At 44.8% G+C, this 72,089-nt stretch overlaps 1 protein-coding gene across 2 annotated transcripts; it reads left to right on the plus strand.

Annotated features, from left to right (window-relative positions):
* Window positions 1–1,665: 1,665 nt before the first annotated feature.
* Window positions 1,666–58,562, plus strand: LOC147115646 (NACHT, LRR and PYD domains-containing protein 3-like). 2 transcript variants are annotated; one of them, XR_015078657.1, is made up of 15 exons: window positions 1,666–1,844; window positions 4,889–5,041; window positions 18,757–18,805; window positions 19,096–19,227; window positions 19,326–19,349; window positions 20,352–22,116; window positions 23,409–23,495; window positions 23,737–23,907; window positions 24,396–24,566; window positions 30,851–30,967; window positions 31,272–31,442; window positions 33,535–33,705; window positions 44,855–45,022; window positions 50,543–50,689; window positions 56,988–57,072. XR_015078657.1 is itself a non-coding variant. In XM_085990078.1 (14 exons), the coding sequence occupies exons 3-14, from the start codon at window positions 18,796–18,798 to the stop codon at window positions 57,094–57,096; spliced, it is 3,096 nt and encodes a 1,031-aa protein (XP_085846204.1). In that variant the 5' UTR covers window positions 1,666–1,844; window positions 4,889–5,041; window positions 18,757–18,795; the 3' UTR covers window positions 57,097–58,562. The 2 variants fall into 2 exon arrangements, 1 of the variants encoding a protein (XP_085846204.1); XM_085990078.1 differs by lacking the exon at window positions 50,543–50,689 and having other exon boundaries at window positions 56,988–58,562.
* Window positions 58,563–72,089: the final 13,527 nt, after the last annotated feature.

A 72,089-nucleotide genomic window follows, 5' to 3' on the forward strand; every position in this document is an offset into this window, starting at 1 on the left:
GCGGTCTCACCAATACCTTGTACAACTGCAGCAATACCTCCGTGTTTTTATATTCCATCCCCCTAGCAATAAAAGCCAACATTCCATTGGCCTTCTTGATCACTTGCTGCACCTGCATACTAACTTTTTGAGTTTTGTGCACCAGGACCCCCAGATCCCTTTGTACTACAGTACTTTCCAGTTTCTTGCCATTAAGATAATAACTTGCTCTATGATTTTTCCTGCCAAAGTGCATAACCTCACACTTTCCAGTATTGTATTCCATCTGCCAAATCTCTGCCCACTTACTTAGCCTGTCTATGTCCCTTTGCAGGTTTTTTATGTCCTCCTCACTCACTACTTTCCGTCCCATCTTTGTATCATCTGCAAACTTTGATATGTTACACTCGGTCCCCTCCTCCAAATCGTTAATATAGATTGTAAAGAGTTGGGGACCCAGCACTGACCCTTGCGGAACACCACTAGTTACTGGTTGCCAATCTGAGAACGAACCATTTATCCCAACTCTCTGCTTTCTGTTAGAGAGCCAATCCTCCACCCACGCCAGAATATTACCCCCAATCCCATGATCTCCTTAATTAGCTTAAACCTTTCCAAGTGCCCATTAATTTTTCCTTGATTATTATTTCTAAAACTTTATCCACCACTGATGTTAAACTGACCGGCCTATAGTTACTAGAATTGTCCTTACAACCTTTCTTGAACAATGGTGTCACATTTTTCACTTTCCAATCCTCAGGCACCTCCCCCGCATCTAAGGAAGATTGGAAAATGATGGCAAGCCCTTCCGTTATCTCCTCCCCCATTCCCTTCGCAACCTGGGATACAAGCCATCTGGACCAGGCAACTTATCCACTCTAAGCATACCCTGCCTTTCTAGTACATCTTGTCCATCAATTTTCACCCCTTCCATTGCTTCTACCTTTTGCACTTAGTAGGGGTGGATTACCGAGCAGTTGTAAACCCTAGAATCATTTAAGAAACAATTAGATGCAGCAATGGAGAAAGTGAAGGGTTCTTCTGGATGGATGTATTAAGATGGGCCAAATGGCCTTCACCATCCACAAGTATCTTGTGATCTTATCAAATGTGCCTTGTTTTCATTTGTGTGCCCTTTTGAAACATTTTGTTAGAATCCCAGCCCATTATTTTAACTCTGAAACCATGTAATGCTTGTTATTGTGTGCAAATAGTTGTAAACAGCAAACACTTCAGAGCTAATTAAATGTGTTTTTTAAGGTGCAGCTATTTTGATTCTATACTACAGCTGTCAATCATAAACAACCTTCGGGGAAGAGAGAACAGTTACGGGTCTTCTTGTAATTCAGTATTGACCAGGATTTCAAGTCAATATGAATAAAGTGTTAACATAGTTTAAATCTCTGTGTGTTAGGATTGGCCAGAATCCTCATATCAATGATAATAAATTTGTTTTCCAAAAACTCAACAAATGGAGAATAAAGATAAACCATCATTTTATTTTATTTATGCTGAAATAGAAATGTTTGGACTTTAGCACCGTTCTTTATGAGAGGGGCAAATTATCGTAAGTACACAAAATAATAAAACAATAAAATATGAGATATAAATGCACTAACATAGTGCAATAAAATTAAACTGTCAATGGCAACTCAATTGGAGTTAATATATCATTTTTACAGCATCCATAAGTGAAAAACAGAATCAACCCTTGCAAATATAACCAGAGCTGAAATCTCCGTGCCTTTCAAGACATCAATAACAAACTTAACTCATCTGAACAATTTGATGAATTCATTGTTTATCTATTTGAAGTTAACGTTGCAAAAGATTGAAGTTCCACATTTGGAGCTGCATTATATGAGGTAAGTCAAATCTTTAAGTTATTATGTTTCATTGAGTGCTTATTTAAAAAAGAATACTTCTGTTCATTAATGAAAGCTATTTTATGTAGGATTGTATGTTTTAATGTAATAGAATTGTAGGAATACAGTCCATTATTGGAATGTAAGTAGTGAGGAGGATGCAAGGGGATATAGACAGGCTGTGAGTGGGCAAGCACATGGCAAATGGAATATAACCTGGAGAAATGTGAAGTTATCCGCTTTGGTTGGAAAAATAGAAAGGTAGAGTATTTTTTAAATGGTGAGAGATTGGGAAATGTTGGTGTTTAGAGGGACCTGGGTGTCCTTGTACATGAATCACTGAAAGTTAACATGCAGGTACAGCAAGCAATTAGGAAAACAAATAGTATGTTGGCCTTTATTACAAGAGGATTTGAGTATAAGAGTAAAGACATCTTACTGCAATTATATAGGGCCCTAGTGAGACCACACCTGGAGTATTGTGTACAGTTTTGGTCTCCTTACCTAAGGAAGGATATACTTGCCATAGAAGGAGTGCAACAAAGGTTCACCAGACTGGTTCCTGGGATGGGGGGATTGTCCTATGAGGAGAGATTGAGTAGACTAGGCCTATATTCTCTGGAGTTTAGAAGAATGAGAGGTGATCTCATTGAAACATACACAATTCTTACAGGGCTTGACAGGGTAGATGCAGGGAGGATGTTTCCCCTGGCTGGGGAGTCTAGAACCGGGGTCACAGTCTCAGAATAAGGGGTCGGCTATTTAGGACTGAGATGAGGAGAAATGTCTTCACTCAGAGGGCGGTGAATCTTTGGAATTCTCTACCCCAGAGGGCTGTGGAGGCTCAGCCGTTGAGTATATTCAAGACAGAGATTGATAGATTTTTGAATATTAATGGAATCAAGGGATATGGGGATAGTTCAGGAAAGTGGAGATGAGGTAGAAGATCAGCCATGATCTTATTGAATGGCAGAGCAGGCTCAAGGGGCCAAATGGCCTATTCCTGCTCCTATTTCTTATGTTCTTATTAAACTATTATCTTTGTTTCTTTGGGGGAAACCTGCCCACCCCATAGGAACAGGGTGAGCACACAATTAAAATAGCTGTGCAAAGACTTAGCCACCTGACTCAGGTGGGAGCCACATTAATAGATGCTACTCGTGGTTCAATGATGGCCATAGCCCCCAGATGGGATTTTATTGGCTTACCTACTGCGGGTGTCTATAAAACCTGGCGGGGAAGAAGAGGAGGCCCTCTACGATAAGTCAAAAGCTTTCCTTAGTGGGAGCAGGAGGAGCACAAATGCACCTCCAAGCCCCACAAGGGAAGTATGGAAGTATGGACCACTGCCGCTCTGGGCTCCCCCACCCCCAGCAAAACAGGCCTGGTGCCCTCCCCGTGACTTACCTTTGTGCTGGCAGGTGGCCTCCAGGTCCCACATTCTTGACTTGCCACAAAGCCAGCCAGCTGGCTCTTTCCACCTTTCGAGCAGGCAGCTAGCTGGCAGGATGTAAACAAGGCCAGGCAATTAAAATCGGCCTAGGTTTCCCATGGACACCCCAAGGCAGGAAGGCCATCAGCTACCCCCGAATTCTGGCCTTGGAGTTAAAATGCACCCCATTATGTTGGCCTTTCTTCTGACAGGAACATTATCATAACAAATCACAATCCCTACTTCTAGTGATTACTTTTAGCTTGAGAATGATATAGGGACAGATCGGTGTTACGAAACATAAGAGAGTAAAATAAATCTGCATCATTTAAATTGTTTGCAGACTCACTCAGAGACTGCGTTGTTAGAAATATTGCATTGAGCCGGTGGCCAGAATTCTCCACCACAATCCCGGCCAGTAGAGAACAATGGATAATTTGAGCAGTGAGGCCTACCGCTACCTCATCAATCCAACCGGGATTCCCTTCCCTGGCCCATTGGGGCCACTGCTGGCCGTTCCTTCCCTACCCGCCTCATGAAAATAGCTGCGTGGGTCTGGGCTTGGGTCCCCAGGAGGATTTCCCTCCTATCCAACATTTCCCGGGCCCGGCTGCCATGGGGAAGGTAGTGGTAGGCCTCAGGAAGCGGCGGTAACAGCCCTGAGTTTTCCCAATGGAGTGAGAGAGCCTTCTCGCCCTCCATTCCAACCCCTTCTTACCTTCTTATGTAGGTCTCAGTATCTGCCAATCTTTTAATCTTTGGGGTGCCTCTGCCCATTTAACTGCCCATTCACCTCTCCTGGTGCTACAGTGGCACTGGGATTTCACGGCTGGGCAATGGTAAACTCCTGCTTGATGATGAGAATCCTGCCAAGAACCCACCAATCATTGGTGCAACCTGGGTTGGGGTTCCAATGGTGTTGCTAAGGTGGATGAAAACCCCTCCTCACAGAAACACTGCCACTGGGAGGATAAACCCGGCTGGTGAGTCACATTTGCTTTTGAATTTGCCTGCTTTGTTTAGCGAAGGGTGGGCAGTGAACTACATCCATTATTTGCTGAAGGTCCACCCTTAGCACAGAACCTCACTGGCAGCAGGTAAGGGTCAGGAAATTGGGCACCCAATCATGCAGAACCAATTCGCAGTGTACCTGATCTTTCAATGGGTGATCTGGAGTTAAAAAATGAGGCCTTGCTACCGGGAAGTTTGGGCCTCATTTAAATAGAATTACTTAAATTGGGTCATTCACTGAATCTTCCAACTTCAGGCAAGGCTCTGCCCATAGAAAATGGATACATTGGAATCCTTAGGCCTAGTCTTCTCAAATAAGTTTCCTAAATGTAGGTTAATGTTGCACAGTTGTTGAAACAATGATAACATCAGTAATTTTAAGAGGGATTTGGCAAAATCAATCGAGGGATATATGTAGCTTTTGAACTTTAGGACCGGCCAGATTGACTGAAATGGTTTTTTTTCCAATCCTGTATGTTCCTATATTCCTATGCTTGTTTTCTTTTTAATTTTCTGTAAAGTTTGCTGCATTTTGTTCAGTGCATCTCTTGGTTTTGCTGGATAGCGCACTTTTTGCATTTTGTGTTCTTTTTCCTATCAGTGCTTTCCTTCATAATTTTTGGGCTGCCACTTAAATAGCACCATACAAAGTGATGAGGATGGAAATTCCTTTGAGGGTTTCGCTAGCACTACATTATTGACGTAAGGAAGACAAGTTCATGAGGACCCAGCGAAGCCAAGTGCAGCACTTGAGGTATGTTGTCCGAACCTGTCACTGCCCCAGCAACTACACTTATAGAAGCTGCCACCTGGTACCTCTGTAGGCATCATGACTCCTCATATCAACCCGATGGCGTTGGTGAAGAGAAACGTTAGCACTCAAGTTCTGTGCAGGTGGTATCATCATGCACATCAGTGGCTCTTATCCAGGCAGCAGTCATGATGACTTGTTACACAGCATTCGCCCACATTTTATAAAAGAGAAGAACAATGGGTGGATGGCTCTTAGGAGGACAGGACTATCCACTGCGACCAAGGTTGCTGACTTCACCGAGAAATCCCCTAACCTCAAAAGGTCAGCTTGTCTAGGATACGTCAGCATCTGTTTGCTGTTCCTCAAATGCCACCTTCTCTGTCAAGAACAGTGTGCCATCTAGCTCTGGCACAACAAAAGACTGTTTTGAAAAGAGCAAATGTTGTTCATAATGCTTCAAATGGTTCCTGTAAGAATATAGATATGTTTTTACATTGTTTTAATGAAGACAGAACTGTAGGCAGATTTGGTTTAAAATGTATACTTGCGGATCTTATCTTTTGATCCCAATGACACTGAAATAACATTGGAGAAGGATGAAACTTTAGACGATGGTCCTGGATATTGACCAGGATGAGGCTCCCTGTGGTTGTGTGTTCAGCAATCTGTCCGAATTAGACAAGCTATGATTGTTTTTCTAAATAATATAAAAAAGGAATACAAAGGAAAACGCAGTTAGGAACTTCAGCTACCCTCAAAGAGAGGTATCATGAATGGCCTGGACAGGCAATCGCTCCCGATTCCCATGAAGTTCTTTACATGCACATTTCTAGACGTAGGACTGCTGTGTACTGCTCAGTATGTAGTCTTGGGATCACAGAATCATAGAATGATACAGCACAGAAGGAGGCCATTTGGCCCATCATGCCTGTGCCAGCTCTTTGGTAAAGCTATCCAACTAGTCCCACTCCCCTGCTCTTTCCCCATAGCCCTGCAAATATTTTCCCTTCAAGTAGTTATCCAATTCCCTTTTGAATGTTGATATAAAATCTGCTTCCACCACCCTTTCAGGCTGTGCATTCCAGATCACAACAACTCGCTGTGTAAAAAAATATTTCCTCATGTGGCCTCTAGTTCTTCTGTCAATCACCTTAAATCTGTGTCCTCTGTTTGCCAACCCTTCTGCCATTGAAAACAATTTCTCCTTATTTATTCTATCTAAACCCATCATGATTTTGAGCACTTTTATCCGATCTAGTCTTAAACTTCTCTGCTCTTAAGGAAAATAACCTTTGCTTCTCCAGTCTCTCCACATAACTGAAGTCCCTCATCCCTGGTACCATTCTAGTAAATTTCTTCTGCACCCTCTCTAAGGCCTTGACATCCTTCCTAAAGTGTGGTGCCCAGAACTGAACACAATGGGCTGGATTTTGCCAATGGGGAGTGTTTGGAGGCGGGACTCCCACTTGTTGGGTTGTAGTCCCACCTCCATCAACTTCTGGCCAACCCACGCTATTTTCCCTTGATTGACCTTGTTAAGCCCACCCAGTGGGTTTAGCAGGCCAATTAAGGGGAAGCCAGTTACAGAGAACGTCAGCATATGACGTTTCATCTGTCAAAAATTTTTGACAGATGAATTGTCATCGTTTGACAGCTCTGTGAAGCTGTCAAACACTTGACATTCTCTGTAGTTTGATGAGTCCTTGTATTCAAAGCTCATCAAACCTCTTTTGTGAGCAGAAATTAGATGGCTGTTGCATCGGAGAATGTAGCAGCCATCTCTGCCGGTGAGATGTGAGAGTCTCCGCATCCCCAACTGTTGAAGCCTGCAGGAAGAAACATTTTCTATCACTTTCCACTCACCTCATATACTTACCTCTCCACACTTGCACCCATCACTTACCTCCACAGCGCACTTTTGCACCCCTCTGATCCCCACGGGCCCACTGCTCACCTTGGTGACCTTGGTGGGGTTTCCTGATGTCGGGAAACCCGCGCCTCTGGTGGAAAAATGGGGATAATCCTCTTAACTGCCTGTTAACTACCTGTTAACAGGCAGTTAAGTGGCTGTAAGCCCCTTCCCGCCTCCAGGAGACGGGACCCAGTGTGGGTCGGCTACCCGCCTCCTGAGAAGATGGCACGGAGGCGGGATGGGCACCCGCCCCCAGATTCTGCCATTTTCCCGGCAGTCCCGCCTCCAAACCCGTCTCCCCAGGGCTGGCAAAATCCAGCCCAATGCTCCAACTGAGGCCTAACCAGTGTGTACTGGCCTCGCTAGACGTGCTCCTATCTAGTTATCCAGCAAGTTAAACACTTATTCAAATCATTCCTCGTGAAGCCGTTTCGCTGTTTGAAGCTTTACTTGAACAAATTTGTGAAACTGTAAACAAAGACAAAGTATGTTTTGTACATAAAACTGAGTAATATACATTAGATATTACATAAGATATAAACATATTTACAACAGTAAAATAGACTAATTGTATAACTAACTAACATTTGGACTGTACTTCTGTAAACATCAACTATTACTTCTTATAAACATAGTATTGTCAAAATACTACCCTGACAAAGTTGCTATTATGCTAACAAACAAAGATACTCACAGATATTGCGCCTGGCCTAACATATGAGATCAGATTACATTGGATTGAGGATCCCTCATGGAAGATCCTCCATTACTAAGTTAGGTTCTTCCTGGAGTTCTACTTCCTGGGTCAAACAGGAAGAAAGGTAGAAAGGTCAAATGACCTCTGCTGCATACAAACACTGCTAACACAATAACCACCACCAGAAGGTGCTATCTGCATGTAAAATGTCCATAATGTCCATAAGTCCAGAACGCTCCCCGTCTGGGGTCGTTAACGACTCCCCATAGTCCGAACTCTACTTGTCACTGGAGTCCTCTGGCGACAAAAGAAGAACCACCTTGGAGACAGTCCGTCGATGTCGACGATAGGATGCAGCTTCCGTCGACTGCTGTGAGGGGGTAGGTTGCATTCTGCTGTGCACAGTTCCAATCTGGGTATGGTGAGGTCTGGCTGGGGCACAAACTTGCCACAATCAAAGACGAAGCCGATTTTGCTTTGTCCATCTTGAGTGGTGACCTTCAGATAGGCCAAACTTGCAATGGCCTTAGCGGATGCATCTGCAAAGACACAAAGCTCTTTGAATTGTGCATTTAAGGGAGAGAAAGATGTATAGCAGCGAGGTATTCGGATCTCCTGTAAGTCTTGGAGTGAGTCTCTCCATCTGTCCCACTCTGCTTCCATCTCCTCAGGGAGAGGTGAATCCCACTCTTCAGCGCATGTGGAGAGTTCCCTGAGGAGCAGTCTGCCTTGTATGGTGACAGGGGCTAAGAAGCCGAGAGGGTCGTATAGGCTGTTGACTGTAGAGAGCACTCCTCTACGTGTGAAGGGTTTCTTGGCATCTAAGACTTGGAACGTGAACATGTCTGTTGCTATGTTCCAAGACACTCCTAGGCTACGCTGTAGGGGGAGGTCATCAGTGAAGGGGTCTAGATCCTTGACGTCCCTGAGCTCGTCCGAGGGTACTGATGGCCTCTGCTTTGGTCGGGAATGACTTCAGTGCGTCGTCGACATAGAACTCTCGTTCGATGAATCCACTCGCATCATTTTCTTCTTCCTTGGCAGCCCTCCTCAGTCCGTATATGGATGATCAGCCATGATCTCATTGAATGGCGGAGCAGGCTCGAAGGGCCGAATGGCCTACTCCTGCTCCAATCTTCTATGTTTCTATGTATATGGTGACAGCAGGGGACGGGCTATTCTCGAAGACATGGACATGCATTCTGTGGTCCACAATGTCTCTATTGGGGTCATTATCCCGATACCACAGGAAGCGGAGGTAGTCTCTGTGGTCTTCTCTCACCACAAAGCAATGAAACATGTGCTGGATATCGGCAGTGATGGTGACGGGCTCTTTTCTGAATCTCATGAGCACTCACAAGAGGCTGTTGTTAAGATCAGGCCCTGTGAGGAGTATGTCGTTGAGAGAGACTCCCTGATATGGTGCACTGGAGTCAAACACCACGCGGATCTGTTCCGGCTTTTTGGGGTGATAGACTCCGAAGGAAGGGAGGTACCAACACTCTTGGCCTTCCTGGAGTGGAGAAGCTATCTCTGCATGATCGTTGACAAGCATTTTCTTGACAAATTCTAGGAAGTGTGCTTTCATCTTTGTCTTCTTCTCTAGTGTGTGACGGAGTGCATTAAGATGATTATAGGCATACTCCCTGTTGTTTGGCAGCCGTCGTCTGGGGTTCTGGAAGGGTAAGGGTGCAACCCAGCTGTTAGAGCTGTCACGAGAAACCTCATTGTCCATAATCTGGAGGAACCTCATGTCGTCGATCGATGGAGCAAGTTTGTGGTCGTTGGCGGTGCGACAGAAGACTGACTGACCCGGGTTCTCTCCAGTGAGCATCATCTGTGTGCTGTCTGTGGAGATCAGCGCTGGGGTTTTCTGAGACTGAGCCGTATGACTGAACTTCTCTGTCACTCGGATCTGACTACTGCATGGGGTAAGGTAGCTTGTACGACCATTTTCCAAGATGGAAGTCTTGAGTGTGCTCACCTGAGATGGCTTCTGAGCACCCTTGAGGCACACATCTCCAACAACGACCCAGCCGAGGTCTAGCCTTTGGCGAAAGGGGCGTCATGTGGACTGTTGACCTGTTTCCTTATCTTATGTACCCTCAGGATGTCCCTTCCCAACAGCAGAAGTATGCCTGCATCTGGATCAAGAGGTGGGATCTCGTCTGCAATGCGTCTCAGATGACGGTGATGATGAGCTGCATTCGGAGTGGGAATCTCAGAACGGTTGTCAGGGACTTGATTACATTCGATGAGTGTAGGAAGGGGGAGGCTAATCTTCCCGTCGGCTGACTCAACAACATAACCGCAAGGCCTCCTGCCGACTGTCTCTGAAAGTCCAGCACACGTCTTCAGCGTGTAAGGCGACGGACTTCCTTTGACCTTGAAGATGTTGAAGAACTCGGATCTTGCTAGAGAACGATTGCTTTGTTCATCTAGTATGGCATACATCTTTTCAGATTCCTGGCGACGTCCTACAGGGTGCACATTAACGAGGCATATCTTGGAGCATGCTCTTGCGCTCACTCCTTCTCCACACACCTCGGTGCACCTGGATGTAATCTCCGGACCGGCAGCTCCCTCTCTCTCCCCGCCGTGCTCTGAAGCGGGAGGAGGTGACTCTGACTTCCAAGGAGCTGGGCCTGGGTGGAGTGCTGAAATGTGCCAATCACTTTCACATTCTGTGCATTTTGCATCTACCTTGCAGTTCTTGGCGAGATGGTTCGTGGAAGAGCAGCAGTTGAAACATATAGAGTTCTCTTTAAGATATTGTTTCCGATCTTCCAGGGATATCTCCCTAAAGCCTCTGCACTTCTTTAATGGATGGGGCTTGTTGTGGATAGGGCATTGTTTGCTCATATCCTCAGGTTTCTTCTGAATCTTTGTGTTCTCAGTTGAGGACATTGCATTTTGTGGACAGATATTGGTGTCTTTCCATATCTGTCAAACTTGTCTCTTCTGGCAAGTGCTGGGTGGGAGGAGAAGAGGTTGAAGCTGGGGTCATTCCTGGCTTTGGCTTCTTTACGGATAAATTTGGCAAACGCAGAGAATGGTGGGAAGGCCACGTTGTACTTTAGCTTGAACTTTGATCCAAACGTTATCCACTTCTCCTGCAGGTTAGATGGAAGCTTCTCAACAATGGGACTTACCCCTCTGGAAGTGTCTAAGTACAATAGACCAGGTAGGTAGCCGTCCTGCTTTGCGGCTTCGAGTTCCGACAGCAGATCTCCAAGGTCGCAGAGCTTCTGGGGTTCCTTACTCGTCAACCTCGGAAAGTTCTCCAACCTGTCAAAGAGAGCCCTTTCAATGGCTTCAGGCAAGCCGTAGCTTTCTTCCAGCCTCGCCCAAGCCATCTTCAACCCCGCTGGCAGATGTCCCACATTGGCCGCTTTTATCCTGCATGCCTGTCCGGCGGACTCTGGGCCGAGCCATTTGATAAGAAGGCCGAGCTCTTCTCCTGCCGACAGGTCTAAGCCCGATATGGCATCGTGGAAGCAGGACTTCCAAGCCTGATAATTCTCCGGCCTGTCATCAAACTTGGTTAACCTTGTAGTCACCAGCTGGGTGCGTGCAAGGTATTTGGCAAGGTCGTAGTGGCTGGGACCTGTGCCAGGGTTGCCTTGAGTAGGGGCTCTGATGGGGGTCTCAAGTAAACGAAAGGGGGTTTGCTGCTGACTTTCTCTATTCAGCGTTCTATTCCTCTGCACCGTGTCTTCCGTCCTGCTGGGGGAGACTCTGCGGCTTGAGGCACTCTGTCTACTTTGACCTTGGTTGGCAACTTGGGGCATGTTATATGAAGTGCTTGCGTCTGTAGAGATGTGCGGGCCTTCATCCCTTTCTCTTGTAAACTGTATGTCGGCATGGTCGCTCACATAATCTATGGTGTGCTGTCGTGGACTCTGCCACGAAACGGGAATTAAAGGTTTGTAAGCTGTCTCGGGATCAGCTCCCTCCAAAATTGCCTCGAATACTTGTGTCTCAGCTAATGCAGCATCTATCTCTTTTTGTTGCTGTAGAGCGTCTAATGTGGCTTGGAGACGGGCCTGTTCAGCTTGTCGTTCAACCTGGTGATGGGCCTGTTCGGCTTGGAATTCAGCTTGGAGTCGGGCCTGTTCGGCTTGGAGTCCAGCTTGAAGTCGGGCCTGTTCGGCTTGGAGTCGGGCCTGTCTTACTTTTATTTCTATTTCACTGTTCGCATGCGCAGCTCTGGCTTGAGCTGCTACTAGCTTAGCCCGTGCTCTGGTGATGGGCACGCTTACTCTAGAACCACCTGATGACCGTGAACCAGCTTGCGATCTGTAGTAGCCGGAGCTTATAGACCGATTGTCACGTTCTACTGTTTCGTTTGCCTCTTTAGGGTCTTCTACTCGTAGCAAAGCATTTTCGTTGTTATCTTCTGACATATTGATGTGAGGTAGGTGTGGTGTACAAGGTTAAGGCTTAGTCTGAGTTCCTGCTGCTCCACTCTTCACAGCTAGCCGTATTGCTATCGTTTCACTGTACTGGCCTCGCTAGACGTGCTCCTATCTAGTTATCCAGCAAGTTAAACACTTATTCAAATCATTCCTCGTGAAGCCGTTTCGCTGTTTGAAGCTTTACTTGAACAAATTTGTGAAACTGTAAACAAAGACAAAGTATGTTTTGTACATAAAACTGAGTAATATACATTAGATATTACATAAGATATAAACATATTTACAACAGTAGAATAGACTAATTGTATAACTAACTAACATTTGGACTATACTTCTGTAAACATCAACTATTACTTCTTATAAACATAGTATTGTCAAAATACTACCCTGACAAAGTTGCTATTATGCTAACAAACAAAGATACTCACAGATATTGCGCCTGGCCTAACATATGAGATCAGATGACATTGGATTGAGGATCCCTCATGGAAGATCCTCCATTACTAAGTTAGGTTCTTCCTGGAGTTCTACTTCCTGGGTCAAACAGGAAGAAAGGTAGAAAGGTCAAATGACCTCTGCTGCATACAAACACTGCTAACACAATAACCACCACCAGAGGGTGCTATCTGCATATAAAATGTCCATAATATCCATAAGTCCAGAACACAGTGTTTTATAAAGGTTTAGCATAACTTCCTTGCTTTTGTATTCTATGCTTCTATTAATATAGCCAAGGATCCGATATGTTTTGTAACAGCCTTCTCAACTTTGTTTACTACATTTCTGAGTTTTATGTCATCTGCAAACTTTGAAAAGTCCAGGTCATTAATATATATTGAAAAGAGCAGTGGTCCTAATACTGACCCCTGGGGAACACCACTGTATACTTCCCGTTGTGTCTCCTTGTGTTCTTATTACTATGTAATACAGACACTTCTGACTCATTTAGTTTACTGTTTTCACTCAGCTGCATTCTTGCTTTTATGATGTTGCAGCCACATGGTGCGGAGTGATACAAGATGTCCGACCTTGCACTGTGCACTGCCTTTCACAGTGTGCCACATAGCAATATAAATACACTAAGCAAAGTGGTTCCAATTAACGATGTAACAAGTAGTTCCATTTAACGATGTAATAATATAACGATGTAACACTTCCCCCCAGTCTGAAAAACAACCGTACCGCAATAATCTCTGGCCCGAAGTTTGTGGCCCCTATGAGTGAGTATGAGGTGTGTACAGGCCCGTAGGGGGCCGCGCAAGTTCCGGGTTTTCGAACGCGCTGCGCATGCGCAAAAACCCAGAACTTGCAATCTGTCAAGAATTTTCTTGACAGATCATCCACATCCCTGGGTAAAGGGCATCTGCGGGCATAGAGTTGGGCTATTTGTTGAACTTCTGCCCAGTGATTGCCCGTGAAATTCGTATGCCTGGTAAAAGAGTAAGGCCGGCTTTTACCAGCGTAAGAGTTTAAATGAATATAAAAATACATTTTTTTCAATCATTTAAAAATTAAAACACCTGTAAAGTAAGGTAAGATTATTTTTAACCCCTTTAAAACATTTAAATTTATTTTTCAAAAAATTACATTTTTGTTTTAAATGTTTAATTAAATGGCATTTTAATTAATTTTAAATATGTAATTTTTAAAAATTTATTTAACGTGTACATGTGTTTTTAAGGGGAATTCCCATTCATGCTTATGGGGTTTCCGCACACACGGAATCCCCATAAGCATGAATGGCGATTCCCTTCTTTCATTCGTTGCGCCGGTCCATGTGATCCCAGGGACGCTTGTGAACCACCTGCGCCCCTGGGATAGTGGGCCTCTATCCGCGCATACCCGAAGAGACCCAGGAGCATGAGTCACCGTGGATCCCGAGGCCCCAGGTAGACACAGATCTTCTTTGCAGATCGGAGGCATTTCTCCGTGGGACGCCTCCGATCGTAAATTCAGGGCCAACGTTTTCTGTCCCTTAGCCAATTTTGTATCCATATTGCCATTGACCCTTTAATCTCATGGACTTCAATTTTGCTAACAAGTCTATTACGTGGTACTTTGTCAAACGCCTTTTAAAAGTCCACATACACACTTCAACCGCACTACCCTCATCAACCCTCTCCGTTAATTCATCAAGAGCTGAATCAAATTAGTCGAATACCATTTGCCTTTAACAAATCCGTACTGACTTTCAGTTATTAGCCCATACTTCTCCAAATACCAATTAATTTTGTCTCAGATTATTGTCTCTAAAAGTTTCCCCAACACCAGCGTTAAGCTGACTGGCCTGTAGTTACTAGGTTTATCCCTCTCCCCTTTTTTAAACAGGGGTGTAACATTTGCAATCCTCCAGTCCTCTGGCACCACTCCCATATCTAAGGAGGATTGAAAGATTGCGGTCAGAGCCTCCACAATTTCAGCCCTTATTTCCCTCAGTAACCTAGGATCCATCCCATCCAGACTGGATGACTTTGCTACTTTGAGGTCTGCCAACTTTTTAAATACCTCCTCTTTATCTATTTTTATCCTATCCAATATCATTACTGCCGCTTCCTTTACTGGGACATTGGCAGCATCCTCTTCTCTAGTGAAGACAGATGCAAAGTACTCATATAGTACCTCACCCATGCCCTCTCCCTCCACAAGAATATCTCCTTTTTGGTCCCTAATTGGCACCACCCTTCCTTTGACTACCCTTTTACTATTTGTATGTTTATAAAAGACTTTTGGGTTTCCAAAGTATAATACCACTTCTGCCCGACCCTTTCATTGTCTCTGTTTGATTTTCAACTTGGCAAGTTAAACTAGCCATTTTAAACACCATCGGCTGTAATTTCCTCCAAATTACCACACATTTTGGGGCATTAAACTCAGTTAAATGGGTTCTTAGAGGCTACCGCCTCAAATGTGCCACTAACAAATTGCACCTGAATTATCCTCCAAATAAAATCCACCAGTCCACTTCAAAGCCCAGTGTAGGGTTACCAACTTTGGTTGGAAGCATTCCTGGAGGTTTGATCACGTGATATAGGGGGTATGATTAAGAAGTTTGCAGATGATACTAAAATCGGCTGTGTGGTTGATACTGAAGAAGGAAGCTGTAGGCTGCAGGAAGATAGCAATACATTCGTCAGGTGGGCAGAACAGTGGCAAATGGAATTCAATCCGGAGAAGTGTGAGGTAATGCATTTGGGGAGGGCTAACAGGGAAAGGGAATACACATTAAATGGTAGGACACTGAGTAGTGTAGAGAAACAAACAGACCTTGGAGTGCATGTCCACAGATCCCTGAAGGAAGCAGGCCAAGTAGATAAGGTGTGTACTGGCCGCGCTAGACGTGCTCCTATCTAGTTATCCAGCAAGTTAAACACTTATTCAAAAATAATTCTTCGTGAAGCCGTTTGCTGTTTTGAAGCTTTACTTGAACAAATTTGTGCAACTGTAAACAAAGACAAAGTATGTTTTGTACATAACTGAGTACTATACATTCGATATTACATAAGATATAAACATATTTACAACAGTAGAATAGACTAATTGTATAACTAACTAACATTTGGACTAACTTCTATAACTATCAAATATTAACCTTTTATAAACATAGTGTTATCAAAATACTACTCTGACAATGTTGCTATTATGCTAAGAAACAAAGATACTCACAGATATTGCGCTTGGCCTAACATATGAAATCAGATTACATTGGATTGTGAAACCCTTATGGAATCCTCCATTACTGCCAGGTTCTTCCTGGAATTCTACTTCCTGTGTTACACAGGAAGAAAGGTACGAAGGTCAAATGACCTCTCACAGGAAGAAAGGAACAAAGGTCAAATGACCTCACACAGGAAGAAAGGAACACAGGTCAAATGACCTCACACAGGAAGAAAGGTAGAAAGATCAGATGACCTTTCCAGCATACAAACTGCCAGCACAATAACCACCACCAGAGGGTGCTATCTGCATATAAAATGTTCACTGCATGTAAAAAGTCCATTGGTCCAGAATAAGGTGGTTAAGAAGGTATACAGAATGCTTGCCTTTATTAGCCATGGCATAGAATACAAGAGCAGGGGGTTTATGCTGCAACTGTATATAAAACACTAGTTAGGCCTCAGCTAGAGTGCTGCATGCAGTTCTGGTCACCACATTACAGGAAAGATGTGATTGCACTAGAGAGGGTACAGAGGAGATTTACAAGAATGTTGCCAGGAGTATAGAATCTTAGCTATGAGAAAAGACTGGATAGGCTGGGTTTGTTTTCCTTGGAACAGAGGAGACTGAGGGGAGACCTTATTGAGGTGTATAAAATTATGAGGGACCTAGATAAAGTGGATAGAAAGGACCTATTTCCCTTAGCAGAGGGGTCAAAAACCAGGGGGCACAGATTTAAAGTAATTGGTGGAAGGTTTAGACGGGATTTGAGGAGAAATTTCTTCACCCAGAGGGTTGTGGGGGTCTGGAACTCACTGCCTGAAAGGGTGGTAGAGGCAGGAACCTTAACCACATTTATAAAGTACTTGGATGTGCACTTGGGATGCTGTAACCTGCAGGGCTATGGAGCAAGAGCTGGGAAGTGGGATTAGGCTGGATAACTCTTTGTTGGCCGGCCCGGACATGATGGGCCGTAATGGCCTCCTTCCGTGCTGTAACTTTCTATGATTCTATGACATTCTAACCACTTGATGTCTGACCACATGATATCTTGTTATGTGATGTTTCATCACATGACAGCTGCAAATGTTACTGCATCACTCTCCCTATCTCCTTGGATTCTGGTTTCGACTCAGGTTCTGTGTAAAGGTGACAACTCTAAACTGGGAGCCTCAGTCAGAGCTGATCTGTGCTTGGACTTCACATGTCAAAACCAAATGGCACAGACTGACCTGAACCAAAGCGAGCGATCACACAAAGGGCAGCTAGCTCGGTGTTTGGCCAGTTCTCATAGGGTACATTGTTCTAAACTCAGCTCAGCACCAACATTTCTAAATCACACCGCAGGCTCTGACTCAATAAAGGAATGTTTTCATAGAATGATAAAAATTACAGCACAGGAGGAGGCTATTTGGTTCCCAGTGCTGGCGGTCTCTCCTATAACCCCACTTCACCACCCCCCGATCCTTTAATATTCCTCCTTTTCAAAGATTTATCCCATTCCCTCTTAAATTATCTTTCACCCAGAGGAAAGTCCCCAGGTTTAACACCACTTTACTAGCAGTTTCTCTCACACACAGCTCACTGTTATTAGGGATGCTACCAATGGGAGCCTGATCTGCCACAAGTAAATGGATCATTAGATCTCATGATCAATAGATCATGGCTAACCCCTCCAACCCATTTCCCCCAACTTCTGGCCTAAACCAACCCCAAATAATTACTGCAACTATATACTGTAAGTGGCAGGCAGAGCTGCAGAAAGGCATAGGCGGATACCACATTGAGGAGGCCATTTTGTGTGCTGCGACTGAAGGTTGGTGTTTCTTTGCCTGAAAATCAAACGGGTTAGTACTTTGGAGATTGTCAGGATTTTTGCCGCTAGTTTCACCAAGCTCCACTTAAAGTACTGCTTTGCACTAGGGGCATTGATAATTGCCTATATGAAGAGGGAAATGATGAGAACATGGAAAAGGCTAAATTGGAGGCTCTTAAAGCGACCCTCTCATTCACACCTTCTCACCTGGGTCTACAGACCAAGACGATCTTACTTTTCTGACTGTCAGTGCTTCTGAAGGGCCCTTATAATCTGGGTCCTTATACAAGGGCAGTTGTTTCTCCACCCTCAGCTCGTAAGGAGGAGCCAAGAATAAGGGCAGCTGTCTATATAACAGGTCTTTATAGAGATACACATTAGTGCAACATCCCCACCGACACCTGGGAATCCCTGGCCCAAGACCGCACAAAGTGGAGGAGAAGCATCCGGGAAGGCACCGAACACCTCGAGTCTCTTTGCCGGGAGCAAGCGGAAGCCCAGCACAAGGAGCGCACGTCAACCCAAGCACCCCACCCACCCGCCCCTTCAACCATCGTCTGCCCCACCTGTGACAGAGACTGTAGGTCCCGCATTGGACTAATCAGCCACCTGTGAGCTCATTTTTAATGTGGAAGCAAGTCATCCTCAGTTCCGAGGGACTGCCTAAGAAGAAGAAGACACATTAGCATTCAGATTTGTAACGTTTGGTTATTTTCCCCTTTCAGGAGATAGAGAATAGCAACTCTACTGTGTATATGTGTATGTTATATTGTTACATATTCACTTGTTGATTGTTAATTTGATAGATTTGCTTAATATTTAAAACTAGATTGATCTCAGATGTGATGTTCTATCACTTATCAAGGACAGGAGATGGATCTTGCAGAAACATAAGAGTGGTTCCAGTAACTTAACAAGAGCTTTCTGTTTATTGTTCCAAGTGCATCATCTAGATAGTAAGCCAAGTGAAGACACTCTCAAAGGCCTAGGAAATTGGAACTCACCAGGAGAGTGATCTAACATCCAGGAGCCAAAAAAATCTAAGGGTAGAAATAAACAGAAATGCAACAGATACCACACATATAAAGTAACTGTTGTTTCATGATTAGAGATTGTTATTTTTTTCCTACTGTGATTGCGCAATAAATAAAAAATAAAATACAATCTTAGCAATATTCAAAAATAAAACTTAACTTTTGTGGGTATTTTTCCTTTCAGAGTTTCCCATTCCAAGTTTTTTATCCACAAATCGGCACCATGGCAACAGGTAAGTCAAAAAGGAGTAAAAAAAATGGTTTATAACAAAATAGTTATGCAAATAAACTAACAATAAATTTATTTAGGAGCAACTTAATTTAAATATACATATAGGGGTAAATTCCCAGAAGGTTATTGGAAAATGTGCTTTTAGAGGCAGGTTATCTTAAATTAGCAAAACTACTGAAAACTAATACAAATGTATTTTTTAATATATTCTTAAAGTTCAACAAATTTGTTTGAGAATAAAGCAGGTTTTTATACATTTATTTATTATTTTAAATTGTTAATATAATTAAGGCCACAGGATTGAAAATCGTCAGACAGTCAAAAGTGGTGGAAAAATGTTTGCACCCAATATCCAAAGTGATAATATCTCTGGCCCTGTGTCAATCTCCATGGACAACAAGACAATTATTCACCAATATGGAGGTAATCTCATTTATTATTATCACTTGTGTTTGCCAAAAAAATTGAATACTTCTAAATTTTCCTGGATATATTGTTTATGATATTTTTTTAATTTTCAGGAGCATGTGAAAAAGCACTTTCAAGTAAGTATTAAAAGAGCATATCAAACTTATTATTTATTAGTAAAGATACAAGTAAATTATGTTACACATCAGAATCTTGTTGATTTCAGTTACTTTCCAAAAAAAAGTCCTCCATATTGTATATTCTACATGTCACATGATCGGCTCATAGTCCTGGAAATGCTTCAGTTTTGCCTTTTCCCAAGGCTTGCAAGTGGCTAGATACACAGCTCAGCTTATATTTATGGTAATTTTTTCCAGCTCATCAAACCAATGCTGTTCAGCTCCAATTGGAAACTTTATACATTAGCCCCAAGCTCCTTTTTGTATCCAGTCTGGTTGCACAGACTTGACCCAACAGTGTACAACCTTGGTGTCCAGTTTGATTCTGAGCTTCACACTTCACATCAAGACTATCTCCAAGCCCGTCTACATCTCCTTCCATCATATTGGCTGCCGCTACTCCTACTTCACAACCTCTGCTACCAAAATCCTCATTTATGCCTTCATCGCCCCAGAGCTCAACTCCTGTAATGCCCCCTCTTGTGTCCTCCCAAGCTTCACCTTGCATCTCATCCAGAACTCCACTTCCTGCATCCAATTTCATACTAACTCCTGTGTAACTATCACTCTTCCACTGGCTCCCCATTCCCTAGCATATTGATTTCAAAACCTTTGTCCTTTTTTATAAATCCCTTCAGGATCTTGCCTCACTCTATCCTCGCAACCTCCTTCAGCCCTGTATCCAGTTCATATCCTCTGCTCTGCACTAACTTCCTCCCATAACTCTGCTTGGTGTACAATCGCCTGTGTAAAATGCCTTGGGTTGAGTTTTCTTTTACATGAAAGGACCTGTATTAGTGCAAATTGTTGTGATCAAGTGGAATCTGGCTTCATGAAAACTGTTCTTTTGGATTGTAAAAAAACAGATCTGGCAGTTTAACCAACTTACAGCTGAGAGACTCGTCCACGTTAATCTGGAGAGCCGTTTCTTTTTACTTCTGCCTTTTTCTTCCATCTTAGAGACTGATTTGAAAAATCTCAAAGTGACCCACAAAATGAAATCACGAGAAATGTTTGAACACATGATAGAACACGGGGGAAAACAAGGAAAACGAGTTTTGCTGTGTGAGCGATTTGTTAATGTGAGCATTATTGAGGTTGAAAATAGTGACGATACGACTGAAGCGAATGAGTCTGCTGAGACTTCATTTATCGAATTTGGTCACATTTTCAAGCCTCTGTCTAAACAGAACAAAGCACCTATGACTGTGGTTACAAAGGGGATAGCTGGGATTGGAAAATCAGTTCTTGTACAGAAACTGATTTATGACTGGACTACTGGCACTGCACTGTCCGAATACGATTTCATATTCAGGTTTCCTTTCCGTGAGCTCAGCCTCTTGTCCAAAGAGAAAAAGGAAATCACTCTGCCTGAACTTGTCAAACGGTACTATCCACATATCCAAAATTGTGGAAACATTTTGGCAAATGACTCGATCCGATCGCTGTTTATCTTTGACGGGCTGTCGGATGGTGAACTCGAAGTCAATTTTAACAAACACATCGTGTGTCGAGATGTGACTGCACCGGTCGCGCTTGACACTCTGCTCATCAATCTCATCAAACGGCAACTAATTCCTTCGGCTTCCATTTGGATAACTACCCGGCCCGGGACAAAAAACAACATTCCTCCCAACTGCATAGACAGGATGACTGAAATCAAAGGATTCCAAGACCAGGAAAAGGAAGATTATTTCCGTAGGCAATGCCAAGAGCAGCAATTGGCAGAAAAAATTATCCAGGTTGTGAAGAAACAGAGGAGCCTGTTTTTCATGTGCTCTGTCCCGGCCTTCTGCTGTATTTTGTTCACTGTTTTGGAAGATGTGTTGAAATCTGCGGAAATGAAGGATGAAATACCTCAGACGTTAACAGAAGTGTATTCCCACTTCCTCGTTCATTTGATTGTATATCAACAGGAAAGTCGCGAATTTGTAGCAAAAAGTGCACAGATTCAATTGCTGCAGTCAAAGCTTGAGTCAATCTTCGCACTGGGGAAACTGGCTTTCGAAAAAAGCGCCAAAGAACTTTCCCAGACCGTCTTATTCAATGAGAGAGAATTGGCTGAATACAAAATTGAACTCTCGTTAGTTTGTGGCGGGCTTTGCAACGAGATTGTCACAACCAACGACTTGACTAATTACGCTTTTGTCCATTTGGCAGTACAGGAATATTTTGCGGCTCTCTATGTTTTTCTTTCCTTTCACAACCAGAAAAAGAATGCTATTGGGAAAAGTTTTAAACTATTTGAAAAGCACAGCTATTCCCAGGTATGTAAAGAAGCCTGCGAGACTGCGACGAAAGATGGAAAGGGTCGTCAGGAGTTTTTTCTCCGATTCCTTTGCGGATTGGGAACACAAAAGAGTCAGGAGTTTTTGAAAGGGCTTCTGGCCGATGACACGAAAAACAAGGCGAAAGACGACTCGAAGAAAATCGCCAAATTCTTGAAAAAAACCTTGCAGACGAATATTCCTCCGGAACAAACCATTAACATTCTGCACTGCCTAAATGAATTAAGTGACATATCTGCCCTCAATGAAATCACAGCTGCCTTCAAGTCGGGGACCTTTTCTTCTGGGAGTCTCTCGCCTGCTCAGTGCTCAGCGCTGGCATTTGTTTTGCAAATGTCCGAAGTAAGCTACCGAGAATTGGACCTGTCACTGTACAGGCTGCCGTCTATTGGCATACAAAGACTGCTGCTAATTGCAAACTATTTTACCGGGATAAAGTGAGTATTTGCTTTGATGCAATTTGTAATATTATTTCCTAGATTCAGAACAGACGCTGTAGCCATTTTGTTGCGCTGTGGGTTCTTAATTTATGCAACATCAGGTCGCCTCCCTGTAGCTCCACGCGGTTCTGATCTGTTGTGTTGGTCTGAAGGCCAGTCGCTTAATTGGAACTGCACCACCACTATTGTTCCATCCACATCTGCCCAGCACCTTAGCATCACTCACAAAGGGTTAAATGACTATTTTGAAATGCATTATTGCTTGAACATATTCCTGCAGGTTTCATCAAATGATCTCTTGCCTCCAACCGCCCCTCCCCGTCAAACAGCTTTTATTCCCATCTTCAATTTCTTTATAACTAATACGCAAAAATGTTCAAAGAAAATGAAAAAAAACCGCACACAATTGTTTTCATGCCCCAGTGATTTTTTCCCCCAGCGTGGCTCGCAGCAGTGCCCAGGAGATGAATCTTTAATTCCTGGAGAATCCAGGGCAATCCTGGGGGGTTGGCAAACCCTAACATTGACATCATTATAAGCCTTTGGCTTAGTGGTAGCATTCCTGCCTCTGTGTTAAAAGGTTCAGGGTTTGAATCCTGTTCCAGACAGTCTGGGTGAGTGGAGACTGGAGCCCAGCTCAGAAATCAGGGTTGACATCCAGCAGGGTGCAAGTCCGGGGGGTGTGGGTGCCCCTCAACGTATGGGTTGTGACAGCCCATAAAGGACTAACCACCCTATCGGCTGGTATAAAGATAGTTATAACCATGGAAGGAGCGTTCACTACAAGCTTCAGAACAGCACCTGCCTGGAGCAGAATTATGTGTCAAAGAGGTCTCCGAGGCACCCACCAGAATTTCTTCTGCCGGTCACCCATTTGTCAGGCGAGAATAGCCAACAGGATCTTTTTAATGTGCTCTCAAAACATAAAAAAATTACCGACTGGGGGCAATGCTCTGTGGATGTGTATATGCACATATTTGTAAAGCTCTCTGCCGATGGCCGGAGAACAGTTCACAGTAAAGAAATTGAACAAGGTATATTCCAGTGGTGAGTCACATTCTACACCCACAGGTTTCAGACTAGTAACACAATATAACTGCAGCCTAAATGTACTTGTTTGGCTGTAAAGCATTTGGGACATCCTGAGGTCATGAAAGGTGCTATATAAATGCAGTTCTTTCTTTAAATATCCTTTATCAGTGTAGGTAGTGTAATATAATACAGGCACAATGAATGATGGGGTTTTTTTCTCACACTGCTGGTTTTATTTGAAATCTGTTCATATTTAGATTATCTGGGGCCAATATCAAAGACTCTGGACTGAAAATACTCTCTGAAATGATGCAAAGGCGGGATTGCAAATTACAAAATGTGAAGTAAGTAAGATTTTTCTCTCACCCACAAACACATAGCACACAGGACTGTAAATCAACAATGTGTGGACAGTCTGCAGAATTAAATACTTTTACGAATGTGCAAACCAAGATATTTTGGTAGGCATAGATGTAGAATGTGTCTTCCCGTTTAAAGATAGTGCCTATATTCAAAATAAAATGCATGCTGTATTCTGAGTGCCATTTTCCCATGCATTATTATCTTATTTTTTGCCTTGTTTAGGTTAGATGGAAACAATCTTACTCATAAAAGTTGTGAACAACTTGTTGCTACTTTGAATGTTAACCACAGCATAATACTCCTGGACTTGAGTGATAATAATGTACAAGACCAAGGAGTTCGTTTACTTTGCAACGCCCTAAAAGATGAGCAGTGCACACTACAAACGCTGAGGTAAACAAATGCATTAAGCCTTTATTCACACTGCAAATCTAGCGATAAGTATAAAAATCCATGATGGCCTTTTCATTTGCACTCAGTAGGTTTATCACCATTATACCATGTTATGTTTTTAAGTAGAGGTGACTGTAAGAGAAAGTAGTTTCAAATCAAAATTCTTTTGTATCTGTCATTATTTTGTAACCACCTGCTTCTTTTGCAGAGAAATCCTCAGTTGCAGAACTACATTGAAAGCAGAAAATTGATAGTACAATCAGGGGATTCTTGCTGATTTTCCAACTTTGACTTTGATGGAGCTGGTCACTTTACAAAGTGATCAGAAGCAAACCATTATTTTAACTAAGTGCCAAGATGGCTGTATGCATAGGAAATTCCTAGGAGAGCTGCATTAAAGTGAATTTTGTGTAGTCAGGTACGGTACTTTGGTGTCATTCAGTGCTTCCAGTATTTTGTTTTGTAATTTGTCTTTTCTATCTCCATAGTGTGGGTGGTAATAAATTAACACCCAGTTGTTGTGAGGACTTGGCCCCTGTGCTTGAGACAAACAAGACTCTGGTAGAGCTGGATCTGAGTAACAATAGAATAGGTGAGAAGGGACTACGCAAACTATCTGAGGCACTGACGAATGAGAATTGTAAATTACAGAAGCTGGGGTAGGTAATCACTGTTAATGTTTACCATCAGTAGTGTTCGCACCTTTGTCTCTTTTTTGTGAAATGTTTTGCCTTGTATTTTATTTGTCTTAATTTATTACTACAGTAAATGTAAAGTTGTATATAAACCAGCGCAAGTTATTTATCAGTAAATTTGCAGCGATACCCTGACATAAACATTCCTTCCAATTTACCTTGCACCTCTTGAACTGACTGAAAAGCAGTACTCAGGAGGCGTTGGCAGAATCAGCAGACGTGATGGCCACAAGTTTTTTTTTCTTTTTTAAATATTTTCAATTATACATTTTCTTAAAAATGCCCAGATTTTAAAAGTATGCAAAGTCAATTTCGGATGCTTTAATCAAAGAAAATGTTCTGGGACTGGATCCGATCTAATTCCCTAAGCTGTTACCAAATATATTGCCTGTAAAATTGACAAAATTTGATAAAAGACAGGTTAAAAAATTTTTGCTGTTGATCCTCCAGATCATAATTATATGTTGGCTGATATTAAAGAGTATGCCTGAAGAAACCATAAAATGTCAGATACATGCCTTGATACAAAATGAGATACTTGAAGGAAATAACCATAACTATTACCCCTCACCTCAGCTACTTGTTCAGAAAATATTATCCAGTCATGAGTTACAGGTATCCAGATTTAAAGGCTACAAATGAATAAATGTTGGAATCTAGCACCTTGCGGAGTACACTGGACTCCCAATAAGTTTTCTTGGCTAGGGTTGGGACATGACACAGGGAGCCCCAAGGAAGGGCATAGCAAGAAAATACCATGAAAGGGACAGAAAAAAAAATTCTCAAAAAAGAAAAGGAGTAAATGCTGAGTTAAGTTCTAAAGATATCTTGAGTTTGTAATGTGAGTGAAGAGGGTGGAAGAGTTTCTAATAACAACAACAACAACTTCTATTTATATAGTGCCTTTAACATAGTAAAGCCTCCCAAGGCGCTTCACAGGAAAATTAAAAGACAAAAAATTTGACACCGAGCCACATAAGGAGAAATTAGGGCAGCTGACCAAAAGCTTGGTCAAAGAGGTAGGTTTTAAGGAGCGTCTTAAAGGAGGAAAGAGAGGTAGTGAGGCGGAGAGGTTCAGACAGGGAATTCCAGAGCTCAGGGCCTAGGCAACAGAAGACCTGGCCACCAATGGTTGAGCGATTATAATCTGGGATGTTCAAGAGGGCAGACTTAGAGGAACGCAGATATCTCGGGGGGTTTGTGGGGCTGAGGGAGATTACAGAGATAGGGAGGGGCGAGGCCATGAAGGGATTTGAAAACAAGGATGAGAATTTTGAAATTGAGACGTTGCATAACCGGGAGCCAATGTAGGTCAGCAAGTACAGGGCTGATGGGTGAACGGGACTTGGTGCGAGTTAGGACATGGGGAGCCAAGTTTTGGATCACCTCAAGTTTACTTTGGGTAGAATGTGGGAGGCCAGCCAGGAGTGCGTTCGATTAGTCAAGTTGAGAGGTAACAAAGGCACGGGTGTGGGTTTCAGCAGTGGATGAGCTGAGGTGGGGCGGAGACGGATGATGTTACGGAGGTGGAAATAGGCGGACTTAGTTGTGCTGCGAATATGTGATGGGAAGCGTATTACAGAGTCAAATATGATGCCCAAGGTTGCGAACAGTGTGGTTCAGCCTCAGACAAATGTTATGGAGAGGGATGGAGTCAGTGGCTAGGGAATGGAGTTTCTGGTGGGGACCAAAGGCAATGGCTTCGGTCTTCCCAATATTTAATTGGAGGAAATTTCTGCTTATCCAGAACTGGATGTCGGACAAGCAATCTGACAATTTAGAGACCGTGGAGGGGTCGAGAGAAGTGATAGTCAGGGAAAATTAGAAATGAGTCAAAGCTAAAGTCACTGTGTCTGAATGCATGAAGCATTTGCAACAAAATAGATGAATTAATATCGCAGCTAGAAATTAATAGATTTGATCTAATAGCCATTACAGAGACGTGGTTGCAATGTGGCCAAGGTTGGGAACTAAATATTCCAGGATACTTAACTTTTAGAAGAGATAGGCAGAACGGAAAAGAATGGGAAAACGACAGTAGAGAGAAAGGGGTCGATTTTCTGGCAGCCGTCGGGCGGCTTTTCATGCGGCCGGGGGCCGAAAATTGCCGAAAAAGTGGGTCGCGAACCCCCCCCCCCGCCTGATTCCCTGCCCCGTCCGACTTTCGGACCGCCGTTTCTCTCCAACCCGCTTCAGCCCCAGCCGCCGCTGGCGGGACTGGTCGTCGGAACACTAATGACCAATTATTACCTTGTTGAAATAGATTTTCCGGGGCCGTTGCGAATTTGGGGTTTTCCCCACATGAAACACGCCTGCGGGGAACCCCGCTGATGAGACCTGGCGTGAAAACAGTTGGCTTGCTTGCTTGCAGCTGCAGGTCAATCGGAGAAGCTGCAATTTAAAGGGACAGCACTTGTATGTTGAAGGACCTTGTTGTTGCAGGTTTGGGGCTACTTCTTCAAGGCTTAGGCACAGCTGTGGAAGGTTGGAGCCTCACACACTTCTCCAATGCGATCTCCTGGGAAGCCCCTCTCGCCACCCTCACTCAGCGCTTCCCAGCGGAGGCATCTACGAGAAGCATGGGACGCCTTTTTTTCCTTCCCTTCTTGCCATTAGAGGATCTCCAGCAGCAGAGGTGGCAGCAGCAGAACCAGGAACAGCAGGATCAGCAACAGGAGCACCAGGCTGCTGCTCACTCACCTGAAGCTGCACAGGCCAGAAGGGGCCAGCGCTTGGAAGTGGCTTGAGAGCACCTTGCTGCGCTTTAGGGGGCCATGGGGACCCGTTTCTGCACTGGCAGTCCTACTCAGAAGGACTTCCATGAAGATCTGGTTTCTCTGTTCAACAGATGGCCAACGCTCCTCAAGAGATGTCATTCTCTTATGAGCACTCACCATGTTTTCCGTACCCTGGCGAGTTATCTCCTCCATGGAGGTTGCCAACCTTTCCATGGTGATGCGTTCATGCGCCAATGACTCCACAAAGGCTCTGCTCGTGGTCGCTATGGACTCCTCCATTCGCTCCACACTCGCAGTGACCCTGGAGACAAAACCTGCCAGAGACTCCTGCATCTGTGCATGGGGATCCATCACCTCTTCTCTTGCGGATGGACCCAGAGGCAGAGGGTCAACATGCAGCTGAGCTGAGCTGGCAGAGTCCTGCGCCCTCCGACGAGGACTCTCCACTGCTGTCCCTGTCTCCAGAATCTGCTGAGGCTCACTTGTGAGCTGTGAAACACCAGGTGACAACACTACTCTATGTCCCGAAGGTCCCCCCGAGGTGTGGGTGTCTGCGCTGGTGCTGGGTGCGCTTACTTCTGCTGACGCTGCGCCCTCAGAGGTTGGAGCTTCCTCTGAGGAGTCTGGCTGCACAGCCTCTTCCTTCTCCACAGTGAGGACGGGGGCTCCAGATGGTACTGTGGGGGAGTTAAGGAAGGAGTTAGAGATGTAATGCCAAGGTTCTTCTGGTGACTCCCAGCGAGTTGGCATCTGCTGACACCTGCATCCATGCAGCATTGGTCTCAGTGGGAGGCCTCTTCCTCCCTGACCTAGGGAAGAGGACCTCCCTGTGGGCCCTAATCCCATCCAATAATGCCTGCAGTGAAGCCTCGTCGAATTTGAAGGCAGCTCGGGGTCTGGCACTGGCCACAGCTGCTGTAGGCTCCTCTGTCATCCTGTATGGTTCGTTTGGAAGCCTTCAGAGGATGCAGTGCTTGCTATGGACCTTGAAAGCACCACGAATGATGACATCATACTGTGGGGCTTTCTGACTCGAATTGGACAATTAGCGAGGCTTCCCACATGCTGGGAATTAATTGGCCACTTGAGGGAAAATTGCATGGAGCTGGCTGACACTTTTTTATGTGTGTCAGAAACCCCACATTCAGGGAAACCCGACCATTTCCCACACAAGCCGAAAATCGGGGCCAAAGTATCTCGGCTCCAAAAATCAAGGAGTAGAGTCAGTTTGGATGGAGCTATGAAACAGCAAGGGGCAGAAAACATTGGTGGGAGTTGTTTATAGGCCCCCAAACAGTAGTTGTAATGTACGGCAGAGTATAAATCAGGAAATTGGAGGCGCATGTAACAAGGGTAATACAGTAATCATGGGGGACTTTAATATCTACATATAGACAGGGCAAATCAAATTTGCACTAATAGTGTGGAGGACGAATTCATGGAATGTATGCAAGATAGTTTTCTAGATCAGTATGTTGAGGAACCAACTAGGGAACAGGTTATTTTAGGTCTAGTATTGCACAACAAGAAAGGGTTAATTAATCACCTTGTAATAAAGCAGCCTTTAGGGAAGAGTGACCATAATATGATAGAATTTTATATTGAGTTTGAAAGTGATTTAGTTAAATCTGAAACTAGGGTCTTAAATCTAAACAAAGCAAATTACGTAGGTATGAGGGGCAAGTTGGCTAAGGTAGATTGGGAAACTACATTAAAAGGTATGACAGTAGAAAAGCAATGGCTAGCATTTAAAGAATTAATACATAATTTACAATAAGGAGATGGCAGAGAAGAAGACGCAAAAAACTTCCCGAAAATAGTGGAGAACCAAGGGTCTAGCGAGAATGAGGAACCGAAAGAAAATAGTACTGGAGAAATTAATGGGACTGAAAGCCAATAAATCCCGTGGACCTGATAAATCTCATGATGATCCAAGTGAACTTGATCAAACCTTTAACATCTTAAATGTAAAATTCTCATCCTTGTATTTAAATCCCTTCATGGCCTCATACTTCTATATCTCTTTAAACTCCTCCAGCCCTACATTCCTCGCCCCCGCCCCCCCTAAGCTCTCCTTACTATTGAATCTGGCCTTTTTTGCACCCCCTTCACCCCACCATAGGCTGCCGTTCCTTCAGCCACTTAGGTCCCATGCTCTGGATTCCCTTCCTAAGCCCCTTCTCCTCTCTCACCTCCTTTAAAATCCTCCTTAAAACCTACCTCATCGACTAAGCTTTTGGTCATCCCTCCCAATATTTCCTCCTTTGGCTCAGTGTTCAATTTTTCATTACATCTCAGGGAAGTGTCTTGGCATGTATTTTTCTAAGTTAAAGGTGCTATATAAATGCAAGTTGTTGTTATTGCTGCTACTATGATTGTCTCTCCTGTTTGTGCTCTGCATTCTCTTCCCAGTCAGTTATTCCCCTTTTCACTGGTCCCCTTTCTCACTAAGTGCTGTCTAACTTGGATCATTATTCAAATATATAAGTTGCTTTGTAGAAAGAAAAGGTTCTGATTTCCATTCTAAAGATTAACAAAAATTTGGCGCTGTCAACAGATACCAGGAGCATATAGAGGAAATCACACACTCTCAGTCTGTGATATTCAGTGCATTCATTTTAATTTTAATGATCAGACAATCATTCCCTTGTTTTTTCCCCATGCTTTTTAAAAAATTTCTTTTTCAAATATTTATCCACTTCACTTTTAAAAGCTGTTACGGATTCTGCTTCCACCACTGTTTCTGGTAGGACATTCCATGGTCTAACAGCTCTCTACATTAAAAAAAAGTTTTCTAACCTCTCCCTTAGTTCCTTTTTGCCGATCCTCTTAAATATCAGCCCTGTGGTCACCAACTAGTAGAAATAGTTTTTCTCTATTTACCTTATCAAAGTTCTTTCTAATTTTGAACACATTTATCAGATCTTCGCTTAACCTTCTCTGGTTTAATGAAAGGTTCCCCAGTTTCTCCTTGTAACTAAAGCCTGGTATTACCTTAGTCTACCTCTTCCACGGCTTTAGCATCCTTCCTAAAGTAAGGCACCCAACTTGACACAATGGGAGTAATTTTCAGTTTCAGCACGGGCGGAAAACTGGCAGTTGCAGATCAGCCACACTTTCAATGGAAAGGAAAATCAGGTGGCGTGTTTAACGGGCAGCCAATCCGCAACCACCAGTTTTACACCGGCTGCAAAATTGAAAATTACCCCCAAAAAACTTAATTGCGACATAAGAATATGTCCTATTAACCTGTAATAATTCACTCAGCAAAGATAAAGTTCAAATATGCAAGACCTTTAAAACACAGACATTTCCAAGTAAGGTAGGTGAGAACCAAAACACCACACCATTATATGTTTGCTGTCTTGAACACTCATAATTCATCCAAATCAATTGTCATTTTTCTTCACAGCATTAAACAAATGTTATCAATCAAAGTAGAAATCAGTCACCAAAGAAATAAGTAGAAGCAGAGCACGTTGTTTCCAAGCTGACTTGTTTTCTGTTTAGGTTAAATTCTATATTTGCATTTGAGTTTGGAATAATGGGCACCTATGACGACGCTCCTGGAGCTGAAATATTGTGCGATGTACTGAAAAGCAAAAGTTGTACATTACAAAGTCTAAGGTAAGCGTACTTTGTAACTAGCCACATTCTCCTGCTCATACAAAAAATCTGTTTGTGTATGTGTATATGTGTGTGTCTGTGTGTGTGTGTCTGTGTGTGTATGTATATATGTGTGTGTGTATAGGTGTATATTTGCGTGTGTGTCCCCGTGTGTGCACTTCGGCAATTCACATTTTTTCAAAATGTTATGCCTGAGTTTAAAAACTTGAGTTTTGAATTATTTTTATATATGACAACTTCTAGTTTATCTCCTTCATGTATATGTTTCATTACAAACTTGCAACATTTCTTTTGCATCTTAAAGGTTGGCAAAGAATTCACTCACACAAAAATGTTGTACAGACCTCATCTCATCCCTGGCAGACAATCATATACTGACAGAGCTAGACCTCAGCTCTAACAATTTACACAATGAGGGAATTACTACATTGTGTACAATTCTGAAAGGACCAAACTGTAAAATTCGATCGTTAAAGTAAGTACCCATAAATGCAACACGTTGTGAGACACTATGGGCTAGATTTTCCTCCACTATACTGCCTATGTGCCTGTGACAAAGGTAAATTATCCCTCCTCGTCCAGTCTATAGCCTTTGACACAGTTGACCACATCATCCTCCTCCAATGCCTCTCCACCGTCGTCCAGCTGGGTGGGACTACACTCGCCTGGTTCCATTCTTATCTACCTAATCATAGCCAGAGAATCACCTGCAATGGCTTCTCTTCCTGCTCCCACACTGTTATCTCTGATGTCCCCCAAGGATCTATCCTTGGCCCCCTCCTATTTCTCATCTACATGCTGCCCCTCGGTGACATCATTCGAAAACACAGCGTCAGTTTCCACATGTACGCTGATGACACCCAGCTCTACTTCACCACCACTTCTCTCGACCCCTCCACCATCTCTAAATTGTCAGACTGCTTGTCCGATATCTGGTACTGGATGAGCAGGGATTTCCTCCAACTAAACATTGGGAAGACTGAAGCCATTGTCTTCAGTCCCCGCCACAAACTCTGTTCCCTAGCCACCGACTCCATCCCTCTCCCTGGCAATTGTCTGAGACTGAACCAGACTGTTCGCAAGCTTGGTGTCATATTTGACCCCGAAATGAGCTTCCTACCACATATCCGCGCCATTACTAAGACTGCCAATTTCCACCTCCGGAACATCTCTCGACTCTGCCCCTGCCTCAGCTCATCGGCTGCTGAAACCCTCATCCATGCCTTTGTTATCTCTAGACTTGACTATTCCAACACACTCCTGGCTGGCCTCCCACATTCTACCCTCTGTAAACTTGAGGTCATCCAAAACTCTGCTGTCATGTCCTAACACGTACCAAGTCCTGTTCACCCAACACCCCTGGGCTCGCTGACCTACATTGGCTCCCGGTTAAGCAACGCCTCAATTTTAAAAATCCTCATCCTTGTTTTCAAATCCCTGCATGGCCTCGCCCCTCCCTACCTTTGTAATCTCCTCCAGCCCCACAGCTCTCCGAGATATTTAAACTCCTCTAATTCTGGCCTCTTGAGCAGCCCTTATTTTAATCGCTCCACCATTGGCGGCCATGCATTCAGCTGCCAACACCGTAAGCTCTGGAATTCCCTTCCTAAACCTCTTTGCGTCTCTACCTCTCTTTCCTCCTTAAAGACGCTCCTTAAAACCTTGGTCATCTGCCCTAACATCTTATGTGGTTCAGTATCAATTTTTGTTTTATAACGCTCCTGTGAAGCGCCCTAGGATGTTTTACTCCATTAAAGGCGCTATATAAATACAAGTTGTTGTTGAAATTGGGCATTGTTGTGTCAAAACTGAAGAAAATCCAGCAGTGTGGGCTATTGCCACACCCTGGCCTACCACTGCCAACTACTTCCCTCCCTTCCCCATTGTAAGGGAGTTGGCTGCCTGATCCTAGACCACCCCGCTGCTTATATCTGACAGGGTTTGGGAGCCTGCATGATGACCCACCCTTCCACCACTGCTACGGATGAGCCCTGGGGATGTCCACAGAGGGGTGGCAGTATGTGCTGGACCAGCAGTGGAAGGCCCACTGAAGCTCCTTTTGGAGGGAGAGGTCCCAGTGGTGGGCACCTCTTCCTCTTCTAAGAAGCCAGCCATTCATCAGATGAAGGCAACAGCTCTGTCCAAGGCCTAACTGGAAAATTCCACATTGGTCACCACTGCAGCACTGCCACATCAGTCCCTTCATGGCGGGCTCCCTCTTGTTGGCAGAGATAGTTAAACAACCCCAACCCAGGAAAATGAGTTGGAGCCACAGTGGGGGTCGGGGTGTCTCCAGAAGTGTCACGGTGAGGGTCGGGGTGTCTGCAGAAGTTACCTCTCCACAACCCCACTAGTATTGAAAATACTAGCCTAGTCTTCCTGTTGATAATTCTAAATCCTGTTAATCTGACTTTTTACTAAAATTATCAGCAGAATGTCACCTATTTAGTGAAAAGTAGTGATAGAGTAATTTTCCAAATAGGAGCTACAATGTTCAATGGACTGAGATTTTATATATCTAATGGACATTTTCACAATCTTATATTTCTAACTCTTTATTTCCACAGGGTGGCAAACACTAAACTAACAAGTGATTGTTGTGGGACACTTGCTTCTGTGTTCAGCAGTAACCAAACACTGACAGAGTTGGATCTGAGCATGAATGAATTAGGTGATAACGGAATGGACGCATTGTTTTCTTCATTTAAGGATTCACAGTGTAAATTACAAAAGCTGGGGTATGTAAATACAGAGGTTGATTGCCTTTAATACATCAGAAAACCTTATAATTCACACAGACCTGTGATGCTCATGCATGTTGGATAAACCTAGTGATACATTGATCCCAATAACATTTCCTGCATTCAATGTTTACACCTGTTACTGTAATATTTCACAGCAGTGAGAAGAAAAATAATGGCCCAGAAATTCAGGTCGGGGGCTTCCCGCGGGTGTAAGCCCCCGACCTGCACTTACCTTGCGCGCCGGCCGTTGTGCTGTGGGCCCGTGTGGAATTCCGATCCTGGGCCTGCTCCAACTGCCGGCGCGCAGTGCTTGCGTATCCCAGAGGCGCAGTTAGTTTGATGCGTCCCCTGGGATCACGTGGGCCATGGAGAGCCAATCGGAGCAGGGCAATGCCCATTCATAAAATTGACAGGAAGAGCTGTCAAAACTTATAAATACTACGGGCCCCAAAACATCACTAAAACTTCAAATACATTTTTTTTAAATCACATTTTAAAAATCTATTTATATAAAAGGATATGTCTCTCTGTCTGTCTCTCTGTCTGGCTATACAATCAAAAGTTATAGAGCGTACCTACACATATGTTATATCAAAAGAAAGCTCATCATTAGGGGACTCTTGTAGGCATATTTACTTTTTGGCCGGACAAAAATTGTGCCGACGGTATCCAAAAAACGTTCAAAATTCCGCTCATTATCCGCTCATTTGCATCGAGTGAGGGCGGGTTCATTGTGTGTGCGGGCGGGCCATCCTACAGTCGAGTGACAGGACCATTGACCAATCCTACACTTCAGTGACCTGACGGTTGACCAATCGCTGCGTCACGGGGGCGGGTTCATTGCGTGTGCAGGCGGGCCATCCTACAGTCGAGTGACAGGACCATTGACCAATCCTACACTTCAGTGACCTGACGGTTGACCAATCGGTGCGTGTGTGGACGGGCCTTATCATTCTCAACCGAGGTGAGTGTCAGCCATCTTGATTCCTAACTACTAACTATTGATTTATTTTTCCCACTTTCTGTGTGTGTGGAGGGGATTTTATCCAGCACAAATTTGGTACTTAGGAGCCCAACTAGCTCATTATATAATTTGCGTGTAATAAATGAGTCCAGTATGTGATTTATTTCTTGGGGCCATGTCAGTGCGGGGGCCCGGGGCCTAGGCTTCTCCAACCACCAGCAACGCAACTCTAGTCCCAGGCTCCCGGCCTAGACAGGGACCAACACTGACAGAGGGGAGAGGGTCTGCTGCCTCCGCTCCATTCCCGGGGTCGGTAGGTGGGGAGGCTTCATAAGCAACTGGGGTAGGTCGCAAGCCCCGAATAATTATCTGAAGGTCCTGTGTTTGCAGCTGAGGGGATTTCTTCTGCTGACAGCCCCAGGTTAACGGCAGCCATCTTTGTCAAGGAGGGCAAAAAGTTTCAGTGCGACGCCATTTTGATTCAGTGTGTAACAGAGTGCATGCATGGCCATCTTAGGACAGGGACATAGTGTGTGGGGCTTCAGTGCTCCCAATCGGGTCCTGGAGAGACAATCGAGTGTGTGGGCGGGGCCTAATCTTTCCAACTGAACAGCAAGCGGCGGCCATTGTTGTTTCTGATACAACACACCGACAGGTGAGGACCCCCTTTTTTAATAAAAAAGATTGGTGAGGTTGTAAAGTGTATGTTATAGAAAGATTTACCAAAAATGTTTTATAAGTACTTTAAGTTTCATGTTTCAAGGTACAAAAGGTAGGCTGGGCCATGTCAGTGCAGGGGCCTGAGGCCTAGGCTTCTCCAACGGCCGGCAGCGCAACTCCAGTCCCAGACTTCCAGCCCAGACAGGGACCAACACTGGCAGAGGGGAGAGGGTCTGCTGGCTCCCCCTCTCCCTTTCCCCCCCTCCCACACACCCCCTTCCCCCCCTCCCACACACCCCCTTCCCCCCTCCCACACACCCCCTTCCCCCCCTCCCACACACCCCCTTCCCCCCCACACCCCCCCTTCCCACACCCCCCTTCCCCCCTCCCACACCCCCCCCCTTCCCCCCTCCCACACACCCCTTCCCACACACCCCTTCCCCCCCCACACACCCCCTTCCCCCCCCACACACCCCCTTCCCCCCCCACACACCCCCTTCCCCCCCCCACGCCCCCCCTCCCCACCCCCACACCCCCCCCTCCCCCCCCAAACCCCCCTTCCCCCCCACACCCCCCCTTCCCCCCTACGCACTCCCTTCCCCCCACACACCCCCTTCCCCCACCCCCCACACCCACTTCTCCCCTCCACACCCTTTCCCCCCACCCCCTCCCACTCCCCCTTTCCACCCTCCCCCTCCCACCCCCCTTTCCCCCACCACCCCTTTCCCCACCCCTTTCTCTCCTTCCCTCTCTCTCTCTCCTTTCCTCTCTGTCTCTCTCTCTTTCCCTCTGTCTCTCTCTCCCTGTCTCTCTCTCCCTCTCTCTTTGTCTCTCTCTCTCTCTCTCTCTCTCTGTCTCTCCCTCTCTCTCTCTCACACTCCCAGTCTCTCTCTCTCACACTCCCAGTCTCTCTCTCTCTCACACTCCCAGTCTCTCTGTCTCTCACACTCCCAGTCTCTCTCACACTCCCACTCTCTCTCTCCCCCACTCTCTCTCTCTCCCCCACTCTCTCTCTCTCCCCCACTCTCTCTCTCCCCCACTCTCTCTCCCCCACTCTCTCTCTCTCCCCCACTCTCTCTCTCTCTCCCCCACTCTCTCTCTCTCTCTCCCCCTCTCTCAATTCAATTCAAATCGCTTTATTGGCATGACAAGGTACATCTTATGTTGCCAAAGCATCGAAAACCATTCATGGTTGAACACATAAACACAGGTCTATCCATACAGTGTATAAACAGATATATCCCTGAGTGTATAAATATACATTCATATAATTTGTATATACTCTTTTCTTATATTTAGTGGTTGTCCCTCTGTTTATGGCAAGCTGTAACATAGTGTGCCGCTAGGGTTACACAATTTCTCTCTTCCCCTAGTAGGTATGGGAGTTTTTGGTCGTCATTCAAATTTCTGAATTCCGGGCATATTTTTGTGAATTTTGGGTAGAAATTCTCCCTTATGCCCTGATATTTTCTACAAGCTGTGAGGAAGTGCATCTCTGTCTCCACCACTCCCTGACTGCAGTGAGAGCATATCCTGTCCTCTCTTGGTAGCTGGGTCTGCCTGTGTCTACCTTTTTCGATCGCCAGGCTATGTTCACTAAGTCTGTACATTGTCAAGGTTTTTCTCAGTTTGCTATCCTTTACCATGGTCAGGTAATCAGCCATGTTGTATTGTCTGTTTAGGGCCAAGTAGCAATTGAGTTTGTTTTGTGTTTTTGTTGTTTCTGCCCAATATGACAGATATTTTTCCTTTTGCTTAGTGACGATTGTGTTGGGTCGAATTCTTTGTGTTACGCTGTCACTGTCCTGGGGCTGGTTATTGTTAGTAGTGTTAGTAGTTACTTCACTGAGTCCCAGGACTAGTTGACTGAGGGTATTCTTCTTTATGGTCCTCTCTTGGCATTTCAGGGCTTCGTAATGATAGCAGTGGGGGTTGCTCATTTTTAGGTGTTTCCAAAATTTGGTGGCTCTTTTTTGGATAGTGATTATTAATGGATATTGGCCTAGTTCTGCCCTGCATGCATTGTTTACGGTTTTCCTTTGAGTCCGGAGGATACTTTTACAGAATTCTGCATGTAGGATCTCAATTGGGTGTTTGTCCCATTTTGCAAATTCTTGTTGTGTTAGCGGTCCCCACACCTCACTGCCATAGAGTGCAATTGGTTCAACTACTGATTTAAAAATTTTGAGCCAAATGCTAATTGGGATTTCTATTTGGATTGATTTTTTAATGGCATAGAAAGCCCTTCTTGCTTTCTCTTTCAGTTCATTCACAGCCAGATGAAAATTTCCCGTAGAACTGATTTTTAAGCCCAAGTATGTGTAGTTAGTGGTTTGTTCAATTTTGGTTGTTCCTAGTGTGAAATTTATTTTGGGTCCCTGATGTCTGGATCTTTGCTGGAACACAAAGGCCTAGAAATTCAGTGGTGTTAGCGCCCACTTAGCGCCTAAAGAGGTCTTTAGCGCCGGCGCTGTTGGTAGCCTGGAATTCAGTGTAGCGCAAATGGTGGCGTTAGCTGGTAGCGCTGCGCCAGCACCGATGACGTCATCGGTGTGCGCAGCGCCCCGGTTCCAACGCGATGGCGGCCCAACGCCCAAGTTCACTTGCCGCCGCATCACCCGTAGCGGGCGCAAGGAGCGTTTGTAAAACGGGGCCTTGCAGCTCCGAGAGGCCGGGGCGTAACGGTGGAGGTGCGGCCGGCCGCTTTCCCGGCGGCCGCTTGGCCGCTCCTTCCTCCCCGGACTCCCACACCACCCCCCCGCGGCATTGGTCTCTGACCCCCGCGAGCCCGGCACTTCTCCGTGGTGCCGGGCTCATTTGCCGGGGGAATCCAGCGGCGATCTCACGGCTGCAGGCAGCTCCTCCTTAAGGGAAGGAGGAGGCCTGCAGTACCCCAGCCTGCCGCACCGCATCGGGTGGCGCAGCGGCAGCTGGACGTCTGAAATTGACTTTCAGCGCCCCAAGCGAGGCGGCCAAACCCTGCAATAGCGCCCGCCTCCGTCTTGGGGCGCTGCAACTGAATTTCAGGCGGGCGCTACGGGAATCCGGGCGGGCGCTAAATTTCAGGCGCTAAAGACCTGGCGCGGCGATAGTGAAATTCTAGGCCAAGGACTTTGGTTTTTTGGGGATTTATTGTCAGGGCCCAGGTCTGGCAGAACGACTCCAGCAGATCCAGGTTCTGCTGTAGACCCTCCTTAGTTGGTGACAGCAGAACCAGGTCATCTGCATAGAGGAGGAATTTAACCTTGGATTCATATAGGGTGAGGCCGGGTGCTGTAAATTGTTCAAGTAGTTTTGCCAATTCCGGTGCCAGTGTCGGTGAGATGGGCGAGCCCTGCGTCACCCCACACCCCTGTGGGAAGTATTTTGTTTGTTTGTCTCCAATTTTAACTGCACATTTATTGTTTGTATACATTGATTTAATTACATCATATGTTTTTCCCCCTACCCCGCTTTTGATAAGTTTCAGGAATAGACTGTCGTGCCAGATGGAATCGAAAGCCTTCTGGAAATCTATAAAGCATGCGTAGATTTTGCTTTTGTTTTGATGAACATGTTTGTCAATTAGGGTCTGTAGGGTGAAGATATGATCTGATGTTCTATAGTTTGGTAGGAATCCAATTTGGCTTTTACTCAAGACATTGTGCTCCTCAAGGAAGTTTATAAGTCTTTTGTTTATGATACTACAGAATACCTTCCCCAGGTTACTGTTTACACAGATGCCTCGATAGTTATTTGGGTCGACTTTGTCTCCACTTTTGTATATGGGCGTTATGATTCCTTTGTTCCAGATATCAGGGAAGTAACCGACACTCAGAACCAAGTTGAAGAGTTTTAGGATAGCCAGTTTCATTTTATCGTCTGTGTGTTTAATCATCTCGCTTAGTATGCCGTCTGCACTGCAAGCTTTTCCTGGTCGCAGGTCCTTGAGTTTTTCAAATAGTTCTTTTTCTGTTATTATGGAGTCTAGCGGGTTTTGGTTATCTTTTATGGCCATTTCGAGCTTTTCCAGTTTTTTGCATATTTGGTATTGCTCTGGCCTTCGTGTGTTTTTCTGGTATAATTTTTCAAAGTGGTTTTCCCATGTGTCTCCATTTTGAATGGCCAATTCGTCGTGTTGTTTTTTGTGTAATGTATTCCAGTTGTCCCAGAAACAATTGGAATCAATGGATTCCTCAATGGAGCTGAGTGTATTCTTAATATACTGCTCTTTTTTGGTTCTGAGTGTGTTTCTGTATTGTGTTAGTGTCTGACAATAAGTAAGGCGTAATTCCTCGTTTTCTGGCTGTCTGTGTTTTTGGTTTGATATTTTTCTAAGTTTTTTCCTCATGTTATGGCAATCTGGGTCAAACCATTTTTCATAGTTTTTTGTTTTGGGTTTGTTCTTGCGAGCTTTCAAGTTTGACCTTGTTGCCAAATTATCAAAAATATTATTTCGGTTATTCACTGCCCGGTTTACGCCTTCTTTATTGTGAGTGTATATGTTTTCCAAGAGAGCTTGAGTTGATTGATTGCTAATTGCTTTCTGATATTTTTCTGTGCTGTTTTTGGCCCATCTCTACGATTTTTTGGTGTTGTACAGCTTACTGGGTTGTGTTTCTGTGTTGGTTGTTTCTGTCTTTTTAAGATACATAGTAATTTGACTGTGGTCTGACAGTGTTGTTTGTGGTTTGACTGTGAATGCTCTGAAAGAGGATGGGTCCAAATCTGTAATCATATAGTCTACGATGCTACAGCCAAGAGGTGAGCAATAGGTCGATCTTCCTAGGAGGTCTCCCATGAACCTACCATTGACAATGTACAGACCCAGGCTTCGACAGAGCTGCAGGAGCTGTTTTCCATTAGTATTTGTCTGTTTGTCGCAGGCTTGTATGGATGGGAAGGGATATCGAAGTGGTTATTCCCGAATATGTAATTGTTTCCCTGATTATTGGTGAAGTCTGGTTCTTTGCCAGTTCTTGAATTGAGGTCACCACAGATCAACACGTTCCCCTGGGCCTGGAATTGGATAATCTCCCTCTCAATGTTGGAGAAGGTGTCCTCTTTAAAGTACGGGGATTCCATTGTGGGGATATAGAGTGCGCAAATGAAAACATCTTGAGTGTTAGAGATAATCCCCCTCTCAATTTTGAGCCACATGTGGTTTTCGCCCTTTTTTATAAATTTGATGCAATTCTTAAGCTCTGTTTTAAACCAAATCAGTATGCCTGCAGAGTCTCTGCCTTGGGTTACTCCTGGCAATTTATTGGAGGGGACCACCAGCTCTGTGTACCCTTGGGGACGGCCAGTGTGTCCTTCTCCTCTATTCCAAGTTTCCTGTAAAATGATAATATCCAGATCTTTAATTTCATCTATGAACTCTGGGGTCCTACTCTTCACGTCGAGCACCGAAGAGCGTAGATCTTGGATATTCCAGGTCGAAATATATAAGGATTTCATGTTAAGTTTGATCTTTTACTATGATAGGTTAAAGAATGATATGTGTTTGTCGTGTCTCTCCCCCACTCTCTCTCTCCCCCACTCTCTCTCTCTCCCCCACTCTCTCTCTCTCTCTCCCCCCCCACTCTCACTCTCTCCCCCACTCTCTCTCTCTCCCCCACTCTCTCTCTCTCTCCCACTCTCTCTCTCTCTCCCCCACTCTCGCTCTCTCCCCCCCCACTCTCGCTCTCTCCCCCACTCTCGCTCTCTCCCCCACTCTCGCTCTCTCCCCCACTCTCTCTCCCCCACTCTCTCTCCCACTCTCTCTCTCTCCCCCACTCTCTCTCTCTCCCCCACTCTCTCTCTCCCCCACTCTCTCTCTCTCCCCCACTCTCTCTCTCTCTCTCCCCCACTCTCTCTCTCCCCCACTCTCTCTCTCTCTCTCCCCCACTCCCTCTCTCTCTCCCCCACTCTCTCTCTCTCTCTCCCCAGTCTCTCTCTCTCTCCCCCACTCTCTCTCTCACTCTCTCTGTCTCTCTCCCCAGTCTCTCTCTCTCTCCCCAGTCTCTCTCTCTCTCCCCAGTCTCTCTCTCTCCCAGTCTCTCTCTCTCTCTCCCCCAGTCTCTCTCTCTCCCCCAGTCTCCCTCTCTCTCCCCCAGTCTCTCTCTCTCTCTCTCCCCCAGTCTCTCTCTCTCTCCCCCAGTCTCTCTCTCTCTCCCCCAGTCTCTCTCTCTCTCCCCCAGTCTCTCTCTCTCTCTCCCCCGTCACTCTCTCTCTCTCTCCCCCAGTCTCCCTCTCTCTCCCCCAGTCTCTCTCTCTCTCTCTCTCTCCCCCAGTCTCTCTCTCTCTCCCCCAGTCTCTCTCTCTTTCCCCCAGTCTCTCTCTCTCTTTCCCCCAGTCTCTCTCTCTCTTTCCCCCAGTCTCTCTTCCCCCCAGTTGCTCTCTCTCTTCCCCCAGTCGCTCTCTCTTCCCCCCCCCCCCCCCAGTCGCTCTCTCTCTCTCTTCCAACAACAACATGCCCTCAAAAAACCCTCGGCACCACCGGGCACTTCAGCTAGTAAACTATAAATTACATGAAATAACTGTTTTAAACAATAATTTAAATTTTTGAAAAAAATAATGTTATTTTCTAATGGGGCTAAAAATAAACTTACCTTGCTTTAAAATATTTTAAAATAATAAACCTGTGGAAAAAATGTTTTAATTTTATTTAATTCACTACTTACTTTGTAAAAAGCAGGCCTTACACCTGCTTTTTAAAAGTGTAACTTCTGGAGACTTACCCTCCCGGGAAACCTGCAAAAAAAACGTAATTTCGATGTGCACGTGCAGCCTCTCCTGCGCACAGCGTTCGAACTCTGAACCCTTTCTTTCAGGGGAACGAAAGTGCCGGTTTCCCACGCATGTGTAGTGCATGCAGGAAACCGGCACTTCCATTGGGCCTATGGGTGAGTACCCCGTGCGTACTCACCCGTGGAGACCTGAATTTCTGGGCCAATATTGCACATGTCAAAATATTGCTCATTGTCCTAATCTATATATATAAAGGAGTCGATCTGTCTGTCCATCTGTCTGTCCTTCTGTCTGTCCTTCTGTCTGTCCTTCTGTCTATCCTTCTGTCTGTCCTCGGGTGTGCGTCTGTCTGGCTATGTGCTCGAAAGTTACAGAGCGTACCTACGCGTGCATTACGTCGAAAGAAAGCTCACCGTTCCAAAACGATGGTAAGCGTATTTACGTTTCGGCCGGACAAAAATTGCGCCCGCGGTATCCGAAAAACCTTCAACATTCCGCTCATTAGCATCTCATTATCCGCTCATTAGCGACAGAGTGACCTCGAGGTCGACCAATCGTACGCCGGGTTGCTGGCGCGTGCGGCCGGGCCCTCCTCCGGTCGAGTGACGGGACGATTGACCAATCCTACGCTTTGGTGACCTGACGGTGTGGGCGGGCCTTATCGTTCTGAACCGAGGTGAGTAGCCGCCATCTTGCTTCCATTCTTTTTCCTGCTTTCTGCGTCTTTCTTTTCAAATATACATTTCCAGCAAAATAAAATTGCTTTTATTAAATTGTTTTAAAAAAAACTTCATTCATTTGTAAATATTTTCTCTAACATGAAGATCCTTTTTCCTACCTTTCCCCGTTTTTGTTAGGCCTCAAAGCCTGGGCCTTTCTTGCCCAGCCAGGCCCGAGCTAGGTAATTGTCCCACGGCTTCTGCTAAGCTCCTCACTCCCCCCCACCCCCCCCGGTGTCACGTTACCCGGGGCAACGGCGTCAGCCACGAGGGTCAGGGTGCGCGCGCAGCAGGAGCAGCTGAGACGCGGCGTCTCTCTCTGTTCCCCGCTCGGCTCGGGCGGGGGGGGCGGGGCTCTCGGGAGTGCGGATCTCGGGCGGGGCTTGGTGAGCGGGAAGGGTTACCCCGGCAACCGGGCCCGCCGGCCGTCCCTCACCGCCGCAATCGGCGGACTTCAAGCCGGCTCGACCGGGGGGGCGGGGCTCGGAGAGCGGGGCTCTCGGGAGTGCGGGGCGGCCGGGGCTTGGAGAGCGGGGTTCTCGGGAGTGCGGGGCGGGGCGGGGCTCGGAGAGCGGGGCTCTCGGGAATGCGGGGCGGGGCGGCTGGGGCTCGGAGAGTGGGGCTCTCGGGAGTGCGGGGCGGGCGGGGCACGGAGAGCGGGGCTCTCGGGAGTGCGGGGCGGGGCGGCTGGGGCTCGGAGAGCGGGGCTCTCGGGAGTGCGGGGCGGCCGGGGCTCGGAGAGCGGGGCTCTCGGGAGTGCGGGGCGGCGCGGCCGGTGCTCGGGAGGACGGGGGCTCGGAAGGGGGGGAAGGGTTACCCCGGCAACTGGGCGTGGCCGTCTCTCAGCCTCAAGCCGGCTCACGCCTGCTCTCGGGGCTTGGCTCCATTTGCGGCCGCGGGCCACTCGCCCTCTCTCTCTCCTTCCCTCTGTCTCTCTCCCTCCCCCCCTTCTCTCCCCTCTCCCCCCTTCTCTCCCCCCTCCCCCCTTTTCTCCCCCCTCCCCCCTTCTCTCCCCCCCTCCCCCATTCTCTCCCCCCCTTCTCTCCCCCCCCTTCTCTCCCCCCCTTCTCTCCCCCCTTCTCTCCCCCGCTCCCCCCTTCTCTCCCCTTCTCACCCCCCTTCTCTCCCCCGCTCCCCCTTCTTCCTTCCTTCCTTCGCAGGGGTCGATCGGGACAGGCCTGAGGCGCTCCTTCCCCCCCTCTCTCTCCAGGCTAATCCCGAAATAAATCCACCAGTCTCTCTCTCTCTCTTCACCCCCCATCTCTCTCTCCTCCCCCCAGTCTCTCTCTTCTCCCCCCAGTCTCTCTCTTCTCCCCCCAGTCTCTCTCTCTCTTCCAACAACAACATGCCCTTAAAAAACCCTCGGCACCGCCAGGCACTCCAACCAGTGCTCTATATAACACATATCAAAAACCCACAACACAAGAATAAAAGAAGACCAATAGCATCCTGAAACATCATTGCCATTATCATGTCTCACGTCAGCCATTCTCTAATTTGGTGCTGAATTAAGGGTAGTTTTATGCTGTGCATCTATGCTGATGGGAAGTGGGTTGAGACTGTCCAAATTAATTTCACATAACATCCTACAGCCAATTAAAAGCAGAGACTTTCATCCCACCAGCCTTGGTTGGTTCTCAAGCCAGGTCCTATATATGAAAGCCCCATAGTTTTCAGATACTTCAGTGTCAACAGATGACTCTCATTTGCCTCCTGCCTTTTCTGCTTTCTGGACACTAACAGGCTAAAATCACTTTGTGTAATGTTAGTAATGGTCATGTTAATATGTTCGTATAAAATTTCCTCTGTCTAAAATTTTAAGACAATTTTAACCCATTTAAAATAAATGAGCTCTTTTGTTAAAATAGTAGACAAAAGAATTTCAGGTGAACATGTTCATTGCTAGTATCTCACAGTACGATTTCAACCCCTAGATCTCATTCCACCAATTAGTTCCCTTTTCCCATGAGTAATTTTGTACATGTTCCTGTCATTTTGAAAAACTCAATTTCCTGAAATCTTTGACACATAAATTTCTAAATTTATTTTGTGAATCCTCCTATTATTTTCTATATTTCTGTTTCTCTAGACTATCAAAGACTGGACTCACAGATGCTAGCTGCAAAGACCTCAAATCTTCATTTGCACCATTCAAAACACTGATCCATCTTGATTTAAGTCATAACAAATTTACAGACAAATCTATTAAAAGCTTTTGTGACTTCATTGAGGATTGTGCCAGTCTAAGGACAATAAGGTAAGGTGTCACCTTTTTAGTTCAAAGACAAAATTAAAGGTTGCTACTGCCAATTATTTTTCAACTGAGGTGTATTTCTATTGGCAAAATTCAGCTGTACTTGAGAACTCTGTTACTTAAAGTGCCCGCTTAGAGAAACATTCTCTTTTACTTTTGACATAATTAATTATGCTATTTTTGGTCATGTTGAACAGCCAATAGTCAAAATAATGGCCCGTATTTTCCGATCCCTACGGGTGTGTACGAGCTGTGTAGACACTCGTAGGGGCCTCACAAGTGCCGGTTTCAGGCATGCAAAGCGCATGCGCTGAAAACCGGCACTTCCGATCTGTCAAGAATCCTCCTGACAGATCGCACGCCTGCCCTGGAGAAGGGCCTCTACGGGTGGAGAGTTCCACTTTCTGCAGAACCTCCGCCCGCAGAAAACCCTTAGAAATCTTACGCCTGGTAAAAGCAGGTGTAAAGCCTGCTTTTACCAGCATAAGAGTTTAAAAAAGTAAAAAAATAAAAAATTTTCACTCATTTATATTTTTAAAATACTTTTAAAAAAGGTAAGTTTATTTTTAGCCCTGTAAAAAACTTTAATTATTTTTTTAAATTACATTTTTGTTTAAAATATTTAATTTAATGTCATTTTAACTAATTTTAAATACGTGATTTTAAAAAATGTATTTAATATTTTAGTGTGTTTTTTGAGTGATCCCCATTCATACGTTTAACAAGTCTAAGCTGAGAGACCTGTCTAAACTGTGAAGGGGGATTCCCTTCTTCCATTGGTTCCCCATGGCCCACGTGATCCCAGGGACGCTTGCGAACCGCCTGCGCCCCTGGGATACCTGGGCGTCTGTGCGTGCGCACCAGGGGAGGCCCAGGAGCGGAAGTGTCCATACCTCCGGAGCCCTCAGGTAAGGGCATAGATTTTTTCCAGATTGGAGGCATCCGCACGCAGGAAGCCTCCGATCGGAAAATCTGGGCCAATGTGCAATATGAATCCAATAGTACATGGTGTTCAGTACATGTACGATAAGGTGGATGGTAATATGAAATATGCTTCTCAAATTGCATTGGTTGAACATTGGACTGACTTCTATTATCTTGGTTAGGCTGGTGAGTCAATTTAATTTCTTCTTACACTGAGTAGCTGTAGAGGGGTTGCTGGAGGTAGCACTCACAGCCAAGATCAGTTCCTTCTATTGGGCCTGTACCATCTCTTTGGTTGGCTTCTTTCCCACAATGCCAAAGATTGCCTGCTTCTTTTGCCTCATTTCGGCCAACAAAATTTCAATGGAGAAGTTGGAAAATTTGGAGGCTCTGTTATTTGATTTAGCAGCTGCAGACATTCTTCCTTGGCTGACAGTCTTCCAATTTCTGACACCCGGGCTTTCCATTTTAAGCTACTGCAGCAGTGCTGGATTCCCCTCAAAGGTGAGCTTCCAATAGAGGGTGCCAACAATGCTGAGAGGCTGCCCACATATTTAAAATTAAGTTGGCCCAGAGAATGAAATAAGGTCACAGCAGTGTTACACCAGCAGGCAGAATTCTGGTCAAGGTGCACCTCCAGTGTTAAACCTGCCAAAGAGGAAATTCCAGCTCATAGCCACATCTCCCTGTTCTGAGGCACACCTGTTGAAGTACTTGGAGCACTGACTGTCACATTGAGACCCTGGACCCTGAAATTCCATGGGGCTACCATCTGTCCTGTGGTAAAACCAGTGGAAAACAGAGAAACAGCACGAATGTCTGAAAATAGCAGTCTAATCCATTTCTCTCGTGAGTCCACCAATCCCTTGCCAAAGTTGGTAACCACACAGAATTTCAGAGCCCCTATTTTTGAGTGAGATCACATGATAAGTGCAAATATGTCTGTTATGCATCAAATATAAATTGACCTATATTTAATATTAAAGTCACAAGAAGGAAAATATTCTATTTTCTAGCATTGTTGTCCCTCAGCTTATTGGCATGAATAAACGTCCAATAGGATTTTAGAAAGAATTACTCAGAATGTAAACTTCCACTTCATATTGTAGCAATTGATTTGCACATAAACCAATTGGAAATTGCGGCTGGAGGCTTGCCGTGGGCGAACGCCTCCGAACCGCAAGAAAAGTACACACCTACCTGATGGCTCCACACCCTCGGACTCTTGCGGTCCTGGGCCTGCAGGCATACGCCTGCGTAAAGGCCCACGTATCCCAGGGCGCATGCGGTTCGCAAGTGTCCCTGGGAACACATGGGCTGGCCCAACCAATCAAAAAGGGGAATTCCTATGATGCTTATGGGAATTCCATTTACTTACAGAATCCCCATAAGCGCAATAGGAATCACCTAAAAAACACAATTTCACACCACTGAAATAAAAATAAATCATCACAGGTTCAAAATTAATTAAAATACCATTTAATTAAACATTTAAAATAAAAATGTAATTTTTTGAAAATAAATGTCAACATTTTTAAACGAGACAAAAATAACCTAAACTAATTTTAAATGTAAGGAAATGTTTAAATGATTTTAAAAGTTTTATTTTAACATTTATTTTAACCCTTATGCTGGTAAAAGAAGGCTTTACGCATGCTTTTACCAGGCATAAGGCTTTGATGGGCATTCGCTGAGCAGTAGTTGCGCAAACAGCCCAACTCTGCGCCAACGAATGTCAATTTCCAGCGGATTCGTACGATCTGTCAAGCTGAAACTTGACACATTGCAAGTTCCGGGTTTTCGCGCATACGCATCGCAAGCAGAAACCCAGAACTTGTGGGGCATTTACACCATTATAGGCCCCGTAAAATCCGGGCCCATTATTATACATTGGGCTCTTCTGTCGAACAATGCCCTCCCACGTTTGTGTGGTTAGTGGGGGGGCGGGCACCTCATTCACTTGCGAACAAGGCCCTTGCCATCCATGAGCTTATCGTGGACAATTGCATTGATATCATGGCCCTGACGGAAACTTGGTTGAGAGGTGATGACACCTTACCCTTAAATGAAGCCTCCCCGCCTGGCTATACCTTCCACCACTTGCCCCGCTCAGAGCGCCGTGGTGGCTGTGTGGCTCATCACCAAATCACACCTTGGTCTGTCCCGCTACTCCTCCGGCACTTCATCCTCCTTTGAGCATCTCACCTTATTCCACACCTCTCACCTCTCATTTAAAATTCTCGTTCTCTACCACCCACCCAAATACCATAGAAATTTTATTATCGAGATATCTTCCATCTCAATTCGTTGGGCCAGAAATTCCTCCTCAAACGCGTGAGTACGGAAGGGGTACTCACGCGTCTGGCCAGAGGAAATGCCGGTTTTCAGCATGCACAGTGCATGCGCTGAAAACCGGCATTTCCTCTCCTCTAACCCAAGAGTTGAAGAGGCTAGCGCGTGCGCTGTAGGGGGCAGCGCGTGCGTCTTGGATTTCCTCTGTTTTGGGGGATTTGCGCATGTGTAAAGGCCTCCAGTCTTTACGCTTGTAAAAAGCACACGTAAGTATTTTTTTTTACAGGTAAGTGGTGTTTTCGTGCCATTTAGAAAAAAAATTTCCAATGGTTTATTATTTTAAAGAATCTACAATAAGGTAAGTTTAGTTTTAGACCCTTTTTATTAAAAATTTATTTTTTTCAAAAAAAAAAATTATTGTTTGAATTATTTTTTTAAACTTATTTATACTTAATTTAATGATTGGGATGTTTTTTAAAATTTTATTTAAAGTTTAAGTAGTGTTTTGGGGTGCACTACTTCTCATGAGTTTGACAGTTCTTACTCTCAAACTTATGAATGAAGTTTCCCCTCCCCTGATTGGCTGAACAGTGCTCACCTGATCCCAGCCGGCACATCGCACTAACTACGCCGCTGGGTCAGGTTAGCACAGCGCGCCGACATCAGAACCTGGCCACTGAAAGGAAATCCACTGCGGGCCAGGTTTCAGATGTCGGCGCGCAGGGTGAGCGCACATCGGGGGCTTGCACACGCGGCAAGCCCCCGACACCATGTTCTGGGCCATTATGCGCTCTCTCCTCTGAGTTCACTAGTCTCCTATCCTCCCTTAATCACTCCCTCCATGTAAACTTCCCAACCCATATTCACGGCCACCCCCTTGACCCGGGGGGGGCAGGTTTTGAAGCTTCCAGCAGGCATAGGCAGGTGGGAGCCCAAAGAGAATTGCCGCTTCCTTGACCCATGCTAATAATAACAACAACTTGTATTTATTTATCACCTTTAACACAGTAAAACGTCCCAAGGTGCTTCACAGGAGTATTATAAGGCAAATAAAAATTTGACACTGAGCCATATAAGGAGAAATTAGGGCAGATGACCAAAAGCTTGTCAAAGAGGTAGGTTTTAAGGAGCATCTCAAAGGAGGAAAGAGAGGTAGCGAGGCGGAGAGGTTTAGGCAGGGAATTCCAGAGCTTAGGGCTTAGGTAACAGAAGGCACAGCCACCAAAGGTTGAGCGATTATAATCAGGGATGCTCAAGAGGGCAGAATTAGAGGAGCGCAGATATCTCGGGGGTTGTGGGGCTAGAGGAGATTACAGAGATAGGGAGGGGCGAGACCATAGGGGGGTTTGAAAACAAGGATGAGAATTTTGAAATCGAGGCGTTGCTTAACCGGGAGCCAATGTAGGTCAGCGAGCACAGGGGGGATGGGTGAACGGGACTTGGTGTGAGTTAGGACATGGGCAGCCGAGTTTTGGATGACCTCAAGTTTACATAGGGTAGAAGGTGGGAGGCCCGGCCAGGAGTGCGTTGGAATAGTCAAGTCTAGAGGTAACAAAGGCATGGATGAGGGTTTCAGAAGCAGATGAGCTGTGGCAAGGGCAGAGACGGGCGACGTTACGGAGGTGGAAATAGGCGATCTTAGTTATGCTGCGGATATGTGGTCGGAAGCTCATTTCAGGGTTAAATATGATGCCAAGGTTGCGAACTGTGTGGTTCAGCCTCAAACAGATGTTAGGGAGAGGGATGGATTCAGTGGCTAGGGAACAGAGTTTGTGGCAGGGACCAAAAACAATGGCTTCGGTCTTCTCAATATTTAATTGGAGAACATTTTTGTTCATAGTAACATAGAGATAGGAACAGGAGTAGGCCATTCGGCCCTTCGAGCCTGCTCCGCCATTCAATGAGATCATGGCTGATCCTCGTCTGAGATCATAGCTGATCTTACCAGTTCAGTACCCCGTCCCCGCCTTTTCTCCGTAACCCTTAATCCCCTTAGCCTTCAGAAATATATCCAATTCTCTCTTGAAAATATTTATTGAATTAGCCTTCACAGCCCTCTGTGGCAGGGAATTCCACAGGCTCACCACTCTTTGAGTGAAGAAATTCTTCCTCATCTCTGTTTTAAATGATTTGCCTGCTATTTTTAGACTGTGGCCCCTGGTTCTGTGCTCCCTGGCCATTGGAAACATTCTCTCTGAATTCAGCCTGTCCAGGCCTGCCATAATTTTATATGTTTCGATGAGATCCCCTCTCAATCTTCTAAACTCCAGTGAGTACAAGCCCAAACTATTTAATCTCTCTTCGTAGGTCATTCCCGCCATTCCAGGTATCAGCCTGGTGAATCGCCGTTGCACTCTTTCCATGGCAAGAACATCCTTCCGCAGATGGGGCGACCAAAACTGTACACAATACTCCAGATGCGGTCTCACCAGCACCTTGTACAGCTGTAGTAAGGTATCCCTATTCCTATACTCGAACCCCCTTGATATGAAGGCCAACATACCATTTGCCTTCTTAATCGCCTGTTGCACCTGCATGCTCTCCTTCAGTGACTGGTGCACAAGAACACCCAGGTCCCTCTGCACTTCCCCATCTCCCAATCTATTGCCATTTAGATAATAATCTACCCTCCTGTTTTTACCCCCAAAGTGGATAACCTCGCATTTATCCACATTATAGTGCATCTGCCACGTATCCGCCCATTCCCCCAACCTGTCCAAATCGCACTGTAGCCTCCTGACATCCTCATCAGAGCCCACCCCTCCTCCTAGTTTAGTGTCGTCAGCGAATTTGGAAATATTGCATCCAATTCCCTGATCCAGATCATTTATATATATTGTGAACAGCTGGGGTCCCAGGACAGATCCTTGCGGCACCCCGCTGGTCACTGCCTGCCACTCTGAAAACGAGCCGTTTATTCCAACTCTCTGTTTTCTATCCGCCAGCCAGTTCTCTATCCACGTTAATACTTTGCCCCCAATCCCATGAGCCTTAATTTTGCATGACAATCTTTTGTGTGGAACCTTATCGAAGGCTTTCTGGAAGTCAAGGTACACCACATCCACTGGCTCTCCCCCATCTATTTTACCAGTTACTTCCTCAAAAAATTCCAGCAGATTAGTCAAACACGATTTACCCTTTGTAAATCCATGTTGACTCTGTCCGATCCTTTCCCCATTTGTCAAGTGCTCCGCTATTTTATCCTTAATAATGGACTCTAGCATTTTGCCCACAACCGATGTAAGGCTTACTGGTCTATAATTCCCTGCTTTCTCTCTACCCCCCTTTTTAAATATTGGGGTAACATTAGCTACCCTCCAATCCACGGGTACTGTTCCCGAGTCAATGGAGTTCCGGAAGATGATCCTTAGAGCATCTGCTATCTCCAGGGCCACCTCCTTAAGTACCCTAGGATGTAGTTTATCAGGCCCCGGGGATTTGTCGGCCTTCAGTCCCCTCAACTTACCCAACACCATATCCCTAGAGATACTAATTTCTGTCAGCTCCTCCCTCTCATTAGTCCCTATGTTTGCCGATATTCCTGGGAGGTTATTTGTGTCCTCCTTTGTGAATACAGAACCAAAGTATGAGTTTAATTGGTCTGCCATTTCCTTATTCTCCATTATATATTCTCCCGAATCGGACTGCAGGGGACCGACTTGGGATTTTACCAGTCTTTTCCTCCTGATATACCGATAAAAGCTTTTGCAGTCTGTCTTTATTTTTGCTGCAAGTTTACTTTCGTATTCTATTTTCCCCTTCCTGATTAATCCCTTTGTCCTCTTCTGCTGTATCCTGTACTGCCCCCAATCTTCCGGTCTGGTGCTTTTTTTTGCCAGTTGATATGCCCTTTTTTTTGATTTTATGCTGTCCCTAATTTCCCTCGTTATCCACGGTTGAGTCACCTTTTTAGGTTTATTTTTATGCCAAACCGGTATAAACATGTTCTGGAATTCTTCCATTCTATCTTTGAATGCTTGCCATTGTCTATCCACTGTCAATCCCCCCAGAAACACCACCCAATCAATCTTACCCAATTCCCGTCTCATACCCTCGTAATTCCCTTTATTTAAGTTCTGGACCTTAGTCTCTGATTCAATTTCCTCACTCTCCATCTCGACTGAGAGCTCGATCATATTATGATCGCTCTGACCCAAGGGGCCTCGTACAAGAAGATTGTTGATAAGTCCCTTCTCATTGCACAATACCCAGTCTAAAATGGCCTGATCTCGAGTCGGCTCCTCGACATATTGGTCCAGATAACCGTCCCGAAAACATTCCAGGAATTCCTCCTCCTCAGAATTTTTACTAATTTGGGTAGTCCAATCAATATGTAAATTAAAGTCACCCATGATGACAGCTGTGCTCTTATCGCACGCTTCTCTAATTTCCCTTTTTATGCCTTCCCTCACCTCCATATTACTATTTGGAGGCCTATATATCACACCCACTAATGTTTTTCTCCCCTTGCTATTTCTCATTTCTACCCATACAGATTCCGTTTCATCCGAGTTAATATCCTTCCTTTCCATTGCATTAATCCCCTCCTTTACCAGCAATGCTACCCCACCTCCCCTACCTTTTTGCCGATCCTTCCTAAATATTGTATATCCCTGGATGTTAAGTTCCCAGCCTTGCCCACCCTGCAGCCACGTTTCTGTAATCCCAATCAAATCATACTTGTTTACCTCTATTTCCACAACTAATTCATCCACCTTGTTCCTAATGCTTCTAGCATTAAGATACAAAGCCTTCAGGCTTGCTTTTTTCACACTCTCATTATGAATTAGTTTGGCCCTTTGTGTTTCTCTCCTTTGCTTATTGCTTCTCACCTTTCTACCATCTATTTCTGACTTCATATGACTTTCCAGTACTGAATGTCAGACAAGCAGTCTGATAATTTAGAGACCGTGGAGCGGTCAAGAGAAGTGGTGGTGAGGTAAAGCTGGGTGTCGTCAGCGTACATGTGGAAACTGACGCTGTGTTTTCGGGTGAAGTCGACACCGGCCACACCAGACCTGCCGAGGTGGGCAAAATTCCGGCCTATTTATCTCCACCATTTCTCTGGGGGTTCTGCTGGTCTCCTACTGGAGTTATGGTAGGAGTCATACAGAACCTCCATGGAATTTCTTCCTCCAGACGTTATAACAGTCGCATAAAGTGAAATAGTCTTCTATTTACTGGGACAAGAGGGAGCTGTTCCGTTGGGACGGACTTCACTTCGCCAGTGCTGGGACTAGAATCCTGGTGAATCATATAACTAGGGCTGTAGAGAGGGCTTTAAACTAATTGGTGGGGGGGAGGTTTCTGGAGAGCAAATAATAAAAATGACTACGGAGAAGGTCATAGACTTAGGTAGCAGTGGGGGAATTAAAAAACAGCGCATGTCAGGAAGGGACAGAAGGTATGGAGTAAAAGGTAAAGTAGTAAAAGGGGAAAAAGCAGGAACTAAGTGCCACAAAACATATTTGAAAGTTCTTTATCTGAATGCACGTAGCATTCGTAACAAAATGGACGCGTTAACGGCACAAATAACTACATATGGGTATGATCTTGTGGCCATTACAGAAACATGGCTGCAGGGTGACCATGACTGGGAATTAAATATACCAGGTTATTTAACAATCAGGAAGGACAGGCAGGAAGGAAGGGGAGGTGGGGTGGCTATGTTAATAAAGGAAGGAATCACTGTAATACAGAGAAATGATATTGTGTCAAAGGATCAGGATAGTGAAAAGGTTTGGGTGGAGATACGGAATAATAAGGGGAAAAAAACACTAGTGGGCGTAGTCTATAGGCCTCCGAACAGTTGCAACTCTGTTGGATGGAGTATTAATCAGGAAATAGTTGAGGCTTGTAATAAGGGAACAGCCATAATTATGGGGAATTTTAACTATCATATTAACTGGACAAATCAAATTGGGCAGGGCAGCCTTGAGGATGAGTTCATTCAGTGTATTAGGGATGGGTTTCTTGAGCAGTATGTAACTGAACCGACTAGGGGGCAAGCAACCTTAGATTTGGTCCTGTGTAATGAGACAGGATTAATTAAAAATGTCCTAGTAAAGGATCCCCTTGGAATGAGTGACCATAACATGGTTGAATTCCATATTCAATTAGAGGGTGAGAAGGTTGGATCTCAAACAAGCGTGCTGAGCTTGAATAAAGGAGACTATGAAGGTATGAGAGCGGAATTGATTAGAGTGGACTGGGAAAATAGATTAAAGGGTAAGACGGTACATGGTCAGTGGTGTACATTTAAGGAGTTATTTTACAACTTCCAAAAAATATATATTCCACTGAGGAAAAAAGGGTGTAAAAGAAAAGATAGCCATCCGTGGCTAAGTAATTAAGGATAGTATCCGACTAAAAACAAGGGCATATAAGGTAGCCAAATCTAGTGGGAGGATAGAAGATTGGGAAGTCTTTAAAAGACAGCAAAAAATAACTAAAAGATTGATTAAGAAAGGGAAGATAGATTATGAAAGTAAATTAGCAAAAAATATAAAAACAGATAGCAAAAGTTTCTATAGTTATATAAAAAGAAAAAGGGTGGCTAAAGTAAATGTTGGTCCCTTAGAGGATGAGACCAGGAAATTAATGGTGGGAAACATGGAGATGGCAAAAACGCTGAACAATTATTTTGTATCAGTCTTTATGGTAGAGGACACTAAGAATATCCCAACACTGGACAAACAGGGGGCTCTAGGGGGGGAGGAGCTAAATACGATTAAAATCACTAAGGAAGTGGTACTTGGTAAAATAATGGGACTCAAGGCGGATAAATCCCCTGGACCTGATGGCTTACATCCTAGGGTCTTGAGGGAAGTGGCGGTAGGAATTGTGGATGCATTGGTAATAATTTTCCAAAACTCCCTGGACTCAGCAAAGGTCCCGGCAGATTGGAAAACTGCTAATGTAACACCCTCATTTAAAAAGGGTAGTAGGCAGAAGGCTGGAAACTATAGACCTGTTAGCCTAACATCTGTGGTTGGTAAAATTTTAGCGTCCATTATTAAGGCGACAGTAACGGGACATTTGGATAAACATAATTTAATAGGACAAAGTCAGCATGGTTTTATGAAGGGGAAGTCATTTTTGACAAATTTGCTTGAGTTCTTTGAGGAAGTAACATACAGGGTGGATAAAGGGAAACCAGTGGACGTAGTATATTTAGACTTCCAAAAGGCATTTGACAACATGCCACACAAAAGATTATTGCTCAAGATAAAAAATCATGGGATTGGGGGTAATATACTGGCATGGGTGGAGGATTGGCTATCTAACAGAAAGCAGAGAGTTGGGATAAATGGTTCGTTCTCAGACTGGCAATCAGTAACTAGTGGTGTTCCGCAGGGGTCAGTGCTGGGTCCCCAACTCTTTACAATCTATATTAATGATTTGGAGGAGGGGACCGAGTGTAACATATCAAAGTTTGCAGATGATACAAAGATGGGAAGGAAAGTAGTGAGTGAGGAGGACATAAAAAACCTGCAAAGGGACATGGACAGGCTAAGTAAGTGGGCAGAGATTTGGCAGATGGAATACAATACTGGAAAGTGTGAGGTTATGCACTTTGGCAGGAAAAATCATAGAGCAAGTTATTACCTTAATGGCAAGAGACTGGAAAGTACTGTAGTACAAAAGGATCTGGGGGTCCTGGTGCACAAAACTCAAAAAGTTAGTATGCAGGTGCAGCAAGTGATCAAGAAGGCCAATGGAATGTTGGCTTTTATTGCTAGGGGGATAGAATATAAAAACAGGGAGGTATTGTTGCAGTTGTACAAGGTATTGGTGAGACCGCACCTGGAATACTGCATACAGTTTTGGTGTCCATACTTAAGAAAAGACATACTTGCTCTCGAGTCACTACAAAGAAGGTTCACTCGGTTAATCCCAGGGATGAGGGGGTGGACATATGAGGAGAGGTTGAGTAGATTGGGACTCTACTCATTGGAGTTCAGAAGAATGAGAGGCGAGCTTATTGAAACATATAAGATTGTGAAGGGGCTTGATCGGGTGGATGTGGTGAGGATGTTCCCAATGATGGGTGAAACTAGAACTAGGGGGCATAATCTTAGAATAAGGGGCTGCTCTTTCAAAACTGAGATGAGGAGAAACTTCTTCACTCAGAGGGTAGTAGGTCTGTGGAATTTGCTGCCCCAGAAAGCTGTGGAAGCTACATCATTAAATAAATTTAAAACAGAAATAGACAGTTTCTTAGAAGTAAAGGGAATTAGGGGTTACGGAGAGCGGGCAGGAAATTGGACATGAACCTATGTTCGGAATGGTCATGGCCCTGTGGGTAACGGAGCGGGCCAAGGGGCCATGTAGCCTGGTTCTGCTCCTACTTGTGTTCTAATTATGTGTTAGATTTCAGGAGATGGTTCTATTCCTGTTCCTGGCTGGGGTGGAGATCACCTTTTACAGAAGGTAAGTACTGTAGAAAATATAGGGACAGTGATCTCCTGGACGAGTTTTGATCGCCTAGATGGGTCGGAGAGGAATTTCCCAGATTGATTTTCTCCCAAGTTGGACATTGGGTTTTTTATCTGGTTTTTCGCCTCTCCCAGGCGATCACATGGGTTTGGGTGGGATGTAGAGTGATAGTAGATTTGAGGTTAGGAACAGATCAGCCATGATCTTATTGAATGGTGGAGCAGGCGCGAGGGGCCGATTGGCCTACTCCTGCTCCTATTTCTTATGTTCTTAAATGAGTAATAACTAATCATATTTCTCATCTATGGTGAAGGGTGGAGAAGAATCGGTTCTCTGCAAATGGATACAAAGCACTAGAGGAACTGAAGAAGAAAAAGAATGATCTCCACATTGTTGTGTCAAAATCAGAAAAGGCTCAATAATGCATTTAAAACTTTCCATGCACCAATATAATGCTCTACATTTTCATAGGAATTACAACGGAAAATGTTATGTGATCAAATTGTAAATTTAAAACCTGTGTGATCATTGCAACTGTGTGATGGCGTGAAATCTGTTTATTTTCTCTGATAGTTGGTTCAGCGAGATTATCCAGCAGGTAGCTGAGCCATAGGGCAGGATTTTCATTCAGGAGTCAGGTTGAAGGCGGGACTACAACTTTTGGGGTTTTAGTCCCGCCTCCATCGATATGTGGCCAATCCACGCGATCTTAACTTGATTGACCTTGTTGAGCCCGCCCAGCGGGCTCAGCAGGCCAATTAAGGGCCACCCGGCAACAGGTGACGTCACAGACTGAAATTTAATCTGTTAAGAGGTTTTGACAGATGAAATATCAGTGTTTGAAAGCTGTTTGAAGCTGTGAAACACTGACAGTCTTACTTCTAACCTGAGTCCTTCTCCACAGACTCAGTTAGAAATCTCTCCTGCACAGAAAGCTGAAGGCTGTCACTTTTGACAGTTCGCAACCATTCTGCTTTCTGTGCCGGTGAGATGAGGGACTCTCGGGACCTAAAGGAAGGAGGTTGAAAAGGTAAAAAAAGTAATTTAAAATTCTTTAATCACTTTAGACACACCAAACACACTTACCTTTGCACTCATGCACACATCACTCACCTGAACACCGACATCTCGACCCCTCCAAGTCCTTCAACCTGACGGCCCCCTCCTCTAACTTGGCGTGGTTTGGAGCCGTCGGGAATCCCACACTTCAACCTTAAAAATAGGGATTAGGCTAAAAACTGCCTGTTAACTACCTGTTAACAGGCAGTTAATTGGCATTAATCCCTTCCTGCCTCAGGTAGGCGGGTCCCAGTGCGGGGCGGGTACCCACCTGCTTTGAAACTGGCATGGAGTTGGGTTTGGGTGTGGGATGGGCTCGGGACCCCTGATTTCGGGATTTTAACCCCCCACACGTGTCCAATCCCGACTCCACGGCCCAATGAAAATCCTGCCCATACAGTTCAGGAAAGACCAAAGTTTAATTCCTGGTGTGTGCTGACCTTGCTGATCTCAACATTTGGCCTCAGTGCCCTGGGTTAGAAAGGGAAAAATTGGCCAGGGTTCCCAATCTTGATCATTATTGAAGGGTTCCTGCTGGAAGTGTGTGTGGGCTCCCTGTCCATAAATCAAGATTTGAGAACGAATAGCTCCCAAAATGGTATCAAAAACTAAATAAATAGGAGGGTGTGCAAGAATATTGTGTAATTGAACAACTAATTTTCTCAACAACTTACATTAACAGCATGAATGAAAAGATTATGGTGTGATGCTTATGTTTGATTACTGAAGGTACAAAATCACATGGGATGGCTAACTGAAGATGGAATGTAATCCTGTAATGATGTTTACTGTTTCAAAATTGAATAAAATCTAAACAAGTTAAAGTGAATCATGTTGGTGCATTTTGAAAACAGACTGTATTGCGTTGCTTGATTTATTTGTTGTATAAGTTGATCAGTGAATAATATGATTAAGTTAATGGAAAAGTTTTCATTCTTTAAAAATGTTAAAAATTAAATTTTGTGTAGGGAGGCATCCTTTACCTGGTTTACGGTAATTTACCTGGTCAGGCAGCCTTTGCCACTGCACTGTGACCAATTCCAATCAGCAGTTTCGAATTGCTAAACCCCCCCCCCCACCCCTCCAGTTCTGACTGGAGGAACTTATAATTAATGATATATTAAAAACGGACAAATGGTCTGGATGCAAGAAAGTCAAATTTTATTAAAACTAAAGAAACTACACTACACGATCAAAGTAATCACGATAAAATTGCTTAACGGGACGGCAGACGGCAAAAACGAGGGATAAATGGCTATAATGTTAATCTTACAATCTTAGCAACATTTCCCTTAAATTACCGCCCCTTTACTTCTCACTAGATTGCCTTGCTAGTGGGTCAGAAGCCTTGCTCACCTGCAGTCCAAAGAGTAAAAGAGACAAAAGGGGCCGAGGATTTCCTGGGCTTAATCTTTATACCCTGGGAGTCCCTGCTGTTTCGCGCCGAAAAAGTCCGTGCGCAATTTCGCGCCGAAAAGTCCGAATACACAAGAGTAGGGCTTTTAACCTCCTCCATTCATACATGGAGACATCACGTAGTAGAGTCAATTTCAGTGAATGGATGTGTGTAAACAACCCATTGTGCTTGCTGTCCGATGATTGGCTGATTCAAACGGGCTACTCCCCAGTGTAAACAAGCAGCTTGTAGGTTACCGGACCCGCCCAATACCACAGGATGACTGACAGCTCGGGCTCCATTCAAACTTACTACAGGGCAGCGCTGAGCTTTTCATATGCTAACAGCCTGTCCTTTTCTGCTGCCTTTTAAAATTCTGTTTCCATGAGGTCTGTTCAGCCATTTTTATGCCCTGGGCAATTTAAACAGTCCAAAACTCAAGAGTACATCTTTTAATAAAATGTACAATCTTAAAGTTTGCGATTTTCACAAAGTTCTTTGATTCCAGTGTCCAAGTGCTGCCTAGCTTACAAGCTTTTTAACGCAGCCTTTTGCGGTTCTGGGTATGTTTTAAAACATTGTCCAACCCAGAGACAATTTAAATCACACAAGTCTTCGTCCACGATGTGGATTAATATTTCCCAATCTTCGGGGGCTGAGGGGATTTTGCGACCCCTACATTGATTGATAGCTTTGTACTGTAAATTCTATTTTAAAATGCATTAAAATTATGTACGTGTGTGTTCTCATCCAATGTTGACATTCTTTGTTAGATGCTCGGAATTACTTCAGTTTTTACTCAGCTATAAGCATCAGTAGCTGCATCATTATCTATCTATTATATATAAAAATTCAGTATGTGAAGCACGTGTTTCATTAAAAACTTATTCTAAGTACCTGTAGTAACTTTCTCTGAACATGGTGCTATGATAGGTAGCTTTAATGTTAAAAGTGTCATGTTTCCTGTGAATCACACAATAGCTGCTATTTTATAGGGAGAGTACAGCACCCTAGGATTGAGCAATCTGGCCAGTAGATGCCCACAAATCATTCAAAACACTTTCAGAAAAGAAAATCCATGCACCATTTTTTTTCTCAGTAATTGAAATTTCTAAATGTCCAAAATAAGGGCTTAAACAAAATCAAAACTTCAAAAAATTACATATTTAACAATAACATGATTAAACATGGAATTATGAGTCCCCATATTCCAGTGTACTTCACCCTCCTGGTCAAGCACTTCTGGGGTGGTAAACCCAGGAAAATTGACCCTTTTGAATCTTGGATCATTTCACCCAATGTTTGCTGCTTATCACTCAGTTAGAAGAAAACCTATTGACAGGGATGCTTAAAATAGATGAACCAAGGAACAGTTAATTTATTAGAAAAAAATTGAGAACATGCCCAGCTATGCAATCAGCTTCATACCATTGAAAGTCAATGCTTTTGAGGGAGATGTTCAACTTTTTAATATTTCATGTTAATGCAGATAATTAGACTTTTGGTGCCTATGGTGGAGTTCCAAATTATGTCAGCAAATAGCTGAATTTTCTGCTATTCAAAGACAAATGGGAGAAAATCCATGTAAACAATACTGCCTTATCAACAGAGTTGTGGCATATGACCACCTCTTGTGTGTTGTGAGGCTTAATTTAGGTGGGATAGAATCACTTAGCTGGGGAGAAGTACTGTTGTACCTGTGGGTGCCAAAGTAAAGCTGTCTGCAATGTCAGTGATCATTTATTTGGCTACGGTATGGGGCACATGTCGTATACTGGATGTTTCATGCAATTAAGTGAATGTGTCATCTATTAGAGCCTACCATAAGACTTTTACTGAGTGTGCAGACATGTCTTCATTGGGGTTAACTTTGGCTACTGGTTACTGCTGCTTGTCTTCTCCTGTCTGCTCCATGGCAAGGTTCTATGCAAATATAAAACATCAGGATCCGCATTTAGGATTTTGATTCCTCATATGCTCCAACTGTGATGCCAAAATGAAGTTTGAAAACTGTCCAGAGTTTTTCCCGTCGCATCCTTCCCGTCAGTTTTCTCTTTCCCTCTGAGTTCTTCAAAAGGTATATTTATAGGTTGAAAGTGAGTTCAGTTAGTCTCATATGTTGTTATAAGTTCTCTTTTCAGGAAAAGTTTGTGTTCTGCATGTTTTCCATGGAGAAGTATATGAATTTACTGGCCCAGAGATGTTCCAGTACAGCTACAACACTGGCATCCACCCGACAATATGGAAAATTGCCCAGGTGTGTCCTGTCCACAAAAAGCAGAACAAATCCAATCTGGCCAATTACTGCCCCATCAGTCTACTCTCAATCATCAGCAAAGTGATGGAAGGTGTCATCGACAGCGCTATTAAGCGAAACTTACTCACTGATAACCTGCTCACAGATGCCCAGTTTACGTTCTGCCAGGACCACTCGGCTCCAGACCTCATTACAGCCTTGGTCCAAACATGGACAAAAGAGCTGAATTCCAGAGTTGAGATGAGAGTGACTGCCCTTGACATCAGGGCAGCTTTTGACCGAGTGTGGCATCAAGGAGCCCTAGTAAAATTGAAGTCAATGGGAATCGGAGAAAACTCTCCACTGGCTGGAGTCATACCTAGCACAAAGGAAGATGGTTGTGGTGATTGAAGGTCAATCATCACAGCCCCAGGACATCGCTGCAGGAGTTCCTCAGGGCAGTGTCCTACGCCCAACCATCCTCAGCTGCTTCATCAATGACCTTTCCTCCATCATAGGGTCAGAAGTGGGGATGTTCGCTGATGATTGCACAGTGTTCAGTGCCATTCACAATTCCTCAGATAATGAAGCAGTCCGTGCCTGCCTTCATCAAGACCTGGACGACATTCAGGCTTAGGCTGATAAGTGGCAAGTAACATTCGCACCACACAAGTGCCAGGCAATGACCATCTCCAACAAGAGAGAGTCTTACCACCGTCCCTTAACACTCAATGGCATTACCATCACCGAATTCCACACCAGCAATATCCTAGGGGTCACCAATGACCAGAAACTTAACTGGGTCATGACTCTCCAAAGTCTTTCCACCATCTATAAGGCACAAGTCAAGAATGTGAAGGATAACTCTCCACTTGCCTGGATGAGTGCAGCTCCAACAACACTCAAGAACCTCGACACCATCTGATGTAGAAAACGACTAGGCACTTGGTCTAAGCGTTAAACAAAGCTTTAATCAACTGTTTTACAACATGGAGGTCTAGTTGTGTCCTTCACTAGTTCCTGTTAAAAATGTCCTGCGCAAGCTGGGCCCATGCCCGAGTATTTATACTCTCCCTGGACAGCGCCACCCGCAGGCCGCTCAGTTGATTCATGTCACCATCCATGACAAAACAGCTCGCAATATTGGCACCCCATCCACCACCTTAAGTATACCATCTACAAGATGCACTGCAACAATTTGCCAAGGCTTCTTCTATAGCACCTCCTAAACCCACAACCTCTACCACCTAGAAGGACATGGGCAGCAGGCACATGGGAACGCCACCACTGGCAAGTTCCCCTCCAAGTCACACACCATCCTGACTTGGAAATATATTTTTAAGTAAGTTAAATAAGTTCCTTTATAGTCACTGTGTCAAAATCTTGGAACTCCCTCCCTAACAGCACTGTGGGAGTACCTTCACCACATGGACTTCAGCAATTCAAGAAGGCGGCTCACCACCACCTTCTCAAGGGCAATTAGGAATGGGCAATAAATGCTGGTCTTGCCAGCAACGCCCACACCCCATGAACAAATAAAAAGGCAGACAAGGTGTTGTGATGTGCATGATGCAGCTGTGCACTACACGTTAGGATATTTGGCAGGTAGCTCCTGTTGTTGCTTGGATGGAATCAGTTCAAGGCAGTAGTTACTTGGCATCAACTAACAGAATCATATCTGGTCTTATAGATGGTTTCTAAGTCTGGTTGCAGGACTATGCACAGTTTTCAGACAGTCTCCTTGGGGAATTATGATCTTGCATGCAAGTTTCTTCAGCTATGTCCAAGTATGATTATCTGGCCCACAGACACAATAAAAGTGGGTCCCAAGTGATCCCCTATGGTGCCATAGGACCTGTCTGCTATACCTCCTCTGATTTTCTTTCTCCTTTTCCAAATGGCTGCAAAAGCAAAGGGAAGGCCAGTGAGATGCCAGCACCTCATCCCTGGTGTAAACAAAGGATTAGATGACGGGTGGGGATGGGTTTGCGCCACATCCCCGATGAGTTTCGCCCTCCCATGTTTTTTACTTACCTGCCTTCAGACACAGGATGGCAATTATGTCATCAGGGCAGGTACACCTGCACGGTTTATGGCCTGCCAGCAAAAGCTGATGGAAGCAAGGATCCAGGGCCAGCTAAGTCTTATTTTCAAAGATTTTTCAAGATTCCTTGAGGGCCAGGAGTGCTTTTGAAAAAAGAACTCAAATTAAAATAAGAAAAGACAGACAGTGCATGCCTCACTTAGCCTCTTTGCCTCATTGTGCCTCATAGCTGGTAGCAAAATCATAAACCTTCTAATTACTATCAACAAAACCTATGTAATAGGGAACTCTGACGACACACAGGATCCTGGGCCAGATGGGGCCCAGTTAAGTGATTGTTTAAATTTTTTCAGCATTTCCTTATGTGCCAGGAAGAGCATGGGTGCTTCTCCCAGCCCCAATAGGAAATCTTTGGCCTCCCCTGTCCAGAGTGAAAATGACCAAAGGAACATAAGAAATTGGATTAGGTGTAGGCCAAAATGTCCCCTGAGCCTGCTGCACCTTCAATAAGATCATGGCTGATCTTCTACCTCCTCTACTTTCCTGCCCTATCCCCATATCCCTTGATTCTCTTAGTGTCCAAAAATCTATCGATCTCAGTCTAGAATATATTCAATGACTGAGCATCTACAGCCCTCTAGGGTAGAGAATTCCAAAGATTCCACCCTCTGAGTGAAGAAATTTCTCCTCACCTCAGCCCAAAATGGCCGACCCCTTATTCTGTGACTGTGACCCCTAGTCCTAGACTCCACAGCCAGCCCCTCAGCATCTACCCTGTCAAGTCCTCTAAGAATTTTATATATTTCAATGAGATCACCTCTCATTCTTCTAAACTCCAGAGAATATAGGCCCATTCTACACAATCTCTCCTCAAAGGACAACCCTCTCATCTCAGGAATCAATATAGTGAACTTTCATTGCACCATCTCTAAGGCAACAGGTAAGGAGAGCAAAACTGTACACAGTACTCCAGGTGTGGACTCAACAAGGCCCTATATAATTGCAGCAAAATTTTCTTACTCGTATACTCCAATCCTCTTGCAATAAGAAAGAAAGAAAGACTTACATTTATATAGCGCCTTTCATGACCACCAGATATCTCAAAGCACTTTACAGCCAATGAAGTAATTTTTTGGAGTGTAGTCATTGTTGTAATGTGGGGAATGCGGCTACCAATTTGCGCAGAGCAAACTCCCACAAACAGCAATATGATAATGACCAGATAATCTGTTTTAACATAGAAACATAGAAGATAGGAGCAGGAGTAGGCCATTCGGCTCTCGAGCCTACTCCGCCATTCAATGAGATCATGGCTGATCATCCAAACTCATTACCCTGTCCCTGCCTTCTCCCCATATCCCTTGGTCCCTTTAGCCTTAAGAAATATATCTAACTCCTTCTTGAATATTGTTCTGGACTTATCACATGCAGATAGCACCCTCTGGTGGTGGTTATTGTGTTAGCAGTGTTAGTATACAGCAGAGGTCAGTTGACCTTTCTTCCTGTTTGACCTCGGAAGTAGTTTCCCAGAAAGAACCTGGCAGAGTAATGGAGAATTCCATGTGAGAATCTCAATCCTGTGTAATCTCATCTCATATGTTAGGCCAGGTGCAATATCTGTGAGTATCTTTGTTTGTTAACATGATAGCAACTTTGTCAGTGTAGTATTTGACAATACTTTGTTTATAAAAGGTTAGTAGTTGGTATTTACAGAAGTCTAGTTCAAATGTTAGTTAGTTATACAATTAGTCTATTCTATTGTTATAAATATGTATATATCTTATGTAATATCTAATGTATAGTACTCAGTTCTATGTACAAAACATACTTTGACTTTGTTTACAGTTTCACAAATTTGTTCAAGTAAAGCTTCAAAACAGCAAACCGGCTTCTCGAGGAATTATTTGAATAAGTGTTTAACTTGCTGGATAACTAGATAGGAGCACGTCTAGCGAGATCAGTACAAATATATTGAATGAATTGGCCTCAACTGCCTTCTGTGGTAGAGAACTCCAAAGGTTCACCACTCTCTGGGTGAAGAAATTCCTCCTCATCTCAGTCCTAAATGGCTTACCCCTTATCCTTAGACTGTGACCCCTGGTTCTGGACTCCCCCACCATCGGAATCATCCTTCCTGCATCTAGTCTGTCTAGTCCTGTTAGAATTTTATAAGTTTCAATGAGATCCCCTCTCATTCTTCTAAACTCTAGCGAATACAAGCCCAATCGACCCAATCTCTCTTCATACGTCATTCCTGCCATCCCAGGTATCAGTCTAGTAAATCTTTGCTGCACTCCCTCCATGGCAAGAACATCCTTCCTCAGATAAGGCGACCAAAACTGCACACAATACTCAAGGTGTGGCCTCACCAAGGCCTAGTACAACGGCAGCAAGACATACTTGCTCCTGTACTCGAATCCTCTTGCTATGAAGCCCAACATGCCATTTGCCTTCTTAACCGTCTGCTGCACCTGAATGCTTACCTTCAGCCACTGGTGCACAAGGACACCCAGGTCTCGTTGCACTTCCCCTTCTCCCAATCTATTGCCATTCAGATAATAATCTGCCTTCCTGTTTTTGCCACCAAAGTGGTTAACCTCGCATTTATCCACATTATACTGCATCTGCCATGCATCTGCCCAATCACCCAACCTGTCCAAATAATACTGGGGTTTCTCTGCATCCTCCTCACAGCATACACGCCCACCCAGCTTTGTGTCATCTGCAAACTTGGAGATATTGGCCCAGAAATTCGGGTCGAAGGCTTCCCGCGGGTGCAAGCCTCCGACCTGCACTTACCTAGCGCCCCAGCCGTTGAGCTGTGGGCCCGCATGGGATTCCCATCCTGGGTCTCCTCCAACTGCCGGCGCGCAGTGCTTGCGTATCCCAGGAGCGCAGTTAGTTCGATGCATCCCCTGGGATCACGTGGGCCATGGAGAGCCAATGGTAGCAGGGAATGCTTCATTCATAAGTTTGACAGGAATAGCTGTCAAACCTATAAATACTATAAGCCCCAAAACATCACTAAAACTTAAAATAAATTTAAAAAACAAAATCACATTTTTAAAATAATTATAAATTGCATGAAATAACTATTTTAAACAATAATTTAAATTTTTGAAAAAATTAATTACATTTTTTAACGGGGCTAAAAATAAACTTACCTTTCTTTAAAGTATTTAAAAATAATAAAGCTGTAGAAATTTTTTTTAATTTTAATTAATTCACCATTTACCTTGTTAAAAGCAGGCCTTGTGTCTGCTTTTTAAAAGTGTAACTGCTGGAGACTTACCCTCCAGGAGAAACCCACAAAAAAAACATAAGTTCGATGCGCAGGCGCTGCCTCTCTGGCGCATGCGTTCCACCTGTCAACCCCTTCTTTCAGGGGAACAGAAGTGCCAGTTTCCCGCGCATGCGCAGTGCATGCACGAAACTGGCACTTGCGTTGGGCCTACGCGTGAGTACCCAGCGCGTACTCACGAGTTGGGACCCGAATTTCTGGGCCATTACATCCAATTCCCTCGTCTAGATCATTAATATATAATGTGAATAACTGGGGTCCTAGCACCGATCCCTGCGGTATCCCACTAGTCACTGCCTGCCACTCGGAAAAAGACTTGTTTATGCCAACTCTTTGCTTCCTGTCTGCCAACCAGTTCTCTATCCAAGTCAGTACCTTACCCCCAATCCCATGTGCTTTAACTTTGCACGCTAATCTCTTATGCGGGACCGTATCGAAAGCCTTCTGAAAGTCCAAATACACCACATCCACTGGTTCTCCTATTCTACTAGTTACATCCTCAAAAAATTCCAGTAGATTAGTCAAGCATGTTTTACCTTTTGTAAATCCATGTTGACTTTGTCCGATCCTGTCACTGTTTTCCAAGTGCTCTGCTATTACATCTTTTATAATGGACTCTAGCATTTTCCCCACTACCGATGTGAGGCTTACCGGTTTATAATTCCCCGTTTTCTCTCTACCACCTTTTTTACATAGTGGGGTTACATTAGCTATCCTCCAATCCATGGGTACTGTTCCAGATTCCATCGAATATTGGAAGATGATCAGCAATGCATCTACTACTTCTAGGGCCACTTCCTTAAGTACCCTAGGATATAGATTATCAGGCCCTGGGGATTTATCGGCCTTCAGTCCCATCAATTTCCCTAACACCATTTCCCTACAAATACTGATTTCATTCAGTTCCTCTCTCTCATCAGACCCTATGTTCCCCGACATCTCTGGGAGGTTATTTGTGTCCTCTGTAGTGGTGCTTCTTAGTTTCCAAACAGGCAGGCCACTGGGCTGTGGGGCTTTTAACATCGAGTAGACGCGTGTCGAAATAAAACGTTCCCAAACGTAGCTTTGTCTTTTAAATGGTTTACTATAACACTTAACAAACAGAATTACAAAGCAAACACGTATAAACGAACACGGTCAAAAACTGTACTGCTCCAAACCTCACAGCTTCTGCCTCTTTCACCACGTGCAGTTTAAAACTGTAAGATGGCTGCACCCATGTGTGGCTTAGGGACTGTTCCATTGTGGCAAGAATGAAGGGGGTGTCGGACTATACTACTGGAGCAAGAAAATAGGGGGTTTCTTAATACAATAAGTCGTTCAGGTAAATTAACTGTATTATGCCATTTAGCCACTATTTTAAAGTATTTTCTTCAGCTTTTATGGCTCTTACATTCCGGCCCCTAATTGACTAGGCACATGAAGCATATCAATTACTCAAACATTAAGAGTCATAAACTAATGAGTTCGACATATTTACAATACAAGTGTCCACCTTTTTCTTTCGTTCAGGAGCTTTTCACGCTGCTTCTTGTAGCAGGCAGAGCTTTGTGATCGGTCTCTCCAGGGTACTGGTCTTGGTTTGCAAACAGACGCGACGAACGACGCCTCTGGAGTCTGGCATGGTCTTAATTATTTTTCCCATCAACCAAGAATTTCTAGGGGCTGAATCATCCACAATTAAGGCAATGTCTCCGACGATGAAGTTCCTCTTTATTTTGGACCATTTTTGACGCTCCTGTAGCAGAGGTGAGTATTCTCTTGTCCATCTGGTCCAGAAGAGGTCTGACATATACTGAACTTGCCTCCACTTCCGACGGGCATACAGATCTTCCTTTTTGAAGACTCCCGGGGGCATGGCTGGCTGTGTTTTCAACAACAACAGGTGGTTCGGAGTCAGGGCTTCGAGGTCATTGGGATCATCTGATGTCTTAGTTATCGGTCGGTCATTAATGATGGCTTCGACCTCGCACAGAACGGTTTGGAGTCCCTCGTCGTCCAGCGCTTGCTGCTTCAGTACAGAACTGAGTAGTTTTCTTACGGTGCGTATCTGTCTTTCCCAGACACCTCCGTGGTGGGATGCAGCCGGAGGATTGAAGATCCACTTAATTCCTGTTTGCATCATGGCTTCCTGTATTTTAAGCTGATTCCAACCTTCAATAGCTTCCCGTAGTTCTCTCTCCGCTCCGACGAAATTAGTGCCATTATCAGAACGCATAATGGACACCTGTCCTCTTCTACAGACAAAGCGCCGCAAGGCGTTAATACAGGAATCAGTGTCAAGCGTGTGTGCCACCTCAATATGAACTGCTCTGATGGTCAAACAAGTGAAAAGCACGCCATATCTCTTGACAAGGCTCCGTCCTCGCTTTACCTCGAAAGGCCCGAAATAGTCCACCCCTACGTTTGTAAATGGGGGCTTGTCTGGTAACAAACGGTCTTCAGGCAGGTCTGCCATTTTCTGCTCCCCAGCTCTAGCGTGTAACCGTCTGCAAACAATACATTCAGAGAGTATTTTTCTTATTACGGAATTAGCTCCTGGAATCCAGTATCTTTGTCTTAGCTTCGCAAGCACGTGATTCCTCCCACTGTGTCCAATACTCTGGTGTATATGCTGAAGAATGAGAGTAGCAACCCGGAGGTCCTTAGAAAGGATAGCAGGATGCTTGGCCTCCTCTGGCATAGCAGATTTGTTTAGTCTCCCTCCCACCCTCAGTACTCCATCTTGCAGTGTAGGGTCCAGCTTGTAGATATGACTACCTTTCTTGATTGGAGTATTTTGCTGTAGAGCTTCGGTTTCTTCTGGGTATCTTTGTCTTTGACTGAAGCAAACTATCTCCTTCTCAGCCTTGGCCAAATCCTCCACGGTCAATGAATTCTTGCTCAATGTGGTCTTGTGCTGATGCATATACTGCTGTAGAAGCATTCTCTGCTTATCAGGGTTACTTTCAGACTGACTGATAGTGGCTCGGTACTCTTTTCTCTTACCGCTCAGGTGTAGCAGCAACTCTTTCAACCTTAGAAACCATGCAACTGCTTTCCTCAACTGGTGCCATCCTGAGAAATGGTTAACAAGCTTGTTCACTGTGTCAAAGTTCTCTTTCGTAGTTATGAAATTTACTGTGACTGATCTCTTGACTTCAACGTCGTCTTCAGTAATCTGACTTGGCATATCTGGTCTTTCTGGCCATGATCTCTCTGTTTCCAGCAGATAACTTGGGCCTTGTATCCAAGTTTCACTCCTCATGAAGTTTTCAGCCTTCAATCCCCGTGAGGCTTGATCTGCTGGGTTTAATGAGGTGTTTACATACCTCCATTGAGATGGTTGTGTAGCTTCTCTAATGGATGAGATTCTGTTTGCTGCGAAGGTCTTGATGCGTATCTTCTCATTCTCTATATACTTCAGCACCGTCGTGCTATCCGTCCAGAAGACAGATTCTTCTAATGGGAGCTGTAACTCTTTACGCATCACCTGGTCAACTTTAACTGCAACAACCGCTGCCGTCAATTCCAGTCTCGGGATGGTGACCTGCTTCAGCGGAGCCACCCTGGATTTTCCCATGAGGAAGGCACAATGTTTCTGGCCCTGTTGATTTGTCAGCAAGAGGTAGGTAGCCGTGCCATAGCCGTCCTCACTGGCGTCCGAGAAATGATGTAGTTGAGCCGTCTTTGTAACTCCAAAACTCGCGGGCTTGATGCATCTACTGACGTTGAAGCTAGAAAGTTGTTGCAAATCTGTCAGCCATCTGTGCCATCTCTGAGCTTGACCTTCTGGGATATCTTCATCCCATCCTCTCTTGTCTCTACACAGCTCTCGTAGCATCAGCTTCACCGGCAGAATGAGTGGTGCCAGGAATCCGAGAGGGTCGTAGATGGAACTGACCACGGAGAGAATCCCTCGTCTTGTGGATGGTCTTTCGTTCACCATTATCCTGAAGTTGAACGTGTCTGACTCGATGCACCATTGTACACCAAGAGCTCTCTCGATAGGAAGGACATCGTGGCTCAGGTCCAGATCTTTGACTTCAGTGGCTCTTTCCTTTTCTGGGATAGAAGCTAGAACTGCTCTGCTGTTGCTTATCCACTTAGTCAGATGGAATCCTCCATTCGAACACAGAGTTCTAAGGTCTCTTGACAGTGCGATGGCATCGTCTTCTGTTGACACGGACTTCAGACAGTCATCGACATAAAAGTTTCTGAAGATTGTCTCCACAGCCTCGGATGGTGCTTTGCCCTTGCCATCTTCTGCAGTTTTTCTGAGAGCGTAGCTTGCACAGCTGGGAGATGATGTGGCTCCAAACAGGTGTACGGCCATTCTACATTCCACCATCGCTTCACTAACGTCGCCATCTGGCCACCAAAGGAAACGCAGAAGATCAGCATCTTCGTCAGGGATTCTGACTTGGTAGAACATTGATTCTATGTCTGCCATCATGGCAACGAGCTCTTGTCTAAACCTAGTCAAGACGCCAATGAGGGTATTAGTAAGATCAGGACCTTGAAGCAGCTGGTCATTCAATGAAGTTCCTCTGAATGAGGCGGCGCAGTCAAACACTACACGGATCTTTTTCTTCTTTGGGTGATACACCCCGTGATGAGGAATGTACCAGACCCTTCCATCGTCTCTGTTCAACTGTTCTTCGGGCACTTTTACAGCATAGCCTTTCGCTATGATGTTTCTCATGAGGTCTTTGTAGTCTTCGTGAAAGTCGGGGTTCTTGTTCAGCTTTCTCTTTAGATTGATGGCGCGTTGCTCTGCTATGCAGCGATTGTTCAGCATCTTCGCGGTCTGTCTTCTCAGTGGCAAACCAATGTGATAGTGGCCATCAATGAACTGTGTAGACCTTGTCATCAAACCCATGAACTGATGGTCTTCTTGTGACACCTCTGTCTTTTCCTCACAGCTGCGTTCTGAGAAGTCTGCGTTGAACTGCTGTATCAACAGCTCTTCAATGCTTGCGATAGAGATGCGATTAACTGTGACGTTTTGTCGTTCCTCCTTGTTCGACTTGTGGCCATCATCTCTCCTTACCGGTCCATTGATTACCCATCCAAGGGCTGTCCTGACGGCGTAGGGTCCGTCATCCTTGCTGTTTATCACCTGCCATGGCTCCATAGTTTTGTAGGCATTGGTTCCAATTAATAGGCCAATTTCTGCTTCAATGTATGGGAGACGCACCTTTTCTAGGTAGGGCCATCTATCCACATCCTTCTGCAGGGCTAGGTTCCCTATTCTAACAGGAATCTCCCTCTGTGTGAAAACATTAGGCAGGTCTATGAAGTCCTTCTCTTCAAGTCCACACACTTCTAGGTCTGACAGGATATAGCTTTGCATTGGCTTCTCATGACCCATGGTGCGTAATAGGATTTCTGTTCTTC

This window comes from Somniosus microcephalus, chromosome 6 (genome assembly GCF_052327205.1).
Source record: "Somniosus microcephalus isolate GS21.2 chromosome 6, FLI_Smic_1.0, whole genome shotgun sequence".
Taxonomy (NCBI): Eukaryota; Metazoa; Chordata; class Chondrichthyes; order Squaliformes; family Somniosidae; genus Somniosus; species Somniosus microcephalus.

Coding starts and splice junctions, on each gene's coding strand:
- LOC147115646 (XM_085990078.1), top strand. Junction 23,496..23,736: donor TGCAAATTACAAAATGTGAA/GTAAGTAAGATT, acceptor TGCCTTGTTTAG/GTTAGATGGAAACAATCTTA. Junction 24,567..30,850: donor TGTAAATTACAGAAGCTGGG/GTAGGTAATCAC, acceptor TTTTCTGTTTAG/GTTAAATTCTATATTTGCAT.